The following is a 66023-nucleotide window of genomic DNA, read 5'->3' as shown; positions in this document are numbered from 1 at the left end:
TTGCTACTAACTGATTTAGAGCTTATAGGCAAATAGACGATTCAGATTTAGTTGACAACTCCTATAGGCATGCTTCTAGGTGCTATTGATTTTAAAACTTTTTTTACAATCGAAACAGGAGTGCAGAAGTCCTATGGGCATGGTATCTAAATGTTGTTAGTTATTTTAAACCTATAAACAGGTTTGCCTAATGACAGATGTAGATACAAAATTCAAGAAGTCCTATAGGCATATTATCTATATGATATGCAGCGTTTGGATATGACTTATAGACATGGTCTCTATATGATGCAGAAATGCAGAACCTATAGACATGTGTTCTATATGAAATGCAGAACCTATAGACATGGTTCTATATGAAATACATAACCTATAGACATGGTTTCTATATGAAATTGCGTAACCTATAAACATGGTATCTATATGCATACAGAAACAAAAGTTGAAGGCAGGATATAATGCAGAAGTATAATAATCACCTATGAACATGATATCTACCCCTTTTGCATATGATGATTTTACCCTCCCTTTTTCACTAAAAGCCCCAATAGTTATTACAAGTTATTACAGCCCAGAATAAATAAGAAAAGGTAAAATTAATCAGAGAAACAAAAAAAAATTTACAACCAAGGAGAGCATGTTCAGGTTCCTCCTGAAGCATGAAGGTAAACCAAACGTCCAAAGACCAAAATCAAAGCCTTTCTCATTTGGTGTCAGAGTTTCCAAAGCCTCATGACTCCGGGCAGTGCTTACACCCAAATACAAGATTGAGTCAAAGTGCAGTTGTGGAAGAAGACCAGCCCTCAAGTGTCCAAGTTCAGAGGGAGCTCAAGGTCCCAAAGGCAGCTCACAGGAGGGGGGAAGATTTAGAAACTAGGAATGAGTGTAAGTGCAGAGAAGGGATTCTGGGGAAAAGCCAAAGATAGGTTGGTGGTCATACCTTAGCAATTGGAAGTGCCGGCACACCCAACCAGCCTGTTAAGATCATATTGTTTGGGATAGGATCCCCTCAAGGATCAAGTCCCAAACATGAAAGCAACAATTTGGATGTTGCCATGTTCTGAACTTCAACTCAAATAACATAGAAGGGGACAAGGGGCTGCAGGAGTTCATAGTGAAACATACGCAAAGAAGTTCACATGTTAATTAACATTAACATAAGCAGTAAAAGCAGAAGGGTGTAGGGATTCACAGTAGAAACATATGCAAAGGAATTGACATACTAATTAACATTAAGCATAGCAGTAAAGCAGACAGGGGTGTAGAAGCTGTAAAGTAAACACATTGGGAATTGAGGCTGAAAACCAAACTAGAAACATACCAGTTTCAGGGAACAAAAGAAGAGAAGCAGTAGTCTTGTAAAGCCAAAGTGCAAGCAAGCAGTTAGAACACTATGATTTTTAGAAAAGAACTATGAGATTGAGTAGTTAAAAGTGTTGAATGAGAGTGTGTAATGAACAGTATCTGAAAATTGAATTCGAGGTTGTCTGAAAAGTTTCAAATTCAAGTGTTGTTGTTGAGAAAGGAGTCGTTCACTTTTTATAGTGTAGAAGGCAAGCAGAATAGGATAGGAGAATAATTTAAAAAGTCAATTGTCAATCAATTACACAAGTTTCCCTTTTGTTAGGATTCTGATTTCGAATGGGTAAATAATTAAGGCAAGAGGTTGAGCAAAACACTTTTCACCAAGCAGTACAAGAAGGGTATACATAGAGATTAATTAAGGAACCAACGTGAAAGACCTTAACAAACACGGGTTTGCTAGCAAAATAACGAAACACAGGCCCACATCAATCAAACAGCCCAGTAAAATCAGCAATTTGTAGATTCTATGTGAATGAACCAGGCAGGAAGATGGAGAAATCTGACTATGGAATATCAAGTACTAATAATTTAAACTAAAAGAGGATTCTGAATTCAATCAAAAGTTGGAAACCTTTTTGGAAGAAAGGAATCTCATCCAACACACTATAAATTACACTCACAGCCACACTGGCTCAAGTACGCAAAGAGAACTGTCATATCACAATCAATAGAAAGAGTCTTAGCAAACGAAAAAGTTTAGAGTCTATAAACAAAGAGAGTTCAAGCTTAAGTTTATAGACTCAGAGTGTGTCTAAAAGAGTCGAGGGTTTCAAAAATAGAAACCCTAAATCAAACACAAGATTCAAACCATCGTCAAAACCCATATCCCAGGGTTTCCACTCGAATCAGATACAGAGACATAATGCTTAACATCTGCAGAATTTATGTTTTTAACAAGTCCTCTTCTTTAAAATTAGTATACTTCTCTTCTGAAACTAATAGATATCATGCCTATAGGTTTTCGTTCCACACTTAGGCAAGCCATAGGGTAACTTATAAATTGAGTCAGATTTTATTAACTACAACCAGCAGGCAGGCCTGGTTCGGGCTTCTTATCTGAAATATGTAATAGATCAGTCTGCCACAACTCTTAAGTTTAATTAAGACCTAAACAGTACGTGTAAAGACATGCTAAACTATATGCTTCTCTTTGTTTTTAAGGAGGTTTGTTTGAGCCCTTTCTATCTGTTGTGTTTCTTCCCCATATTTGGTACATATGTGTTTTGATTATCGCCTTAGAATTTTGTCCTTTGAAACCATAAAACCACGTATCCTTTCCCTTTAGGACTAGAAGTCCCAAATACCTCCGGGGCTGATAGGATGGGGGCGGGTAATAGCATGCAATAAGTAAAACGAGATCATTTCGCGTTTAATACCTTAACGGGGTGGGAAAGGGTATATATGGATATGATGACCACGCGATAACACCACGTGTATAAACGGTTACTGGGTGTTGTGTGGGGTGATCCATATTATTTATAAACCTAGGACCCCCCCTCCCTTTACTTGTTTATTTTTAAAGACTGCTTTTCTCAAATTTTAGCTTCTTTAATCTTTTTTTTTAACTTCAATTACTTGCAGTAGTTATGTGGAAACCCCTTCCCTTTACTTGTTTATTTTCATAATTTCAAAGACTACTTTCTTCCCAAACTTCAGCTTCTTTAATTTCTTTTAATTTCAATTGCTCGCAACCATTATGTGAAAACTTCCTCGCATTTTTAATTCTTGCTTGTTGTTTGCACTTAAAGTCACGATTATAGCATGGTCGGGAACCACACTAGTGGATTTTGAGGGGTTCCTAACACCTTCCCTCGGGATAATTTCAAGCGCTTACCCAATCTCTGGTTTTCTAAATCAAAACTGTTCTTAGTGTCCTAATGCACTTAATTATTAGGTGGCGACTCTTCAATTCAAACCCAATTCCCAAAAGGAAACGAGTTGTCCGCCCAAATGTCATAAACCCGATTTCGCGAGAAAAAGGGGGCATCGACACTATCTGTGCCCAATGTAGATGGTTTGGGCGAGTTGACTCTCCAGGAGGCTCACAGTTTGCGGTACTCCATTCATCCAGGTGTCGCGAAGACGTATCAGGACTTGAGGCAGCATTATTGGTGGAGGAGCATGAAGAAGGACATAGTGGAGTATGTAGCTCGGTTCCTAAATTTTCACAAGCTGAAGTATGAGCATCAGCGGCCAGGTGATTGCTTCAAAAGCTAGAGATTCCGGAGTGAAATTAGGAGAGAATTACCATGGATTTTGTTGTTGCGCTCCCACAGACTCAGAGGAAGTTCAACGCAGTTTGGGTGATTGTGGATAGATTGACCAAGTCGGCTCATTTCATTCCAGTGGTGACCATTTATTTTTCTGAGCAGCTGGCTCGAGTTTATATTCCCGAGATTGTCACGCTTCATGGTATGCCGGTATCCATCATCTATGACCAGGGTATGCAGTTTACATCGCGGTTATGGAGAGTCGTACATCATGAGTTAGGTACTCGGGTTTAGTTGAGCACAATATTTCAACCTCAGACGGACGGGCAGTCTGATTCGCACTATTAGATATTGGAGGATATACTTGTGCATGTGTAATGGAGTTTGGGGGTTCTTCGGATCAGTTCTTTCCACTTGCGAAGTTTTCCTACAACAACACCTACTAGTCGTGCATTTAGATGGCCCCGTATGAGGCCTTGTATGGTAGATGGTGTCGGTCTCCAGTGGGTTTGTTTGAGCCGGGTAAGGCTAGGCTATTGGGTACAGACTTGGTTCAGGATGCCTTGGAATAGGTTAAATTGATTAAGGATCGACTTCGTACAACCCAGTCCAGACAAAATAGTTATGCGGATTGGAAGATTTGCGACATTGCATTCATGGTTGGGGAGCAGGTCTTGCTCCAGGTTTCGCCCATGAAGGGTGTTATGAGGTTCGGGAAGAAGAGCAAGTTAAGCCCTAGGTATATCGGGCCTTTTGAGATTCTTGAGAGGATTGGAGAGGTGGCCTACAGACTTGCACTACCACCTAGTCTAGCAGCAGTTTATCTAGTATTCCATGTTTCTATGTTCCGGAAGTATCACGACGATCCGTCTAATGTGTTAGACTTCAGCTCGGCCCAATTGAACAAGGACTTGACTTATGTTGAGGTGCCGGTGGCCATTTTGGACAGGCAAGTTCGAAAGTTGAGGTCGAAGAACATTGCTTCAATGAACGTTTAGTGGCGGGGTCAGCCAGTCGAGGAGGCGACTTGGGAGACCGAGCATAATATGCGTAGTCGTTATCCTCATCTTTTTACCACTTCAGGTATGTCTCTATACTCGTTCGAGGATGAACGTTTATTTTAAGAGGGGGAGATGCGCATCGCCCGAATAGCAACCGAGGCCCCCGAGGTTTCGCACAAACATACTAACAAGTTCGAAAGCATAAAACGGACTCGCTTGAACCCACGAAATGCGTAAAACAACATCAAAACTATGAATCGCACCCGAAACCAAATCAAATCTACTTATGAACTTCAAGTTCTTCCAACTTACTCCGAATGCACCGAAACACACTTAAACTACTCGGAATGATACCAAATTTTGCGTGCTAGTCATGATTAACCCTTCGGAACTATTCCCAAGCTCGGAAATATCACCAAAACCTCTACAAGCAAAACTTAAAGAACTTAAAAAACCTTCAATGCGCCAACTTTTAACATTAAGCGTCGAAACGCTCACGGGTCGTCCGAAACCCGATCCGAACACACGCCTAAGTCCAAAATCATCATACAAACCTATTGAAACCTTCCAATCCCGATTTCGAGGTCGTTTACTAAAAAAGTTGACTTAAGTCAAACTTAACCATTTTAAGCCATTATTAAGGAACTAAGTGTTCCGATTTGAACTCAACCCCTTCCAAACCCGAAACTAACCATCCTCGCAAGTCATAAAGTAGTAAAAGCATATACGGAGAGTATTAATTAGGGTAACATGGATCTAAAAAGCAAGAAGACCGATCGGGTCATTACAATACCTTATCGAACATCTCCTCAATAACATCATCACTGAGCTTTTCACCCCAACTTTTCTTAAAAGCATTATCGCAATAAGAAGCAAGAAGATCTACACTCAAATAGCTTGGTACAGTATTCTCACGCAAGACCTCAAATGCCACGTTACAGCCTGTATAAGTCAAACTTTAGACATCAGAAACTTTGACAAATAATTCAAAGCAAAAGAGATCAACAAGCAACTATTAACAGCTGAACATATCATATACAAGAAGAAGTTATTATTAAAACATTCCATAACCACTTGTCGTGAAGCTCAATCAACTTCCTAACAAAGACCTGAGAAAAAGGATGAGTCCATGTGACACAACCCAAATTCTATTATAGGTCGAGATGGCGCCCAACACTGTTGTTAGGCAAGCCAACCCTAGTCAACTAGTGAGTTCTCATTTATTTTACCAAAACAATCCCCATATTTTTCATAATCTTAAACTTTTAGACAGTCGAAAATTAAGGAGTTCATAATAATAGAAATACATCCCAAAATAATAGTCTACAAGTGCGTGCCAGGAACTAGTGTCACAAGTACTAGGGCAACTAGTAGAATGTACAAAAATACCACTATTCTACTGCCTGAAATGGAATAGACGGTAAGTAACAATAAACAAAAGAAGAGACTCCGACATGCTGTTGAACGTCTCAGAAGGGGGAGCTCACTGTGAGATCTTGATCAAGAATCAGGAACGCGCGCCGAACAGGTAGCTAGATGCACCTGCCTCTGATCCTGTACAGTTAAATACAGAAGCGTAGTATGAGTACATAAACAACAAGTACCCAGCAAGCATCCAGTCTAACCTTGAAGAAGTAGTGACGAGGGGTCGACTTGACACTTAGTAAGGTCAATATCAATAATATTTAAGTGATATGCTAAGCATGGATAACATTGATATAATGACAGTCCCAGATCAAAGAGAAATAAGATATTACTTCTTAAAAATATATCAATTTCAGTCATGTCATGTAATAAGTTATATTTCAAGCATTTAAGCAGAGTATAACACGGAAAAATTCCACATAAATACATCCGCACATTATGCCGATGTCGTACGGCCCGGTCCGACATAATAATAAACTGTGCACTGCTAGAGGGTCAAATGGCATGAACCATAGATGCATCTATTTTCTACCGAGGCGATCGGCCCGATCCATAAATAACAATTTATTATCAAGTAAGCACACATTGCTCATTTATAGTCAAATAAATTCATACAAGTTCTCAAGTAAGTGCGTACATCCGTTTATATTTATTTACAATTTCTAGCATGTGTTAATTGATCTCAGTAGCAAGAAAGAACGTAAGCATTTGCAAGTATGGCATGATACGAGTCCTAAACTACCCGGACAATTAGCATAATAGTAGCTGCGCACGGACTCTCGTCACCACGTACATACGTAGCCGCTACAGATAGTCACATACATTTACTTAATTCACCTAGAGGGTTATTTCCCTCTTACGAGGTTAGAAAGGAGACTCAACTTGCTCCAAACTCACTTCCAAATTCAAGAATGTGCTCAAACCCTCAATACGGAGCCAAACGATCCAAAACTATTCAAACGGGGTAAGAACTAGTCAATACATACTCAAGAGTTCATATTCTAACTGTTGAAGTAATTTCCCAATCCTAAATGCAAGGTTCTTAAACTTCATCCCCGGGCCCACGTGCCTGGATTGCAGAAAGTTTTGAATAAAGTTGTTACCCATAACCTAAGGATCAAGAATATATGATTTTTACTTCATTTCCTAATGAATTTCGTGGTTAAATCATTTTTTTTATCAAAACCCTAGGTTTTACTCTAAACCCACAATTTTCACTAATTGACATGGTGTAATCTACCCCTAAATTATGTATTAAACTCACATTAAGTAGGAATAGCTTACCTCAAGATGCTAGGCCGAAATCCCCTCTTTGGAAGCTCCCAAATCGCCCAAGGAATGAATGAAATGTGTCAAAAATGACACATTCCCGTATTAAATGACGGCACTATCTTCTACGATTTTCGCACCTGCGGTTAGGGAACCGCATCTGCGGTCTCGCTTCTGCGAGGGAACGATCGCATCTGCAGAATTTGGTCAGGCTAACTGGGGCCGCATCTGCATTCTGGGGGCCGCTCCTGCTGAAGAGGAGCCGTATCTGCAGTTCTTGGGATCCTCCCCTTGGGCCGCATTATGCCAGAACTGGAGCTTCAGCTCCTTCTAAATTTTTCTAACTTAACTCGAGCCTCGCCCGATTGATGCTCGGGGCCTCGAGGCCCCTCCCGAATATACCGACATGTTTGAAATCATAAAACGGACTCGCTCGAATCCTCAAAACGCCCGAAACAACGCCAAATCTAAGAATCACCCGCTAAACCAATTGAATCAAACTTATGAACTTCAAGTTCTTCAATTCACATCCAATGTAACGAAACACACTTATACTACTCGGATTGACACCAAATTTTGCATGCAAGTCTTCAATGATAGTACGGAACTATTTTCGTTCTCGGAATTCCGTTCGGACGTTGATATGATAAAAATCTGCTCCAAACCAAATTTAAAGAACTTCAAAATCCTTATGGAATTAACTTTCACTATTAGGCGCCAAAACGCTTCCGGGTTATCCAAAACCCGATCCGGACATACGCTCAAGTCTGAAATCATCATACAAACCTGTTGGAACCTTCAAATCCTGATTCCGAGGTCGTTCACTCAAAACGTTGACCGAATTCAAACTTGGCCTTTTAAGACAACCTTAAGGAAGCAAGTGTTTTGATTTCAACCCAAACTCTTCCAAATCCCAAACCAACCATCCCCACAAGTCATAAATCAGCAAAAGCAAGTACGGGAAGTCTTATTTAGGGAAACGGGGTTCTAGAAAGCAAAACGACCAATTGGGTCTTTACATGCTCCACCTTTTAAACAAATATTCGTCCTCGAACGGGTTTAGATTCATACCTGAAGTGCTAAATAAGCGTGGATATCTGCTCCGCATGTCCTCCTCGGACTCCCAGGTTGCCTCCTTGACTGGTTGGCCCCTCCACGGGACCCTTACCGCAGAAATCCTCTTGGATCTCAACTGGCGATCCTGTCTATCAACAATGGCAACTGGCTCCTCCTCATAACCCAAGCTCTCGTCTAGCTGAATAGTACTGAAGTCTAACAAATGAGACAAGTCGGCGTGTTACCTCCGAAGCATAGACACATGAAAAAACGGATGAACTCCCGATAAGATGGGAGGTAAAGAAAGCTCATAAGCAACCTCCCCAACTCGCCTCAACACCTCAAATGGGCCTATAAATCTGGGGCTCAACTTGCCCTTTTCCCGAATCTCATAATACCCTTCATCGGCTAGACTTTCAAGAGAACCTTCTTGCCGACCATGAATGATACATCACGCGCCTTCTGATCCGCGGAGCTCTTCTGTCTGGACTGAGCTGTGCGAAGTCTTTCCTGAATCAACTTTACCTTTTCCAAGGCATCTTTCACCAAATTTGTACCATAGAACTTAGCTTCGCCATGCTCAAACCACCCGATAGGAGAACGATATCATCGTCCATATAAAGCATCAAATGGAGCCATCTCGATGCTGGACTGATAATTGTTATTGTAAGCAAACTCGGCCAAAGGCATGAACTGATCCCACTGCCCTCCAAAGTCAGTCACCCATGCTCTAAGCGTGTCCTCCATAATCTGAATTGTCCGCTCCGACTGCCTGTTGGTCTGCGGGTGAAATGTTGTGTTGTGCTCTACACGGGTCCCTAACACACTCTGTACGACTTTCCTGAAATGGGAAGTGAACTGAGGGCCTCTATCTGATATGATGGAAACAAGCATACCGTGCAACCAAAATATCTCCCGAATGTAGATCCGAGCCAACCTCTCTGAAGTATAAGTAGTCACAATCAGAATAAAGTGGCCGACTTGGTCAACCTGTCGACAATGACCCAAACTGCATCAAACTTCCGTAATGTCCGCGATAACCCAACTACAAAGTCCATAGTAATGCGCTCCCACTTCCACTTCGGCATAGGCATCTGCTGAAGTAGTCCCCCTGGCCTCTAGTGCTCATACTTAACGTGCTAGTAATTCAAACATCTAGCCACATACTCAACTATGTCTTTCTTTATCCGCCGCCACCAATAATGTTGCCTCATGTCACGATACATCTTCGTAGCACCTGGATGAATGGAATACCGTGAACTGTGTTCCTCCTCTAGGATCCTCTCCCTCAAGCTATCGACATCAGGAACATATAAGCGACCCTGGAGTCGCAGAACACCATCCTCGCCAATGGAAACCTCCTTGGCACTACCCTGTAGCACCGTCTCTCTAAGAACTGCCAAGTGCGGATCATCAAACTGTCGAGCCTTAATCTGACCCAATAATGAAGACTGAGCAACAACGCACGCAAGGACTCAGCTGGGCTCTAAAATGTCCAACCTCACAAGTCTGTTAGCCAAGGAATAAACGTCCAAAGCTAGTGGCCTCTCCTCCGCTGAAATGTATGCCAAGCTACCCATACTCTCTGCCTTCCTGTTTAAGGCATCTGCAACCACATTTTCCTTGCCTGGATGATAAAAAATGGTGATCTCATAATCCTTCAGTAACTCAAGACATCTACGTTGCCTCAAATTTAGATCCCTCTGCTTGAACAAATGCTATAAGCTACGATGATAAGTATAAACCTCACATGACACCCCATATAGATAATGCCTCCATATCTTAAGAGCATGAACAATCGCTGCTAACTCTAGGCCGTGCACAGGGTAATTCTTCTCATGAATCTTCAGCTGATGTGAAGCAAATTCAATAACTCGCCCCTCCTGCATCAATACACATCCTAAGCCAACGCGTAAAGCATCGCAATATACCGTATACATCCCCGAACCGGAAGGCAACACTAGAACCGGTGCTGTAGTCAAGGTTGTCTTGAGCTTCTGAGAGCTCGCCTCACAATCATCGGACCAACGGAAAGGAGCACCCTTCTGGGTAAATCTAGTCAATGGTGATGCAATGGATGAAAAGCCCTATACAAATCGGCGGTAATAACCTGCTAACCCCAGGAAACTCCTGATCTCAGTCACTGAAGTAGGACGTGGCAAACTCTGAACTGCCTCAATCTTCTTGGGATCGACCTGAATACCCTCTCCTGATACAATATGACCCAAAAATGCTACTGACTCTAGCCAAAACTCACACTTGGAGAACTTAGCATATAGCTTCTCCTCTCGCAAGTTCTGAAGCACTACTCTCAAAAGCTGCTCGTGCTCCCCCAGGCTACGTGACTATATCAAAGTGTCATAAATGAAGACAATAACAAAGGAATCAATATGAAGCGTAATGACCATTCGTCTGTAATGCATTGTATGTCCCATTATTGGTGCCATTCTCTGAACACCCTGTTCATCAAGTCTGCCATTGTGGCATTAGTCAAGCTAAAGGACATCATACGAAACTCATAATGGCCATATCTAGTACAGAAAGTAGTCTTCGGGACATCTGAGTCCCGAATCTTCAGCTGATGATACCCTGATCTCATGTAGATCTTAGAGAACACCCTAGCACCCTGCAACTAATCAAAAAAATCATCAATGCGTGGCAACGGGTACTTGTTCTTGATGGTAGCCTTGTTCAACTGGTGGTAATCAATGCACATCCACATAGTCCCATCATTCTTCTTCACAAACAACACTGGTGCACCCCAAGGTGACACACTCAGTCTCACAAACCCTTTTGCTAACAACTCCTCAAGCTGCTCCTTCAGTTCCTTCAACTCTTTTGGAGCCATACGGTACGGTGGGATAGATATAGGATTGGTACCTGGAGCCAAATTAATACAGAAATCAATATCACAATCCGGTGGCATGCTTGGAAGGTCAGAAGGAACACATCGGTGAACTCCCGGACCACTGGAACCGAATCAATCATCGGAGACTCTGCGGTGGTGTCCCGAACATAAGCCAGATAAGCCAAACAACCTTTCTCGACCATCTGTCGAGCCTTCAGAAAAGAGATAACCCGACTAGATATACTAACTGAGGAACCCTTCCACTCCAATCTTGGCAACTCTGGCATTACTAAAGTAACAGTCTTGGCATGGCAATCTAGAACGACGTGGTATGGGGATAACTAATCCATGCCTAGGATGACCTCAAAGTCGGTCATATAAAGCAACGGGAGGTCTGCTCTAGTATCAAAACCATAGAATGTAACCACACAGGACCGGTAGATCCGATCCACAATCACAGAATCGCCCAGAGGAGTGGACACATGAACAGGAGTACCTAGGGACTCATGAGGAATATCCAGAAAATGAGCAAACAGAGATGATACATATGAATAGGTAGACCCTGGATCAAATAGCACTGAAGAATCCCTACCGCAGACAGAAATAATACCTGTGATAACGACATCTGAGGCCAATGCATCTGGTCTGGCCGGAAAATCATAGAATCTGGCTGGAGCGCCGGCTGGCTGGCCTCCACCTAACTGAGGAGTAGCTGGTTGACCTCTCCCTGCCTGGCCTCCACCTCTAGGACGGCCCCTACTAGTCTATCCTACGCCTCTGGGCGGCTGGGCAGTCGGTGCTGCAATCATAGGCTGCTGACCCTGCTGCACTGCCTTGCCCCGAAGTCTGGGGCAGTATCTCCTCATGTGACTAAGGTCTCCCCACTGAAAACTACCCCTCGGTGCGGTGACCTGCTGCCCTGATGTATGACCCTGATAGCCTGTAGACCCACTGGAAGAAGCTTGAATAGCCGGTGGGCGGTATGAACTCTCCGGTATGGCACTGAAGTGGGAACCAGAAGAATCGTGGATAGCTAGAGGACGATAAGAACTCTCCGGTATGGTGCTGAAATAGGGGCGCGCTGGAGCACCTCGAGGAGGTGGTGGTACTGAATATGGGGGCCTGCTGGGCTGACCCCTCCCAAACTGACCTCTGCCCCTAGCCGGGGCACCTCTAAACTCTCTAGAGAATCGAGCCCTCTTGTCCTGCTGCATTTGCTCTCTACCTCTCAGACGGTAGCTCTCAATCCTCTGAGCAATCTCCACTACCAGCTGATAAGAAGTCCCCATCTCCACCTCTCGGGCCATGTTGGCCCTAATACCAGAATGCAACGTTGCGACAACCTCCGCACCTCTCTGCGCCAGTAGGAAGTATCATCAGTGCATGGTGGGACAACTTAGAAAACCTCTCCTCATAGTCGGTCACCGATATCTTACCCTGCTCAAGCAGCTCAAACTGATACCGCAACTCTTCTCTCTTAGAGGGTGGAATATACCTATCCGGGAAAAGCTGTGTGAACTGACTGTGTGAGCACGTGATTTTTGCCCAATATGAATTACTCCCAGAAATTCAAAACAAAATAATTCATTTCAGTATTTGCAATTTTGCGGATTTTTGTGACATTTTCTGTTAATTGTTTGCATTTTTGTTGTGGCATTTTAATAGTGAAAAATACAAAATATACGTGCATTTGCATTTAGGATTTAATTTGATATTTTTTTTAGTAATTAGTCATTTTATAAATAGAAAATCACAAAAAATGGGTTACTTTGCACCTTTAATTTTAACTTTGATTTTAGTTGGTTTTTCTTTCAATTTGTTTGTGACAATTATTATTTAGGATTAAGTAGCATGTTTGATAGGTTAATTTGGTTGTATAAAATTAATTTAGAGGTAATTTTGGTTCTATTTTAATCTTGTTTAATGGAACAATGGGAATAAAAGAGGAAGAGAACCAATTCTGGGCTAAAATCGTCAAGCCCAAGCTGCAACCCGTCCGAATACCCTCCAAAACCGGCCCAAGCCCGTTTTAAAAAACCAGTTCGCCCTTTGCCGTCCAAAACGGTACCGTTTAGCCAAGAAAGATCTGAGCCGTCGAGATTCCTCAATCGAACGGCTGTGAACTAAGATGTCTTAAGTATAAGACTGTCCTAAACACCCCCTACCCCTCACTCATCTCCCTCACAGCCCCTCTCCTCAAACCCTAAATGATCGCCGCCCAGAGATTCCTTCACCACCGGTGGCGGCGCCGCCACCAAAACCCCCCAAAATAACACCATGGAACCACCAAGACACCCTCATGCTGAATCCACAATCCATTTCCCTCAAAACCTCATTAAACTTCTCGAATTTCAAATCCAAAATCCAAGTTTCTAAGAGCCCAAAACTCAAACCTGAGCATGCATGATGATTTCTCCAGCCTTCATAAGTTTTAGAGTCGATTTCGTCACGAAATAGTGTTGTCCGCTTGTTCTTTCAAGAACAAGCGGTTAACATTATTTGGGGATGAAGTCAAAAAATCAGGCCTCGAGTCCAAGCTTGATGCGGTGAGTTGTTTCTTTATTTCAGTTCGTTGTGTTATTTTGGCTTGCGTTCTTCTTCTTTTCTTCTCTTTCTTTGGACAAATCAGTTGAAATTCAAATCGAGTCTTAGCCGGAATTGTTGACTGTCCGTTTGTTCTTCTCTAGTCCGTTCCTCAACCCTGTTTGCTTGTTTAATTCGTTTGTATTGATAGCATGATTACTGTCTCAATTTCATCATCAGTNGAATACAAGATCAAGATATAGATAGGATCTTTTGTAATTCATAGCTCATAGCTCAGTCTAGTTTTTTTATTTTTGACACGGTGTAATAAGGGGGTTCAGTAAGCAGTAGTAGCAGCAGCAGCAGCAACAGTGAAACCACAGCTTCATGGTAGTCCCAGCTACCAGACCTTCCCGAACTACACTGACCTGATTCCTTTTTAGCCAAGGATATGTAGGCAACCTCAGAAGCAGGGTGCGGTCAAATCTTTCAAAAATGCTTCCCACGGAGTATTCAAACGGGCAAAAATCGCTCGTATCCGCTCACTTATCTTTGCACGAAAACTATTCGTGTTTCCGAGCAAAGAGGGGCAGCTGTGAGCACGTGATTTTTGCCCAATATGAATTACTCCCAGAAATTCAAAACAAAATAATTCATTTCAGTATTTGCAATTTTGCGGATTTTTGTGACATTTTCGGTTAATTGTTTGCATTTTTGTTTGTGCATTTTAATTAGTGAAAAATACAAAAATATACGTGCATTTGCATTTAGGATTTAATTTGATATTTTTTTTAGTAATTAGTCATTTTATAAAAAGAAAATCACAAAAAATGGGTTAATTTGCACCTTTAATTTTAACTTTGATTTTAGTTGGTTTTTCTTTCAATTTGTTTGTGACAATTATTATTTAGGATTAAGTAGCATGTTTGATACGTTAATTTGGTTGTATAAAATTAATTTAGAGGTAATTTTGGTTCTATTTTAATCTTGTTTAAAGGAACAATGGGAATAAAAGAGGAAGAGAACCAATTCTGGGCTAAAATCGTCAAGCCCAAGCTGCAACCCGTCAAAATACCCTCCAAAACCGGCCCAAGCCCGTTCCAAAAAACCAGTCCGCCCTTTGCCGTCCAAAACGGTACCGTTTAGCCAAGAAAGATCTGAGTCGTCGAGATTCCTCAATCGAACGGCTGTGAACTAAGATGTCTTAAGTATAAGACTGTCCTAAACACCCCCCTACCCCTCACTCATCTCCCTCACAACCCCTCTCCTCAAACCCTAAACGATCACCGCCAAGAGATTCCTTCACCACCGGTGGCGCCGCCGCCACCAAAACCCCCCAAAATAACACCATGGAACCACCAAGACACCCTCATGCTGAATCCACAATCCATTTCCCTCAAAACCTCATTAAACTTCTCGAATTTCAAATCCAAAATCCAAGTTTCTAAGAGCCCAAAACTCAAACCTGAGCATGCATGATGATTGCTCCAGCCTTCATAAGTTTTAGAGTCGATTTCGTCACGAAATAGTGTTGTCCGCTTGTTCTTTCAAGAACAAGCGGTTAACATTATTTGGGGATGAAGTCAAAAAATCAGGCCTCGAGTCCAAGCTTGATGCGGTGAGTTGTTTCTTTATTTTAGTTTGTTGTGTTATTTTGGCTTGCGTTCTTCTTCTTTTCTTCTCTTTCTTTGGACAAATCAGTTGAAATTCAAATCGAGTCTTAGCCGGAATTGTTGACTGTCCGTTTGTTCTTCTCTAGTCCGTTCCTCAACCCTGTTTTGCTTGTTTAATTCGTTTGTATTGATAGCATGATTACTGTCTCAATTTCATCATCAGTTTAATCACCTAGCTAATAAATTAGGACCATGACCTAGTTAATTTACTGTTATGAAGTTAGATTGATTAGTTCATTCAATTTTGTGCTTGTTTGTTTTTGTTTGTTTGGGCTGCTTTGTAAAGAAAAGGTGTTGGGTTTCTTATCTTGGGAATTAATGTTGGGTCAGGTCTTAATTGGGGGTCCCTGATTGTCTTTAATTGGTTCTGAAAATTAAAAAGCCTAAGTAGGATCCGTTTTAGGGTCTGCAGACCCATACCAATTTGGTTGGGCCAATGCGACCCACATTTGGAAGGGTAAATAACAATAATTGAAAGGGGTAATTGGGGTAATCCACTTAGGGAATCTTTTAATAATAGAATGGGAAGCTTCTAGTAGGGGTTTTAATTGAATTTCAGGAATGTGATGGTTTAACTTGGGTAACAAGTCAGAAAATGAGGGATTAACTGCCAAAAAATGAAAGTTAGGAGGGACTAGAAGTGTAAGGGAAAACTTGTAGGTTTGCCCTATTTGCTTGCCTATAAAGGCACTTTTCTTGCCTGGCAAGGAAACATAAGAGAGATAGAGGGGGAAATATTCTAAAAATCTGAAAGAGAATTAGAGATAGAATTCCAGAAAAATACAAAAAAAGAAAAAGCAAAGGTTCCACTGTTCGATTAAGTTTCAGTAATTTTTACTTCTGAAAAACAAAGTTCCTATTCTAATAGTCAAAAAATGGATTAATGTTGGTTTATTAAAGTTTTTGGTTCAAGCTAGTTGAACGATTAACTTTCATTGGTTTTGCTGAGTTGATTTCCTGGGTTTAAGTGTTGAAACTGGTTGATTCATGTTGCTGAAGCAATTACCCTGTTGCTGTTACTGTTTCTTCACCTCTTTTCCTTTAATCTCCAGGTACAAATTCTGAATCCTTCATGATGTAACTTCAATTTGAAGATTGAATAAAGACAGTGTTAATTTTGGTAGTAGTTCTGTTTGTGCCACAGCTGTACCTCTTCATAATGTTTATCTTCTAGTCATTTGGATTCACAATGTAGTTTGGTTGATTGTTGTTGTTTAACTAAGTCCTTATGATTGTAATTGAATTATGAACTGTTGAGACAAAGAATTTGATCAAACATGGATTAATAGCTAAGTTTTGTGATTAAGCCTTGTTAGTTAAGTGTAGGGTATTTTAGAATTGTCAAATACTACAACAGCATATTTCTTCGAATATATTGAAATTTTAGCCTTAAGTTTTTTTGAATAACTCTTGTTTGTAGAGGATTTTGTATTAAAAAAGCTACTGTTAATGATGGTATAGTCTATTATGTTTAAAGTGTTGTGGTACACTGTTAAATGCAAACAGGGTAAAGACCATGGAAGATCTGAAGCATGGTTTATGTGCCTTTCTCCGTGAATATTTTGAGCCTTCAGTAGATAAAAACTTCAAATAAAAGTTGAATTTGACTTTGATCCTGGGAAGTTTCATTTCAGTTGTCGTTGAATGCCCAAATGACGGCTTGCAAAGTCATACTAGTTTAGTTTAGAGGCTGTATTTCGAAATTGTCTTTGGAAAGTAAGTATGGAACTGTATAAATTGCTTTGTGAAATTATTTGAAAATGGGGATCAGCATGGTTACCTGATGTTTATCAATTTTAAGCTTCCAAATGATGATTTGTTCATTTCCTATTGAAGCATGCTAAATCTGGAAATTAAATAGTGATTTGTGGTTAGGATCATCTGTTTATTTCTTATTGAAGCATGTTAAATCCAGAAATTAAGTAGTAATTCTGTAAGATCCATTGTGGGGAATCGAACTGAGGGTCTGGTCGTTGGTTGAAGTTCTCCTCGTTAAAATTTGGGCCCTGTCTTGGGCCAAGCTTGGACTGGCCTCAATTGGTAATTCAAACAGTCTTGGGGCCGTAGCTATTGGGCTTCGCGTTTGGCCCACACTTTAATCTCATACCTTTAGCCTCTTTCCCTCTGTTAAAACGCAGTCCCTTAGCCTGGACCATTATGGAACCTCTGCCTCATTTATGTTGGGTAATTGGGTTCCCCAGCCTAGAACGAGTGAACAATGCTAGGCAGCAAATCTTACGACCTTGTGAATGCAATTGAATTCCCCTTTTAACTTAGAATTGAGGTGTGCCATGCCAAACAAAAATGACAATTGCGTGGTCCTCGTATTAGTTCCATAGCCTAGATATAAAATGATTAATATTCGTAGAAAAGACTTTAGGGCTGTTTAAAATAATATCGTGATTGTGTATACGTTCGCGTAACATAATTACGATTTTAAAAACAAAACCAGAGTACGCGTTCGCGCAACTTTGGCCAAACTTTCTTAATAATCCTAAAGCATTATTAATTGTGGACACGTTCGCGTGACATGATTTTTGACGCGCCAAACAAATGGATATACATACGCGTAACCCGTTTCAAGATAATTTTCTTAATTAAAAGCGGTGAAAAAGGTAAAAACACATAGGTTCTAAAATCAGTAATTAAACAATTTAATAAGCCATGTAGGATCAAAGCGACCGTGCTCGAACCACGGAACTCGGGAGTGCCTAACACCTTCTCCCGGGTTAACAGAATTCCTTACCCGGATTTTTGATTCGCAGACTGTAATAACAGAGTCATTCTTTTCCTCGATTAGGGATTAAAACCGGTGACTTGGGACGCCATAAATCTCCCAAGTGGCGACTCTGAGTTTTAGTTAAATAAATCCCGTTTCGATTGTCACTTCAAGTTGGAAATAACTCACTTTATTATACCCTTGCGGGGTGTAGTAAGAGAAAAAAGGAGGTGTGACAGACTCCATGTAATGGGAGGAGAACCGGCTGGCCTGCCAAGAACATAAGACTGCCACCATCTACGGGCCCTGCCCTCCAGCTGGAATGTAGTGAAGTCAACCCCATGGGACTCCAACATCCTCATGTTGTGCAGTCTGTCCCTGCACCTATCAATGAAATCCCGGGCATCCTCATGAGGCTCACCTCCGAAGATAGGAGGGTGTAGCCTAGTCCATCTGTCCAATAACTTCTGCGGATCCCCGTCCGCAGCCGGTCTGGGCTCGGGTACCACTGCAGCAACTGGCTGAGCCCCATCCGCGAGTAGTGCATCCGGAGTCTGACACACTACAGCTGCATGACAAGGAGCCTGAGCAGTAGGGGTCTGTGCTCCCCCTCCCGCCTGAGATATGGCTGGGTCTGCTGGAAATAAACTAGCTTGAGTCATGGAATCCATGGACCGCAACATACGGCCCATGACCTCCTGAAAACCCGGTGCTATCATAAAGTCTGCTGGGGTAGGCTCTATTGCGGGCACCTCGCCTTGCTCCTCAATAATAGGATCCCCCGCAGGATCCGCCGGTGGTGCAATTGGGGCAGCTCTGGGACGCCCTTGTCCCCTACCTCGGGCCGATTCCCTCCCCCGGTCTCTACCTCGGCCTCTAGCAACGGGGGGAGCAGCTCCTCCCGAGTTTGGAACATCTGCCGTGTGCGTCCTCACTATCTGTGAGAGAATAGAAGAAGGAATTTAAGTATACCATCAACTCCACGATAGAAGATGAATAAAAAGTATTTTCCTAGCACCTTATAGCCTCTCAAAGATAGGTACATACGTCTCCGTACCGATCCACAAGACTCTGTTAAGTTTGCCCATGACTTGTGAGACCTACGTGAACCTAGTGCTCTGATACCATGTTGTCACGATCCAAATTCCATTATAGGTCGTGATGGCGCCCAACACTGTTGTTAGGCAAGCCAACCCTAGTCAACCAGTGAGTTCTCATTTTTTTTACAAAAACAATCCCGATATTTTTCTTAATCATAACCTTTAAGACAGTCGAAGATTAAGGAGTTCATAATAATAGAAATACATCCCAAAATAATAGTCTACAAGTGTGTGCCAGGAACTAGTGTCACAAGTACTAGGGAAACTAGTAGAACGTACAAAAATACCACTATCCTACTTCCTGAAATAGAGTAGAAAGTAAATAACAATAAACAAAAGAAAAGACTCCGGCATGCTGCTGAACGACTCAGAAGGGGCAGCTCACCGTGAGATCTCGATCAAGAATCAGGAACGCGCGCCGGACGGGTAGCTAGATGCACCTGCCTCAGATCCTGTACAGTTAAGTACAGAAGCATAGTATTAGTACATAAAAAATATGTACCCATCAAGTATCCAGTCTAACCAGGAAGAAGTAGTGATGGAGGGTCGACTTGACACTTACTAAGGTCAATATCAATAATATTTAAGTGCTACGCTAAGCATGGATAACAGGGATATAATGACAGTCCCAGATCAAAGAGAAATAAGATATTGCTTCTTAACAATATATCAATTTCAGTCATGTCATGTAATAAGTTACATTTCAAGCATTTAAGCAGAGTATAACACGGGAAAATTCCACATAAATATATTGCGCACATTATGCCGAGGTCGTACGGCCCGGTCCGACATAATAATAAATTGTGCACAGCTAGTGGATCAAATGGCACGAACCATAGATGCATCTATTTTCTACCGACGTGATTGACCCGATCCACAAATAGCAATTTATTATCAAGTAAGCACACATTGCTCATTTATAGTCAAATAAATTCATACAAGTTCTCAAGTAAGTGCGTACATCCGTTTATATTTATTTACAATTTATAGCATGTATTAAGTGATCTCAGTAGCAAGCAAGAACGTAAGCATTTGCAAGTATGGAATGATACGGGTTAAACTACCCGGACAATTAGCATAATAGTAGCTACACACAGACTCTCATCACCACGTATGTACGTAGCCCCCACAGATAGTCACATACATTTATTTAATTCACCTAGGGGGTTATTTCTCTCTTACGTGGTTAGAAAGGAGACTCACCTTGCTTCAAAGCTCACTTGCAGATTCAATAATGCGCTCAAACCCTCAATACGGAGCCAAACGATCCAAAACTATTCAAACGGGGTAAGAACTAGTCAATACATGCTCAAGAGTTCATATTCTAACTATTAAAGTAATTTCCCAACCCTAAATGCAAGGTTCCTAAAATTTATCCCCAGGCCCGCGTGCCCGGATTCCAAAATTTTTTTAATAAAGTTGTAACCCATAACCCAAGGATCAAGAATATATTATTTTTACTTCATTTCCTAACAAATTTCATGGTTAAATCTTGTTTTTTTTAATCAAAATCCTAGGTTTCACTATAAACCCACAATTTTTACTAATTTACATGGTGTAATCTACCCCTAAACTATGTTTTAAACTCACATTGAGTAGGAATAACTTACCTCAAGATTCTAGGCCAAAATCCCCTCTTTGGAAGCTCCCAAATCGCCAATGAATGAAATGTGTCAAAAATGACACATTCCCGTATTAAATGAAGGCACTTCCTTTTGTGATTTCTGCACCTACGGTTAGGGGACCGCATCTGCGGTCTCGCTTCTGCGAGGGAACGTCTGCATTTGCGGAATTTGGTTGGGCTAACTGGGGTCGCATTTGCGGTCTGGGGGCCGCTCCTGCGGTTTCGCTTCTGCGGAAGATGAGCCGCATCTGCGGTTCCTTGGCTCCTCCCCTTGGGCCACATCTGCGTTTGGTGGGCCACTTCTGCGGTCTCGCACTTGTGGCTGGCCAACCGCAAGTGCGGTTATGACAGAACTGGAGCTTCAGCTCCTTCTTAACTTTTCTGTCTTAACTCGAGCCTTGTCCGATTGACGCTCGGAGCCCCGAGGCCCCGCCCGAACATACCGACAAGTTTAAAATCATAAAACGGACTCGCTCGAACGCTCTGAACGCCCGAAACAACGTCAAATCTAAGAATCACCCCCTAAACAAATTAAATCAAACTTATGAACTTCAAGTTCTTCAATTCACATCCAATGTAACGAAACACACTTATGCTACTCGGATAGACACCAAATTTTGCGTGCAAGTCTTAAATGATAATACGGAACTATTTCCGGTCTCGGAATTCCGTTCAGACATCGATATTACAAAAACCCGCTCCAAACCAAATTTAAAGAACTTCAAAATCCTTAAGGAATCAACTTTCACTATTAGGCGCCAAAACGCTCCCGGGTCATCCAAAATCCGATTTGGACATACGCCCAAGTCCGAAATCATCATACGAACCTGTTGGAACCTTCAAATCCCGATTCCGAGGTTGTTTACTTAAAACGTTGACTGAAGTCAAATTTGGCCTTTTAAGCCAACCTTAAGGAACCAAGTGTTCCTATTTGGTGTAAACCCATAAAAATATGAAACTTGAACATGCCAATTCACCATGTTGCTTGCCAAATCTTCAGCTTGTTTCACCAAGATCTCGCCTGCAGAAGTGACATGCTGCAAAATATGTGCCATTAGCAGATGTTTAGCCAAAATTTCAAAACCAAATAAATAATCCTTTTCTCATTCGCTAATTGGCATAGATTTTTTTTCCTGCCTGTTTAAACATATTTGCAACATGTTCCAATCCCATCGGAATTCTGTGGAATAGCCTATTCATTCGAGATGATTCTTCTACCTAAATGTACAAAAGATAGTGGAGAAGTTAGGCATAATAGAGCAATATCAAATAACATGTAAAATACATTGAAACCACCAGAAAACTAATAGTGAAGAAAAATAAGGAAGCAATACCTTATCATCTCTAAACGAAGCTCGGCATCCAGAATGCTCCTTCTTAAGTAACTGGTTGGTATATATGTGATGACCCAAAAGGTCATCACTTGTTTTGAAAATAAATTCTGTGTTTCGAGGCCTTAAAACCTCCTCTTTATCTCACCTCGATTTGTGTGCGCAGTCCGGGCGTGTATCCGGAAAGCCATTATGTGAAAATCTGTAAAAAAAAATAATAAATTTTGCTTTTAAAATGAATTTAGGTTGACTTCGGTCAATATTTTGGGTAAACGGACCCGGACTCGTGATTTGACAGTCCCGGAGGGTCCGTAGGAAAATATGGGACTTGGGCGTATGCCCGGAATCGAATTCCGAGGTCCCAAGCCCGAGAAATGAATTTTTAAATAAAATTATTTTTTGGAATAAATATGAGTTTTTGGAAATGAAATATGTTTGAAATTTATGGTATCGGGCCCGTATTTTGATTCTGGAGCCCGGTACAAGTTTGAAATAATAATTTGGTTGAATCTGAAAAATTTGGTAAAGATCGGAATTGGTTTGGTATAAAACGGACTTAAATTTGAGATATTGGAAATTTTGGTGTTCTTGAATGATTTCATGAATTTGGGGTTCAATTCATAGTTGTTGATGTATTTGATGATTTGATTGCACGAGCAAGTCCGTATGATGTTTTTAGGTTGGTGTGCATGTTTGGTTTGGAGCCCCGAGGGCTCGGGTGAGTTATGGACAGGCCACGGGGTGAAATTTGCACTTAGGAAATTGCTGGCATGTTGCAGTTCCGCAGGCTTCGCATTTGCGAAGCCTGGCTCGCAAATGTGAGACCGCAAATGCGAATAAAACATCGCAAATGCGAAAGAAGGCCTGGGTAGGCCTGATCCCAAATGCGATCATTTGGTCGCAAATGCGGAGGACCCTCGTCGCAAAAGCGACGTCTGCCTCGCAAATGCGAACCCCTCAAAAATATGGGGTGGTCGCAAATGCGAAGAGAACAGTCTTCTGAAGGGTTCGCAATTGCGAACCCTGGTCGCAACTGCGACATCTGCGACCTGCAAATTCGTAACTTAGCCGAAAATCTTTCACTTTTCAAAACCTAAACACCTTTGGGCGATTTTTCAAAGATAAGTACTCTTCCAAATCGATTGTAATTCATTTCTAACTCGTTTTTATTTATATTGAACATCTTTTCTCATGATTTCAACTCAAAATCAAAGGTTTTCATGGGGGAAATTGGGTGTTTTGGGTAGAACTTAGGTTTTTCAAATGTTGGGGATTTCGACCTCGATTTAAGGTCAGATTTCAAAATAAATTATATATTTGAGTTCGTGGGTGAATGGGTAATCGGGTTTTGGTAAGAACCTCGGGTTTTGATCATGTGGGCCCGGGGTCGATTTTTGACTTTTTGGGAAAAACTCTAGAAAATCTATTTTCATGCATTAGAATTGATTAATTTAGCATTTATTGATATAGTTAAGTAACTTGTGGCTAGATACGAGCGAATTGGTGGTGGAATCAAGAGGTAAAGCGGTAGTTGAGGCTTGAATTGTGTTCGTGGCATCGAGGTAAGTGTTTGGTCTAACCTTAGCATAAGGGATTAGGAGTGCTGTCTTATTTGCTATGTGTTAATTGTGGAGTACGACGTATAGGCATGGTGACGAGTATCTATACGTCGGTGTTAAGCATGCCCGTGAGTCTTGTATTGTAATTGTTGTGACTCCGTCGTGGTTTATTCATTCTTAATATGATGACTATCATTATTGTTCCCTTGTCGGGATATTGTTGTTATATTATTGTTCCCTTGCCTGGATGTTGTTGTTATATTATTATTCCCTTGCCGGGATATTGTTGTTATATTATTGTTTCCTTGCCGGGATGTTGTTGTTATACTACTGTTCCCTCGCCGGAATTCTTTTTTAATTGGTGTGGATATATGAAATGGGAGCGGGTTGCACGCCTGCAACGGTAATATATGAAATGGGAGTGGGTTGCACGCCTGCAACGGTAATATATAAAATGGGAGCGGGTTGCACGCCTGCAACGGTGACATATGAAATGGGAGCGGGTTGCACGCCTGCAACGGTAATATATGAAATGGGAGCGGGTTGCACGCCTGCAACGCTACTATATGAAATGGGAGCGGGTTGCACGCCTGGAACAGTACTATATGAAATGGGAGCGGGTTGCACACCTGCAACGGTACTATATGAAATGGGAGCGGGTTGCACGCCTGCAACGGTACTATATGACTTGTGATCGGGTTGCACGCCTGCAACAGTATCATATGTCTACTTGTTCCTTATTTCCTTATCTTTTGCTGGTAATTGAATTATGGGGTTCTTTGCTTTTATCTATTGGTTTTTGTTGTTGCCTGATATACCCCGCAGCATATCCCCCCTTCCTATCTTTTACTGTATATATTTCCCTTTATATTCCGCTGTACATGATTTAACTGCACAGGTTTATTTGGTAGTCTGGCCCTAGCCTCGTCACTACCTCGCCGAGGTTAGGTTAGGCACTTACCAGCACATGGGGTCGGTTGTGCTGATACTACACTCTGCACTCATTTGTGCAGATCCCGGTGCTGTAGCTTTCGGACCGCAGTGAGGTTGCTGCTTCCAGTTCATCAGGTGACCCGAGGTAGTCCTGCAGGCGTTCGCAGGCCTTGGCGTCTCCTTCTATCTTTTCATTCTGTTTCATTCATGTATTCCAGAGACAGTGTCGTTTTAATCTTTCAGACCTTTATTTGTAGTATTCCTAGACAGTCTGTGAAATTGTGACACCAGTCCTGGGTAGTTTTGTTATGGATTGGTATTGATAGTATTATTAAAACATTGCATTTCAGTCTTCCGCTTATTTAATTCAGTTGTTTATTAAATGATGATTCTTAATTGTTAACGGATTAAAATGTAAACAAGGTAAATAATACAAATGGGTGGCTTGCCTAGCTTCACTAGTAGGCGCCATCACGACTACCGAGGGTGGGAAATTCGGGTCGTGACAAGTTGGTATCAGAGCTCTAGGTTACTTAGGTCTCATAATTTATGGACAAGCTTGTAGAGTTTGAGGGATCGGTACGGAGACGTCTGTATTTATCCCCAGAGGCTATAGAGTTAGGAAAAACTTCACATTTCTTTCCTATCGTGCGATTTTGTTCTCTCACTGCTAAATTGAAACCTCTGCTCTTTTTCTTTCGCAAATGGCGAGGTCACGTATCGCTTCTTAAGCCGAGCAGCCGCACAGACCGGTGATGGTACGTCTTCGGAGGCTTTGTAGAGGTTGAATAGGTTTCACCAAGCTCTTTACTACTACTCTTGGTGGTACATCTTCTGAGGATCCCCAGGATTATTTGAACAGTTGTCATGAGGTTCTCAGGAACATGGGGATAGTGGAGACCAATGGGGTCGACTTTGCTGCTTTTCGTTTATCTGGATCCGCCAAGGCTTGGTGGAGAGATTATTGTTTGGATAGACCAGCTGGGTCACCAGCTTTGATTTGGGATCAGTTTTCTCAGTTATTTTTTTGGAGAAGTTTCTTCCTATCACTCAAAGGGAAAGCTTTCGGAGGCAGTTTAAGCGTCTCCAGCAGTGTTCTATGACAGTTACTTAGTATGAGACCAAGTTTATTGATTTGGCCCTTCATGCTCTTCTTATACTTCCCGCTGAGAGAGAGACAGAGTGACGAGGTTCATTGAGGGACTCATTCAGCCTATGCGACTTCAGATGGCCAAGGAGACGGGGAGCGAGATTTCCTTTCAAGATGCGGCCAATGTGTCCAGGAGGGTTGAGATAGTTCTATCACAGGGGGTGGTCAAGGGTCTGACAAGAAGCCTCATTATTTAGGCAGATTCAGTGGTGCCTCGTCTGGAGGCAGGGATTCTTTTGGTAGAGGCCATCCTCCTAGGCCTTTTTAGTCAGCACTTTAGGCTTCTCACGGTGCTCCAGGTGACCGTGGTTCACACATGCAGTATCCTGATCAGTAGTCCTACAGTGCACCACCAGCTCCTATCAATGCACCTCCGCTTTAGATTTTTCAGGGTCGTTAGCTCCAGCAGCTGAGGTCTTGTTTTACTTTTGGCAACACGAGGCATATTGCTAGATTTTGCCATCGAGCACCGAGCTGTTCACAGCACCAGGGTTCCCGTGCCATGGTTCAGGCACCGAGTGTTCCACCGCCCGCTCAGCCAGCAAAAGGCGGAGGTAGGGGTGCTAGAGGTGGAGGTAGAGGTATTAGAGGTGGAGGTCAGGCCGCTAGAGGTGGAGGCCAGCCAGCAACAGGCCGTCCCAAAGATGTAGTTCGGGGTGGTGGGGCCCAGCCCCGATGTTATGCTTTTCCAGTCAGGCCTAAGGCTGAGGCTTCCAGTGCAGTTATCACAGGTACGGTTCTGGTTTGTAGTAGGGATGCTTCAGTGCTATTTGATCCAGGGTCTACATACTCTTATGTGTCATCTTATTTTGCACCGTATCTGGTCATGCCTAGTAATTCTTTGATTGCTCCTGTTTATGTGTCTACACTGGTGGGTGATTCTATTGTGGTAGATCGTGTTCATCATTCTTGTGTAGTTGTGATTGGGGGTCTTGAGACCCGAGTAGATTTGTTACTGATGGATATGGTTGATTTTGATGTCATATTGGGGATGGAATGGTTATCACCTTACCACTCTATCTTGGACTGTCATGCCAAGACTGTGACCTTTGCCTTACCGGGTTTACCTCGTCTTGAGTGGAGGGGGATTCCTGGTCATTCTACCCATAGGGTTATCTCATATATGAAGGCTCGGCGTATGGTTGATAAGGGATGTTTGGCCTATTTAGCATATGTTCGTGATTCTAGTACGGAGGTTCCTTCTATGGATTCTGTGCCTGTTGTTCGTGAGTTTCCTAAGGTTTTCCCTTCAGACCTGCCGAGTATGCCACCCGATAGGGATATTGACTTCTGCATTGATTTGGCTCCGGGCACTCAGCCCATTTCTATTCCGCCGTATCGTATGGCCCCGCCTGAGTTGAAAGAATTGAAGGAGTAGTTGCAAGACTTGCTTGATAAAGGCTTCATTAGACCTAGTGTCTCGCCTTGGGGTGTGCCGGTGTTTTTCGTTAAGAAGAAGGACGGATCAATGAGGATGTGTATAGATTACCGGCAATTGAACAAGGTCACAATCAAGAATAAGTACCCATTGCCGAGGATTGATGGTTTGTTTGACCAGCTTCAGGGTGCCCAAGTGTTTTCTAAGATCGACTTGAGATCTGGCTACCACCAGTTGAGGATTAGGGCATCCGATGTCCCTAAGACAGCTTTCCGCACTCTATACGGGCATTATGAGTTCTTGGTAATGTCATTCGGATTGACAAATGCCCCGGCAGCTTTCGTGGATTTGATGAACCGAGTGTTCAGGCCTTATTTGGATTCATTCATGATCGTCTTCATTGATGATATTTTTATTTATTCCCGCAGTCGGGAGGAGCATGAGCAGCATCTGAGAGTGGTTCTTCAGACTCTGAGAGATAGTCAATTGTATGCTATGTTTTCGAAGTGTGAGTTCTGGTTGAGTTCAGTTGCATTCTTGGGTCACGTTGTATCAACAGAGGATATTCAGGTGGATCTGAAGAAGAAAGAGGCAGTCAAGAACTGGCCTCGACCCACATCAGCTACAGAGATCCGGAGTTTCTTGGGTTTGGCAGGCTATTACTGTCGGTTTGTGGAGGGGTTTTCATCTATTGCAGCCCCGATGACCAGGTTGACCCAGAAGGGTGCCCAGTTCAAGTGGTCGGACGAGTGTGAGGCGAGCTTTCAGAAGCTCAAGACAGCTTTGACTACGGTGTCGGTGTTGGTTTTTCCCACAGGTTCAGGGCCATATACAGTTTATTGTGATGCATCTCGTATTGGGCTTGGTGCGGTGTTGATACAGGATGGCAAGGTCATTGCTTATGCTTCGCGTCAGTTGAAGATTCATGAGAAGAACTATCCAGTCCATGATTTGGAGTTAGCATCCATTGTTCACGCGCTGAAGATTTGGAGGCACTATTTATATGGCGTGTCATGTGAGGTGTTCACGGATCACGAGAGTTTGCAATACTTGTTCAAGCAGAAGGAGCTAAACTTGAGGCAGAGAAGGTGGTTGGAGCTACTGAAAGACTATGATATCACCATCTTGTATCATCCGGAGAAGGCCAATGTGGTGGTCGATGCTTTGAGTAGAAAGTCAGCCAGTATGGGTAGTCTTGCATATATTCTAGTCGGTGAGAGGCCGCTTGCTTCGGATATTCAGGCTTTGGCCAATCAGTTCGTGAGGTTGGATGTCTCTGAGCCCAGCCGTGTGTTAGCTTGCACAGTCGCTCGTTCTTCATTATTGGAGCGTATTCGAGATCGACAGTATGATGATCCCCATTTGTGTGTTCTTAGGGACACAGTGTGGCACGGAGGTGCCAAGCAGGTTACAGTTGGAGATGATGGAGTTTTGAGGCTGCAGGGTCGAGTTTGTGTGCCTAATGTGGATGGACTTCGACAGTTGATTTTAGAGGAGGCCCATAGTTCCCGGTACTCTATTCATCCGGGCTCCTCCAAGATGTATCAGGATTTGCGGCAGCATTATTGGTTGAGGAGGATGAAGAAGGATATCGTTGCATATATGGCTCGGTGTTTGAATTGTCAGCAGGTAAAGTACGAGCATCAGAGACCTGGTGGTTTGTTCTAGAAGATTGAGATTCTTGAGTGGAAGTGGGAGCGTATCACTATGGACTTTGTTGTAGGACTCCCACGGACTCAGAGGAAGTTTGATGCAGTATGGGATATTATTGATAGGCTGACCAAGTCAGCGCATTTCATTCTTGTGGCAGTCTCCTATTCTTCTGAGAGGTTAGTTGAGATCTATATCCGAGAGATTGTTCATCTTCATGGTGTGCCCATGTCTATCATTTTTTATCGAGGTACGCAGTTTACCTCGCATTTCTAGCGGGCAGTTCAACGTGAGTTGGGCACATGGGTCGAGTTGAGCACAGCATTTCATCCTCAGATGGACGGGCAATCCGAGCGTACTATTCAGATTTTGAAGGATATGTTCCGAGCTTGTGTTATTGACTTTGGAGGCTCGTGGGATCAGTTTTTGCCTTTAGCGGAGTTTGCCTACAACAACAGTTACTAGTCGAGCATTCAGATGGCTCCTTATGAGGCTTTATATGGTAGGCGGTGTCGGTGGCCGGTTGGGTGGTTTGAGTCGAGAGAGGCTCGGTTGTTGGGTACGGATCTAGTACAGGATTCCTTGGACAAGGTCAGGATCATTCAGGATAGGCTTCGTACAGCTCAGTCCAGGAAAAAGAGTTATGCGACCGTAAGGTTCGTGATATGGCATTCATGGTCGGCGAGCGGGTATTGCTTCGGGTGTCGCCTATGAAGGGCGTGATGAGATTTGGAAAGAAGGGCAAGTTTATCCCTAGGTTCATTGGCCTGTTTGAGATTCTTGAGCGAGTGGGAGAGGTGGCTTACAGACTTTCGTTGCCGTCGAGTTTATCAGTCGTGCATCCAGTGTTTCATGTGTCCATGCCTCGGAAGTATCACGGCGATCCATCCCACGTGTTAGACTTCAGCACTGTCCATTTGGACAAGGACTTGTCCTATGAGGAGGAGCCAGTAGCTATTCTAGACCGGCAGGTTCGTCAGTTGAGATCAAAGAGTTTCCCTTCTGTTTGTGTTCAGTGGAGAGGTCAGCCTGTTGACGCATCGACCTGGGAGTCCGAGTCCGATATGCGGAGCCGATATCCCCATCTTTTCTCCGACTCAGGTACTTCCTTCTTATGTCCGTTCAAGGACGAACGGTTGTTTTACAGGTGGAGAATGTGATGACCCAAAAGGTCATCACTTGTTTTAAAAATAAATTTTGTGTTCCGAGGCCTTAAAACCTCCTCTTTGTCTCACCTCGATTCGTGTGCGCAGTCCGGGTGTGTATCCGGAAAGCCATTATGTGAAAATCTATGAAAATAATAAATTTTGCTTTTAAAATGAATTTAGGTTGACGTCGGTCAACATTTTGGGGAAACGGACCCGTACCTGTGATTTGACGGTCCCGGAGGGTCCGTAGGAAAATGTGGGACTTGGGCGTATGCCCGGAATCGAATTTCGAGGTCCCAAGACCGAGAAATGAATTTTTAAAGAAAATTATTTTCTGGAATATATATGAGTTTTTGGAAATGAAAGATGTTTGAAATTTATGGTATCGGGCCCGTATTTTGGTTCCGGAGCCCGTTACAAGTTTGAAATAATAATTTGGTTGAATCTGAAAAATTTGGTAAAGATCGAAATTGGTTTGGTATAAAATGGACTTGAAGTTGAGAAATTGGAAATTTTGGTGTTCTTGAATAATTTCATGAATTTGGGGTTCAATTCATAGTTTTTGATGTTATTTTGATGATATGATTGCACGAGCAAGTCCGTATGATGTTTCTAGGTTGGTGTGCATGTTTGGTTTGGAGCCCCGAGGGCTCGGGTGAGTTTTGGATACGCCACGGGGTGAAATTTGCACTTAGGAAATTGCTGGCATGTTGCAGGTCTGCAGGCTTCGCATTTGCGAAGCCTGGCTCGCAAACGCGAGATCGCAAATGCGAATAAAACATCGCAAATGCGAAAGAAGGCCTGGGAAGGCCTGATCGCAAATGCGATCATTTGGTCGCAAATGCGGAGGACCCTCGTCGCAAAAGCGACGTCTTCCTCGCAAATGCGAACCCCTCAGAAATATGGGGTGGTCACAAATGCAATAAAATCTTCGCAAATGCAAAGAGAACAGTCTTCTGAAGGGTTCGCAATTGCGAACCCAGGCTACAATTGCGACATTTGCGACCTGCAAATTCGTAACTTAGCCGAAAATCTTTCATTTTTCAAACCCTTTCAAAACCTAAACACCTTTGGGCGATTTTTCAAAGACAAGTACTCTTCCAAACCGATTGTAAGTCATTTCTAACTCGTTTTTATTAATCTTTAACATCTTTTCTCATGATTTCAACTCAAAATCAAAGGTTTTCATGGGGGAAATTGGGTGTTGGGTAGAACTTAGGTTTTTCAAACTTTGGGGATTTTGACCTCGATTTGAGGTCCGATTTTAAAACAAATTATATATTTGAGTTCGTGTGTGAATGGATAATCGGGTTTTGGTTCGAACCTCGGCTTTTGACCATGTGGGCCCGGGGTCGATTTTTGACTTTTGGGGAAAAACTCTAGAAAATCTATTTTCATGCATTAGAATTGATTCATTTAGCATTTATTGATATAGTTAAGTAACTTGTGGCTAGATACGAGCGAATTGGTGGTGGAATCAAGAGGTAAAGCGGTAGTTGAGGCTTGAATTGTGTTCTTGACATCAAGGTAAGTGTTTGGTCTAACCTTTGCTTGAGGGATTAGGAGTGGTGTCTTTTTGCTAAGTTTTAATTGTGGAGTACGACGTATAGGCATGGTGACGAGTATCTATACGTCAGTGTAAAGCATACCCGTGAGTCTTGTATTGTAATTGTTGTGACTCCGTCGTGGTTTATTCATGCTTAATATGATGACTATCATTATTGTTCCCTTGCCTGGATGTTGTTGTTATATTATGGTTTCCTTGCCGGGGCGTTCTTGTTATATTATTGTTCCCTTGCTGGGATGTTGTTGTTATATTATTGTTTCCTTGCCGGGATATTGTTGTTATATTATTGTTCCCTTGCCGGGATGTTGTTTTTATACTACTGTTCCTCGCCGGGATTCTTTTATAATTGGTGTGGATATATGAAATGGGAGCGAGTTGCACGCCTGCAACGGTAACATATAAAATGGGAGCGGGTTGTACGCATGCAACGGTAATATATGAAATGGGAGCGGGTTGCACGCCTGCAACAGTAATATATGAATGGGAGCGGGTTGCACGCCTACAACTGTAACATATGAAATGGGAGCGGGTTGCACGCCTGCAACAGTAATATATGAAATGGGAGCGGGTTGCACGCCTGCAACGGTAATATATGAAATGGGAGCGGGTTGCACGCCTGCAACGGTACTATATGAAATGGGAGCGGGTTGCACGCCTGCAATGGTACTATATGAAATGGGAGCGGGTTGCACGCCTGCAACGGTACTATATGACTTGGGATCGGGTTGCACGCTTGTAACGGTATCACATGTCTACTTGTTCCTTATTTCCTTATCTTTTGCTGGTAATTGAATTATGGCGTTCTTTGCTTTTCTCTATTGGTTTCTGTTGTTGCTTGATATACCCCGCAGCATATCCCCCCTCCTATCTTTTACTGTATATATTTGCCTTTATATTCCGCTGTACATAATTTAACTGCACAGGTTTATTTGTTAGTCTGGTCCTAGCCTCGTCACTACCTCGTCGAGGTTAGGCTAGGCACTTACCAGCACATGGGGTCGGTTGTGCTGATACTACACTCTGCACTCTTTTGTGCAGATCCCGGTGCTGTAGCTTTCAGATCGCAGTGAGGTTGCTGCTTCCAGTTCATCAGGCGACCCGAGGTAGTCCTCCAGGCGTCCGTAAGCCTTGGCGTCTCCTTCTATCTTTTCATTCTGTTTCTTTCATGTATTCCAGAGACAGTGCCGTTTTAATCTTTCAGACCTTTATTTGTAGTATTCCTAGACAGTCTGTGAAATTGTGACACCAGTTCTGGATAGTTTTGTTATGGATTGGCATATTGATAGTATTATTAATACATTGCATTTCAGTCTTCTGCTTATTAAATTCAGTTATTTATTAAATGATGGTTCTTAATTGTTAACGGATTAAAATGGAAACAAGGTAAATAATACAAATGGTTGGCTTGCCTAGCTTTCACTAGTATGCGCCATCACGACTCCCGAGGGTGGGAATTTCGAGTCGTGACAATATATAACCAATAATTCGGTTTGCACTTTCTGTAGCATAAATTTAGTCCCAGCATAAAAGACAAATCCAACAAAAGGGAGATTTTTGACATGTAGAAAATCTGAATTTTCAGCATTCTAGGTCAATTATATATCAGGTGGATCTATAAAGCAATGACATCAATAGGAAGTGTAAGTTTATTACACAATTCAAAGGCTGACCTCCAGAAGTTTTTCCTCACTACTAAAGTGGAGACACTCTATCCTGCTCTTTCTTCGGGCACTGCTCCTCAGTCTGTGTTAGCAAAGCATGGCTATCACAATTTACTCTGACAACTTAAAAATATAACCAAACCATTTACGAACTCAAAATATTTGTAAAAATGAAGTGTACCTTCAACATATAATTATCTTGACAAGAAAATTCTAGGATCCAACTTTAAGCTTTTCGAGAAGAATAAGCTGCAGTATCTTTAAGCATTGCATCTTCAAAGTCATTTTTATAATACTTCATTTGCTCCATTTCAATTCCAACAAATATATCAAGCACGTTCTTGAGTAAGGCTCTGTCAATTTGCTCACCGCCGCGTTCTTGATCAATCTAATTCAAGAGGACTCTTAAGCAGACCCTCATAACTAGCAAATAATATCACAGGACTTGGGGTCAAATGAAGGGAAGAAACAAAAACTAAATGAGGGGATATGATACATGCCAACACTATAACTACATCTCTAGCTTTACCCTTCAACTCCCGATAAACCTATTGTCAACAAAAAACAGAAAAATAAGTTGCCCACAAAATGAAGATAGGAAGAAAGCCCATCCACCAGAAGAACAAGAACACTACTATTTTCAATAATTAGATAGGAGATGCAAAAAACATACCAGATTGCGGAAGCATGCTAGACTAACTTTGCTAAGTCCATGTAGCGACCTTCGATCAAGAAAATACTCTTCAACATATAAGAAGAATCGTGAGAGCCATCTGACAAAAGGATTATAATTCCTCCATCTTTTACAAACTCTCTCAACATAGACTCATCCTGCTTCTCTTTTAAAGCATGCAGAACCTAATAAGGAATACAAAATACTAATTTTAAAATTGAATAGCAATAGCAAACTCAAGTTCTATTCATTAATTGTCTAATTAAAGTAAAACACCGATAAAAATCCTGCTAATTGCATGAATGGTAAATCACATATGTAACCATCATCTAATAACTTTCAATACCCAATTATATTGAGAGACAAGGTTAACGATTATTACAGTAGACTTGATATATTCTTTAAATGCTTCCTTTCACTTCTCATACAGATGCTATGAGTAATTATGCGGGGCTCTGTGTACACATCGCAAATATAGTTTTGTAGAGTGTCACGTACTCTTCAGAGCGGAAAGAATCTTGTTGTCCTTCTGCGATCTGCTTCGAAATAATGATTCCCTTCTGCATAAGATCTCAACCTTTCTCCAACTCAATAATTGCCATCTTATAAGCACGTGTTGTATTGCCACCTGGATATGAGCAATTGAACCATACATAATCAAAAGACTACACCATATAAAAACTATTCATAAGGAAAAAACCAATTCCACACCAATGTACATTTTTGCAATTATCTTTATACTTGTTGGCACATACAAAATGACCTAGAATCACATGCACTTTTTTAAAAAAACTTTTTTGCATAAGTTTTCAGCAATCTAGCATTCTCAAACCAAAATATTTTTTTCAGTTTGCATTCAAATAGAACTCCAAAATCATAGTTCGCACGTAGTGAATGTTACAAACCCTTTAAAAGATACAAAGATTTTAAGATCTAAAAGGGTATCATATTCTAGAGCAACCACTGTAAAAATATTGTAGGTGAGAGTCCAGTGTAAGTTGTGATGGAGCCTTTCAGTGTTTCCCATATCTCTAGGGCCATAATTTTGGACAGAAAAAAGAATTTATCTGATTCTAGTGTAGGGTGAGATAAACAAAGAGGTTTCTTGATTTGTGACTAATCAATCACGTTTGTTTATTTAGTTCAGTGATAATTTTCTTGTGTTGTGCCGGACTGACAAAATGTACGTTGATTTTATACTGACATAAAAAATGGCAATTGGGAAACAAGGGATTTTTAGAAAGTTTTCCCAAATCTTTTACATCTTTTCGTCAAAGTTCCAGCAATTAATATATAATAATCATAAGGCAATAACGACAATAGCAAAAATGTTCTCCAACTGGATAACGTTATACCGAAAACATATTCACTTAGTGGTGGCATAACCCCTACCACCATGAACCCCCCCCCCCCCCCCCCACGAAAAGAGAAAAAAGTCATCATAAATGCCCTATATCTAATTCAAAGACCCATTAATACCATATAGCAACACCAAACTCTGCATGCAGAAGATTCGTGCTTTATTTATGATTTTAATGGCAGATTATGTTGTGTCGTATTATAGGAGCTTATGCTGTGATGAAACATGATGTGTTTTAATTTTAGTGAAGTCTATATATTTAATGTAAAAAAGAAAAAGAAAAAGGAAGAGCAAAATAACCAAGGTTAGCATAATCATATCAGCGACGTGTGATCACGCCAGATACATCACATGGTATATTATTCTCAAATATATAGTATAATATTCTCAAATGATAAAGCCTTTAACTTCACATAGTAGTAGTAGAAGAATTATTTATATTAGTAAGAGGTAACTTAGATAAATAAGATGTTAGACATATATTTTCAATATGTCACCTTTGATGTTGTTGTAAAAAAATATTTACTAATATGAAGATTTAAGTAATTTAATTCTAAGTTCTAAAATATTTTAGTGTTAAAGAGTAGACAATATTTCTTTCTTTCTTTTGTCCAAGGTTATTTGTACTTTTTTTTTTTGCAAATTTTAATTTTGTCCAACTTGAAATAAAATCATAAAATCCATCGCTGAAAATTTTTGAAGACCCATATCAAAGCTTTACTAGTCTCCTACTTAAGCCACATGTCCGCCCATTCTCAATTAAATTTTATAGAGTTTCAATTAAGATAAAACAAAAATCAGTTAATGAGTTATTTAGTTATAAAATGTGAATGAAGCTAGTTGAGCAACACGTTCATAGGGCAGTGGTCTATAAATAATTGTTGATCATTAATCGAGACGGCTCAACGGAACTAGTGGTTTAAAACTAAAATATATTAGAAGACCCTGAAATTTCTGTCATAAAATCCATTTACTATAAAAAGAAGTCTACATGGCTTTGATCTAGTTGTAAGATAGCAATGTATAATGTGTGGGTTAGGCGCACATAATATGGTATTGAACTCTCCCATGCACAAAAATATAGCGTTAAGTGAAAATGGTAAATGGGTTGAGCCTATTATCCATCGTGTTTTGAACCTTTTGCACACTTATCTTGGGGATTTCTTAGTTAAAAAAAAATAAGACACAAAAGAACTTGCTTTCTGATGTGTGGATCAATCAAATGTGAAAAAAAGAAATAGCTAATGTAGAGAATCTGAGTTGAAATTAGAAATTAAAATAGTAAAAAATATGAAAAAAAAGACTATACATAAAGAAGAAGAAAATAAAATTGATTAAAAAATAAATATATTATTTAATTTAGTAAGAGAAGTTTTTTATCCTATTAACTCATTCAATCCTACATCTACCAAATTTTAAAAAGATATTAAAATTTGAAATAATTTATCAATAATTGTGTCATAACCCAAAATCAATTAAAGGCTGTGCTGGCACCTAACACCGCTGTCAGGCAAGCTAACAATAAATGATTAACTTAATTACTCATTTTAGTGTTTCTGAAAATCATAATTTCCTTCAATTAAATGGTAAGAGATAGAATTTACAGAGTAAATGATAATATTTTTACAACTACAATACCGAACAACCCAAGCACCCCAAAACTCGGTGTCACAAGTGCATGAGCATCAACTAGAAAATATAGTAAAATACAACATCTGTTTGGAACACAATTAGATAGGAGAGTGTAAATAACTTTGATGGAGACTCTGTGTGTTGCAGACTCGTAACATGGGATGCAGCTCACCTAAGTCCCCACAATAACTGCACCTCTGCGCCCACCAGACTACTAGACATATATGTACCTGCATAAAATGTGCAGCAAGTGTAGTATGCGTACGTAAATCAACGTGTACCCAGTAATTATCTATTCTAACCTCGAAGAAGTAATGACGAGGGGTCGACTCCGACACTTACTATGGGCTCACAATAAAGTACTGATATTATAATTAATGTAAATATTCGACCGATCGTTTTGAGCATTTGCACTTCGCTTGGTAGTTTTCGGGCATGAGTAGTCTCATATGATGTATTATGACTTATGTGAATCGTCGGTTTTGATTTTCAGGTTAATCGGAATTGATTTGGAAGAATGATTCTCACCTAGAAGCTTTAAATTTGAAAGGTTTGACCAAGTTTGACTTTTTGGTATTTGACCTCGGATTGGTTTTTCGATGGTTTTGTTAGCTCCGTTGGGTGATTTTGGACTTAGGAGCGCGTCCAAATTTTGATTTGGAGGTCCGTAGTAGAATTTGGCTTGAAATGGCGAAAGTTGGAATTTTGGAAAGTTTGATCGGGAGTGGACTTTTTGATATTAGGGTCGGATTCCGATTCTGGAAATTGGAGCAGGTCCATAATGTCAAATGTGACTTGTGTGCAAAATTGGAGGTCAATCGGACGTGACTTTATAGGTTTCGGCATCGGCTGTGGAAGTTTGATGTTTGAAATGAGGTGTGATATGTCGTTTCGATATTGTTATGTGTGTTTTGAGGCCTCGAGCAGGTCCGTATTATGATATAGAACTTGTTGGTATATTTGGATGATGTCACGAGTGGCTCAGGTGAGTTTTGGGACGATGTTCGGATCATTTTCATTCCATGTTGCATTGCTGAAGATTTTCTGGTTCTAGTATAACTGCACCTGCGGAGCCGTAAAAGCGGCAGTGTCATCGTAGAAACGAGAAAAAGAGATGGGTGTGAGGATTGCAGGTGCGGTTGCTTGGACGCACCTGTGCAACCACAGATGCGGTTCAAATGCGCAGAAGCACGATCGCAGAAGTGGCTTAAGGACCGCAGGTACGAGGTTTTGCTGAGTCGAGCTGTTTCGCAGAAGCAGTGATTTACCACAAAAGCATTGGTCGCAGATGCGAAAATTTGACCGCAAATGTGGAAGTGCTAGGCAGAATGATAAATACAAGGGTTCGCAATTTTTGCTTCATTTTAACATTTCCAAGCTCGGATTGAGGCGATTTTTGGAGCAAATTTCATCACAAGGATTGGGGTAAGTGTTCTCTACTCGGTCTTGGTTATATTCCATCAATCTATCTTACATTTTAGCTTTTGGTTGATGAATTCTAAAGAGGAAATTGGGGGTTTTAGCCTAAAGTTTTATAATATGAATTTTTAAGTTTTGAACACTGATTTGGAGTCGGATTTGAGTAAAACTAGTATGGTTGGACTCGTAATTTAATGGGTTGTCGGATTTTGTTAGTTTTGTCGAGTTTCGAGGCGTGGGTTCGGGTATGATTTTTGGACGGATTTGGGATTTGATGTAGAATTCGATCTTTATCATTTGTAATTGCTTCCTTGGGCTTTATCTGATGTATTTGAGTTGCTTTTCGCTAGTTTTGTGTCGTTCGGATGTCGCTACGCGCATGATGGCATTTTTGGAGCATCGCCTGGCTTGCTCAGTGTTGGAATATGCTTGTTCAAGATAAGTAACTCTTCTAAACTTAGTGCTGAGGGTATGAAACCCCAAATTATGTGTTGTGTGATTGGTATTGAGGTGATGCACATGCTAGGTGACGGGTGTGCGGGCGTGCACCCTGTGAATTGTGACTCCGTTGTTTCCATGGCACTGTTTAGTGGCCCTATTTTGTTGATATCTGTGTTGCCATCATGTGATTAAGTAACTGAGCTGTCAATCATGCTAGATATTGTGTTTAGGCTTTATGCCGATATTGTTAGGACCCATAGTGGTCGTTTCTTGCTATCATCTCACTGATTTCATTGTTATTTCGACTCAATCATATGCATACATTCATATCATATCTCGGTCTCAATTGTTGTTTATTGATACATCAAATCATCGTTTTCGGGCTAGTTTCATGATATTTTGAGCCTGTGAGTGAGACTGGAGAGATTGATGACTGAGTTAGGTTGAGGGCCAAATTGTGAGGTGATTGATACTATAGCACGTGGGTTGTCCATGCGGATTCTGATATTGAGACTATAGCACATGAGTTGTCCGTGCGGATTCTGATATTGATACTATAGTACGTGAGTTGTCCGTGCAGATTATAGCGCTTGGGCTGAAGGAGCCCTTCCGGAGTCTGCACACCCCCAGTGAGCGCAGTCGACTATGTATGTATGTATATATATATATATATATATATATATATATATATATATATATTAGGTTGCACGCCGCAACGGGTACTGTACAGTGCTGAGTTAGTGAGTGTACAGAGTATTGAGCACGGTAAGAGATAATGCGATACAGTGAGGTTGAGTACTCTGAGAGTGTGAGTACATCAGTTCATCACTAAGAGGCATTGCATTTGTCATACATACTTGAGAGACATGCATAGAGATGCATTTTCCTTTTTGCTGCCCGGTTTTGGTGACATTCATGGCTTTCACCTGTATCTTGACATGTACGCATAGAGATGTACTTTCCTCGTGCTATATGAAAATGAAACATTTACCTAATGAAAATTTTTTGGGAAAAAGTTACAGCTTTCAAACTTACTCATGTTTTTGACGATTTCGGTTAATGATTTGGGTTTTCACTAATATACTTGAAAAGCGAAACTAAATTCGGAAAAACTATGAAAGGGCTGAGCATTTTATCTCTGAGCTACTTCTTTATTTACTTGCTTCACACTGTTATGGACTGCTATTGGTTATTGGTGATAGACCCGACCTATGATCCAGCTCGTCACTGCTTTCAACCTAAGGTTAGGTTTGTTACTTATTGAGTACATGGGGTCGGTTGTACTCATACTACACTTCCTGCACATTGCGTGCAGATTTCGGATGCTGATGTTGCTGTGTATTACGGGAGCTGGATTCGAAGGTGTACCTGCGTCTTTGTTGTAGCTGCCTCTTATTCATGGTAGCCTTAGATTCTAAAACTCTGTTTATGTACTTTTCAAACAGAAGGTGTATTTAGTTCATATCAGCTTTGTAAACTCTATTCTTAGAATCTCATGATTTGTACTACCAGTCCTTGGGAAATGTATAAGATCCAGATAATTCCTTTGTTTAATTGTTTTATTAAGTTAATTGGAAATGGATAATTGTTAATTAGCTTGCCTAGCGGGTTGTTTTAGGTGCCATCACGACTAGTGGATTTTGGGTCATGACAGATTAGTATCAGAGCTCTAGGTTCATAGGTTCTACAAGTCATGAGCAAGTGTCTAGTAGAGTCTTGCGGATCGTTATGATGACATCCATACCTATCTTCGAGAGGCTACAGGGCATATAGGATATACTTTCCATCTTTCTTTCCTTATCGTGTGGCATTGATTCAGCTTGAAGCGTAACCCTTTAAATTCCCTCCACGCATTCGTATGCTCACATGAGCGCTTGGTATCAGTTGTGCATCGACGACTTATGATTCCATGGATGAGGTGCAAGATGTGTTTCAGTATGCTGATGAAGGGCCGGTATTGAGGACTTGAGGTCGGGTTTTGATTATAGCTTGAGCACAGAGATGTTGATAGTGTGAGCACATGCTTCTGGATTTATATGTCCGGTAGTGTCCCTATCAGTTGAATTTGTGGCTGGATGGCTACGTGATGAGTATGATATGACTGCAGGAAGTGTTCAGATGGTTTGGATGTAACAAAAAGAGTTTGATTCAGATGAAAATTGGTGCTGGATTTCTGACTTAATTTTACGTATAATCTCGAGTTATGGGTGTGTTGAAGGACCTTTCATGTTGTTTAATTGTGGAGTGAAGTAGATTTTTCATGTCTTGTTGATGCGTATTAAGCGGTTGCGTAATAATATGACACTAGAAGGGTATAAAAAGATGTCAGTTTGAGGCTAAGCAGGTGGGTTATCTCCTGCGGGATGTCTTGAGGTTGTGTGATCCCTATGTTGCTTTGTTGAGAGTTCTCTTTTACCAGTGAATTATATGTAGTGCAATTTGAGTTTGAATTGCCTGTGGAAGTTGGCTTGACTATTACGAGGATGAATGCGAGATTTGCAAATGATTTGAGGTAGTATATGGTTTGTGTTACATGAGCTTAGGAAGGATCTAGTTGAATTTCAGTAACATTTTGGGCAGCAATAGAGTATGGGTACTATAAGTTATCAAATGCTTTATTCCCTAGCTTTGAGCCGAGTGGGGGAATCTGCTATTGTTAAGTTGATTGCGCAGTTATGTGTTGTATTAGTTTTAGTTTGAGGTATACTTGTGAATCAGTTAGGAATTGTATTATGCCTTATGGATATATGGGAAACAATGGATGATAGACTTGTTATTTGTAAAAGATGTAGCGTGCATGGAGTAGGGATTCACTCGGTTGCTTAGAAGAGTGGATTACTTCCTTGGGGGTTATTGTGCTAATGGGGCACAGGTCGTTCGGTTTGTTTGATCAGTTTAATTGAGATCTGAGTAAAGTGGAAGACTCTCAAGAATGGTTCTAATGGATGCAAGATTTAAACGTGGCAATTGAGAATTTTGCGAATTCGTACATGGCTAGAATCGGAGGGTTACATTGGATAGTGTCGAGACTCGCAGTATTTCTATATCATTGTGGAATCTACATTTCAGTATCAGGAAGGTAAAATGGATAGCTTTAAATTCGCAGAAGGTCTCTTCAGAGCGAGTATCTCGGTTGTGGTACTTGTGGGGTGCTTAAGAGAGCATTCAACCGCTTATGAGCCTTAGGGCTGTGTGGTTTTATGCTTGGGTCTCGAGTGGTGAGTCTTGGTTGAGGATTGTGGTATTATGGCGAGGATAAGTATCAATTTGAAGGTAATTCAGAAGGAACTCAGAGAAATAGGACAGCTTGGTAGTAGGTTGGATCGACATGGTAATGGAATGATTGATTCTTTTGGTGCTTATGAGGTGGTGGGTCTCTACAGGTGTTTCGTGTCAATGTTCTTGGGTTTTTGGTGACCTGCATAGATTGGTTGAGTTAGAGGGATTTAGTCTTGACGGTTTGGTTTTGTGCAAATGGGATTCGGGGAGTTCTTGATGGTTTCTATCATGGTTAGAGATGTATATTTCCTACTAGCGTGAGGAGCATGTGATGTGTAGTGATTTTCTCCTGGATGGGATCAAATGGAAAGTTCTTGGCTAATTAGGTATGCAGTTGTTGGTGACTTGGAGTGAATTACGAAGTTCTCGTATTTTTGTATGATGACATGGTATATGCGGTATGTTGTGTAGGACTGAGATTTGCATGTGTAAGGTCATGGTTCAGTTTTGAAGGGAAGGTCATGAGTCCTTAGGCAGCATAGACAGTTTCAGATGACTAGGTAAATGATATTACTATTTGGTATGTCTTGACGAGAGTATACAATTTAGAAGGAGCAATGTGTTTTGATTTATGGATACTTCATTGATATTGTGGCACTCTCCTAGTTGATCGACTACTGATATTCAAATTTTTCTATGTGGCACAGAAGAATTTTAGAAATATTCCTCACGGGATGATCGTGCATGTGAGATGTGTTAGATATTAGGGCGGTGGAGTTGGGATCGGATATGGTGATTCGTGTGCTCTATAGATTTGGAGACTGGGAGTTCTCATGAGTAGATTATTTCATGGTTATAGACTATAAAGTGGTGGCCGAAGCTAGCCAGATGACAGTGTGTGTTATGATCCAGTCATTGTGATTATCTATTTGTGGATGACTAGAATTGATTTATGGGTCCATTGGTTGGCCCCATACTGCTATTGTTTAGGGATGTGCCATTCAATTATTGCTGAGCTTATTCGTGTTCTGAAATGACCTGTGAATTACTCTTCTATGCTACGAGAAGTTGTGATTCATTGGTTATATGCACATATGGTGCGGTTCTATTTGAGGTTTATGTCAGGATTTGAGTGGATGAGTATTTGGGTATTGCATGATTGATTGCGCACTGGCTATGTTCTTTCCGGATTGTGGTATTGTGTTATTTGCCCTCCGTGGTTATGGTAATGCACTTTGGGAACTTGATGTAGAGTCGCACGTGGTTATTAATTTTGAGCAAGGTGGCTTGAGGTATATGCCATGGAACAGTGTTTAAATTTAAATTTGTGTGATGGTCCTACGGTGTGTGATGGATTCTAGCATTTATTGGGGCATTACTTGTTAAGCTTGCAGGGTAGTTCTCTTGTCTGAGTCATTTTCCATGATTGAGTACATTGGAATGTTGCTTATGAGTGAACGGATTGCACAAGTTGCGGCTTTATATTGTATTGATGTATCATGTCACTAGACTTGTCGTGTGGATGAGATGAGGTTATGTGGCCTAGAATGGATACTATCTGATTTGATTGTGGTATAATTGGAAGGATAATATCGAAAGTCGGCTTAGAAATTTGCTATAGTCCTTGTCGAAGGAGAGGGAGCTCCACGACTTGTTGATCTGATGAATGGTTATGAGTTTTTGCGTGTTTCTTTCATCATTAGCAGTATATGAAGGTGTTAGAACGAGGCTTTATTTGATAAGAGGTTTATTACCGGAATTGAGTTGTTTTGAGCGGCTGCTGTGATTAGAAATTATCGCTATGAGTATTTGAGTTTTGAGGTATATCATGTGATTACATTTTGGGTTACGGATATGGCTTGATACAGCTTGTTCAGACTTATACAGTGTGTAGATGCGAGATTCTGATCTTATAGAAAATTCCGAATATTGGAAATTGGGTTCTAAGACTTATGGGCTAGGTTGGATTAAGAAATGTCAGTCATGTTGTGTTATCAAACCTATATGGGACAAGGTGACGTGGGATCACCCCCGGGTATGTGTATAGTAAGGTTACCTGGTGATTTGATGGCTTTTGGGACAACTCTGGGCACGTTCGAGTACGAGCGTATGTTTAAGTGGGAGAGGATGTAATGACAAGATCGGTCATTTTGAACATTTGCACATCGCTTGGTAGTTTTCGGGCATGAGTAGCCCCATATGATGTACTATGACTTATGTGAATTGTCGGTTTTGATTTTCAGGTTAATCAGAATTGATTTGGAAGAATGATTCTCAGCTACAAGCTTTAAATTTTGAAAGGTTTGACCAAGTTTGACTTTTCGGTTTTGACCTCGGATTGGATTTATTATGGTTATGTTAGCTCCTTTGGGTGATTTTGGACTTAGGAGCGCGTGTCCAAATTTTAATTTGGAGGTCTGTAGTAGAATTTGGCTTGAAATGGCAAAAGTTGGAAGTTTGGAAAGTTTGACCGGAAGTGGACTTTTTGATATCGGGGTCGAATTCTGATTCTGGAAATTGGAGCAGGCCCGTAATGTCAAATATGACTTGTGTGCAAAATTTTAGGTCAATCGGACATGATTTGATAGGTTTCGGCATCGGTTGTGGAAGTTTGAAGTTTCAAGTTCATTGATATTTGAATTGAGGTGTGATTAGTTGTTTCGATATTGTTATGTGTGTTTTGAGGCCTCGAGTAGGTCCGTATTATGATATGGAACTTGTTGCTATATTTGGACGGGGTACCGAGTGGCTCAGGTGAGTTTCAGACGAGGTTCGGATCATTTTCATTCCATATTATCTTGCTAAAGAGTTTCTGGTTCTGGTATAACTGCACCTGCGGAGCATTGGGTGCAGGTGCGGAGCCGCAAAAGCGGCAATGTCATCGTAGAAGTGAGAAAAGGAGTTGGGCGTGAGGATTGCGAGTGCGGTTGCTTGGACGCACCTGCGCAACCGCAGAAGCGCGATCGCAGAAGCTGCTTAAGGACCGTAGGTGCGAGGTTTTGCTGAGTCGGGTTGTTTCCCAGAAGCGGGGATTTACCGCAAAAGCGGTGGTCGCAGATGCGATAATTTGACCGCAAATGCGGAAGTACTGGGCAGAATGATAAATACAAGGGTTCACAATTTTGGCTTCATTTTAACATTTCCAAGCTCGGATTGAGGCGCTTTTTGGGGCTAATTTCATCACAAGGTTTGGGGTAAGTGTTCTCTACTCGTCTTGATTATATTCCATGAATCTATCTTTCATTTTAGCTTTTGGTTGATGAATTCCAAAGAGGAAATTGGGGGTTTTGGCCTAAAGTTTCATAATATGAATTTTTGAGTTTTGAACACCGATTTGGAGTCGGATTTGAGTGAAACTCGTATGGTTGGACTAGTAATTTAATGGGTTGTTAGATTTTGGGAGTTTTGTCGAGTTTCAAGGCGTAGCCCGGGCGTGATATTTTGCCGGATTTGGGATTTGATGTAGAATTGGATCTTTATCACTTGTAATTGCTTCCTTGGGATTTATCTTATGTATTTGAGTTGCTTTTGGCTAGTTTTGAGCCGTTCGAAGGCCGCTACGCGCGTGTGACATTTTTGGAGCATTGCCTGGCTTGTTCAGTTATGGAATTGGCTTGTTCAGGATAAGTAACTCTTCTAAACTTAGTGTTGAGAGTATGAAACCCTTAATTACGTGTTGTGTGATTGGTATTGAGGTGACGCACATTCTAGGTGACGAGCGTATGGTCGTGCACAATGTGAATTGTGACTCTGTTGTTTCCATGACACTATTTAGTGGCCCTATTTTGTTGATATCTATTTTTCCATCTTAAGTAACGCAGCTGTCAGTCATGCTAGATATCGTGTTTAGGATTTATGCTGATATTGTTAGGACCCATAGTGGTCGTTTCTTGCTGTCATCTTACTGATTTCATTAATATTTCGTACTTAGTCATATGCATGCATTCATATCATATCCCAGTCTCGGTTGTTATTTATTGATATATCATATCATCGTTGTCGGGTTGGTTTCATGACATTGTGAGCCTGTGAGTGATACTGGAGAGATTGATGACTGAGTGAGGTCGAGGGCCAAATTGTGAGGTGATTGATACTATAGCACGTGAGTTGCCCGTGCAGCACGTGAGTTGCCCCTGCAGCACGGGAGTTGTCCGTGCGAATTCTGATATTGAGGCTATAGCACGTGAGTTGCCCGTGCAGCACGTGAGTTGTCCGTGCGGATTCTGATATTGATACTATAGCACGTGAGTTGTCCATGCAGCACGTGAGTTGTCCATGCAGCACGTGAGTTGTTCGTGCAGATTATAGCGCTTGGGCTGAAGGAGCCTCTCCGGAGTCTGCACACTCTCAGTGAACGCAGTCGACTATGTATATGTATATGTGGATCGGGTTGCATGCTGCAACGGATACTGTACAGTGCTGAATGAGAGTGTATTGAGTATTGAGAACGGTAAGAGATAATGCGAGACACTAAGGTTGAGTACTCTAAGAGCGTGATGCCCCAACCCTGGGGAGGCGTGGCTGGCACCCGGTGCCATACTTGCCCGAGCGAACCACTCTGTAAATCATTTGTTTTTCTTCTGTAACTATCATGGGTCAACATTGCTACAACTCATAATGTATAACTATAAGTGGACAAACGTTGTATCACTGTACCGTTTTTCTTAAAACATGAATACATATGGGCCGTCAAGGCCTTTGACATACTGTACAAAATGAACCTCTGTCTACAAAGCCTCTAAGATTATTTGACATCAATGGGACATGGTATCGGCCTACCATAAGTCTGTAGCAAAACTCTGACATGATGACTCATAGACTCGGCTGCACTCCGAATGAGGTGGAGTCTTACCGATCCTTCGTTGAATGCCAATCTCGTCTAATATGAGGGCTCGTCAAACTGATTATCTATACCTGCAGGCATGAATGCAGCGTCCCCAACAAAAGAACGTCCATACGAATAATGTACTGAGTATGTAAGGCAGAAAAGACAACAAAATAAATTGATCTACATCTACTCTCAAGATGCTCCCCAGTTAGGGTACCACATGAACACAACCAAGAAGTAAAACAACAATCTTTCCAGCAAAACAACTAGTAAACACGTGAAGGTGCCACATATTACCAATGTAATGCACAAAATTATGTTCTTGTTTTTTTTCCTATTGATGTTCTTCCTTGATCTTGGTATTTTAGATATTTCAGTTTCAAAAGAAAAACTTTTCCAAGTCCTGGCTACAATTTCATTTCCAAAAGATAGCATATCAAAAAAAAAAAAAAAAAAAAAAAAAAAAAGAACTTAATCTCTAAACGCTACAAGCGAATACGAATTATTCTAGGAGACTAGAGACCAAAACAAGTACTACAATTTTTAAGTAAAAGTAATGTATGATTTCCAGCACCATAGGAGTGACCCTGTTGTCATAATTTATTAGTTTTGAATTTCATTGACTTACATATATATAATGCTTCTTTTTGAGACTATTATCCATATCGTATGATGCATGACTGCCCAATTGATCAATGGTAACTGCCCGATCGGCCATCGCATGGTGGTAAATGTATAACTGCCCAACCGGTGGTAAATACTGAAACATAACTGCCCAACCGGCCGTAGCCCGGTGGTAAATGCATGTCTGCCCAACCGGCCGTAGCACGGTGGTAAATATATAACTGCCCAATCGGCCGTAGCTCAGTGGTAAATGCATGACTGCCCGACCGCCCGTAGCTCGGTGGTAAATGCATATGCATGAAGATGCATGTATTACTATATTATGAACATTAACATCTCTATCATATACCTCAATAGGGACTTAGGGACATACTTAGACATGTTTGAATATCACTTTACAGGAATTAATAATATAGACATTCTTAACTGCTAAGAGTAGAACCACTTATGAAATAACATTATATTTACGTATCGTTACTTAGATCATACCAAAAAAGGAAGGATTAGCCTTAACATACCTGGCTACAATTTCATTTCCAAAAGATAGCATATCAAAAAAAAGAACTTACTCTTTAAACACTACCAGCAAATATGAATTATTCTAGGAGACTAGAGACCAAGAAAAGTACTCCAATTTTTAAGTAAACGTAAGGTATGATTTCCAGCACCATAGGAGTGACCCTGTTGCCATAATTCATTAGTTTTGACTTTCATTGACTTACATATATATAATGCTTTCTCTTTGAGACTATTATCCATATCGTATGATGCATGACAGCCCAACTAATCAGTGGTAACTGCGCGACCGGCCGTCGCACGGTGGTAAATGTATGACTGCCCAAGCGATGGTATATACTGAAGTATAACTGCCCAACCGGTGGTAACTACCCGACCGGCTGTAGCCCGGTGGTAAGTGCATGTCTGCCCAACTGGTTGTAGCACGGTGATAAATATGTAACTGCCCAACCGGCCGTAGCTCGGTGGTAAATGCATGACTGTCCCACTGGCCGTAGCTCGATGGTAAATGCATATGCATGAAGATGCATGTATTACTATATTATGAACATTAACATATCTATCATATACCTTAATAGGGACTTAGGGACATACATAGACATGCTTGAATATCACATTAGAGGAACGAATGATATAGACATCCTTAACTGCTAAGAGTAGAACCACTTATGGAGTAACATTACATTTACGTATCGTTACTTGGATCATGCGAAAAAAAGGAAGGATTAGCCTTAACATACCTGGAGTAGGGAAAAATCCGTATGATACTTTTGAGAAGGATTGCACAGTACTTTCTTAAAATTATAAAATCTCGCATTGCTTAAGATGCTATGAAATCTCGGTTTGAATTATTGAATATCGGCACCTTACTACGTTGCTTCAGATTGTGTTGCTATTCTTTAATGTTGAAAGATATGTAACTCTCTTGGATTTAGAAATCCTTATGTTGGAAGATAAGTATCCTTTGGTTGCCACCTAATCTAATATGACTTAAAGAGTCATTTGTTTGGTTAGTGGCTTGCTGCCACGTGGGGGTGGGGATTTTAATCTTATCATTTAATCAATTAATTAATTAGGTAATATTTCGCTACCCGGTAATTAACCAATTACCCGCATAAATAATAATTATCTCAAATTACTTAAAATTCTACTTATTTTTAATACACTTTATACATCATACTATCATGGTCATGTGATTCCATATAAAATCAATACATACACTATTATTTCATTAAAACATCCATGTAAAAATACATATATTTTTTCAACTTCTAATTTTCCTAATCTCATATAAAGAGTACAAATTTTCGTACACTTAATTCTTAAAATTGTAAAAAAAATATAACCTTCTTTTCTTGTGAAAAAAAATAATTCATCTCTTTACAATAAAGAAAATCTCATAAACTTTTCTCATATTATGTGTACAATTTAAAGCATATTCGAAAGTAGTAATATTAATAACTATATAAAATCATATTTTTCAAACTATTTTTTTTTCAAAAATATTCCATTCAAAATACCATATCAAATATATATGTAACGGTATCAAGGTTGTTAAACTTACGGGGCGTAACATGTGAGTGCATGAGTTCATCACTGAGAGGCATTGCATTTGTCATACATACTTGAGAGACATGCATTTTCCTTTTTGCTGCCCGGTTTTGGTGACATTCATGGTTTTTACCTGTATCTTGACATGTAGGCATAGAGATGTACTTTCCTCATGCTATCTGAAAATGAAACATTTACCTAATGAAAAGATTTTGGGAAAAAGTTACAGTTTTCAAGATTACTCATATTTTTGACGATTTCGGTTAAGGATTTGGGTTTTCACTGATATACTTGAAAGCGGAACTGTTTTCGGAAAAAACTATAAAAGGGCTGAGCATTTTATCGCTGAGCTACTTCTTTATTTACTTGATTTACACTGTTATGGACTGCTATTGGTTATTGGTGATGGACCCGAACTATGTTCCAGCTCATCACTGCTTTCAACCTAAGGTTAGGTTTGTTACTTATTGAGTACATGGGGTCGGTTGTACTCATACTACACTTCCTGCACATTGCGTGCAGATTTTGGATGTCGATGTTGGTCTGCATTGCGGGAGCAGGATTCGAAGGTGTACCTGCGTCCTTGTTGTAGCTGCCTCTTGTTCATGGTAGCTTTAGATTCTAAAACTCTATTTATGTACTTTTCAAACAGAAAGTGTATTTAGTTCATATCAGCTTCGTAAACTCTATTCTTAGAAGCTCATGATTTGTACTACCAGTCCTTGAGAAATGTATAAGATCCAGATAATTCCTTCTTTTAATTGTTTTATTAAGTTAATCGGAAATGGATAATTATTAATGGCTTACCTAGCGGGTTAGGTTAGGCGCCATCGCGACTAGTGGATTTTGGGTCGTGATAATTAAGCAGGGTGTAACGGCCCGACCGATCGTTTTGAGCTCTAGCGCGTCATTCGGTAATTTGAGACCTTGAGTAGCTTCACTTCGTGTATTATGACTTGTACTTGTGGTCGGAATTGAATTCCAGGAAGTTCAGAGTTGATTCGGATGGAAAATTCTAATTTCGGAAGCTTAAGGTTGGAAAAATTGACTAAGGTTTGACTTTTGAGTAAACGACCTCGGAATAAGTATTTGAAGGTTCCAACAAGTTCTTATGATGATTTTGGACTTGGGCGTATGTCCGCATCGAGCTTTGAATGACCCGGAAGCATTTTGGCGCTTATTGTGGAAAGTTGGCATTTTGGATGAATTTCATAAGTTTGGGATGTAGTGGATTTTGATGTTATCGATGTCCATTTGGGATTTTGAGCCTGGGAATAGCTCCATATGGTGATTCTGATCTTAGGAGCGCGTCCGGATGTGGATTTGAAGGTCCGTAGGTCATTTCGGGGTCATTTTGCGAAAGTTGGAAATTTAAGGTTTTTGGAAAGTTCGACCGGGTGCGGACTTTTTGATATCGGGGTCGGATTTTAATTTCGGAAGTGCGAATAAGTACATAATGTCATTTATGACTTGTGTGCAAAATTTGACGTCATTCCGGATTGATTTGATACGCTTCGGCGCAAAATATAGTGTTTGGAAATTTTATAACTCATAATTCGATTCGAGGTGTGATTCGTAGTTTCGGCGTTATTTGGTGTGATTTGAGATCTCGACTAAGTTGGTATCATGTTTTGGGACTGGTTGGTATTATTTGACGGGGTCCCGAGGGGCTTGGGTGTATTTAGGACCATTGGTTAAGAGACTAGTAAAGTTAAGAAATTTGGAGTTTGACCATGGTCAATATCGGGTCAAGACGACCTCTTTTCAATGTTTTGAGTACGCGATCAGGTCCGTGGCATGTTTTGTGATTGAAATTCATATATGTTTTGTGTCCGGGAGGTTCCGGATGAGTTTTGGGGTGGTTGCGGATCATTTCGGAGAAGTTTGGATTTGCTGGTTTCTGGTGAGGCACTGCTCATTCGCAATTGCGAACACTGTTCATTTGCAATTGCGAACACTTTTCATCGCAATTGCAAACACTGTTCATCGGACTTTACTGTTCCTTCACAAATGTGAAGTTTTTGTCTGCAAATGCGAATGCAAACCTGGGTAGATTATTTTCAATCGGGATTTTGCTCATTTCTCTCTTGGTTTAGACGATTTTGGAGAGGCTTCAAGGGGAGATTTTCATCATCTATGTCAAGGTAAGTGATTCCCACCTATTGCGAGTTAAATACTTGGATTATATGTAGGTTTTAACATGGAAATTTATTGAAAATTTGTGGAAATTTGGGGTTTTGGTAGAAAACCTAGAAATTGGTATATTTGGATTTTGACCACGAATTTGAGCATGGAATTCAGAATAAATTATATATTTGAGTTTGTGGCGTTATGGATAAAGTTTATCTTCGAAAATTTCCGAAATCCGGGCACGTGGGCTTGGGGTGACTTTATCGACTTATCGGGCGGAGTTAGGAATTGTTATAAATTGGATTGTAACGAGTATTAGAATATATATTTGTGGAAGTTAACATTGATTGACTAGTTTTGGAGCAATGGGTATCGGTTTGAGTTGTTGGAAGGCTTTGAATCCAGTTAAGGAACTTCGGAGAGAGGTAAGTCTCTTTTCTAACCTTGTAAGATGGAATTAACCCCATAGGAGAATTTAATTAATATGTGCTTCTATTTGTGGGGGCTACGTACGCACGAGGTGACGAGAGTCCATACGTAGCTACTAATTATGCTTATGTCCGGGTAGTCTAGGACCCATATCATGTTATACTTGCGATGTTTGCATCCTACTTGTTAATTTAACTGATTAAATCATGTTGAATCTTGATAAAGGAATTGTGAAAGGTTAAACTTTATTTACTTGACCGCTAAGGAGAATTGGTATTTCCTTGAATATTTGCTCCTTAATACATCTTGAATCGGTTATTTCAATGAATTTTCCCTTTCTTGTGGAGCGGGCCGAACGCATCGGTAGTAGATAGATGCATCTATGGTTCGTGTCCTTCGACCTTCGGCAGAGCATAGTTTAAATATTTTATGTTGGATCGGGTCGTACGACCTCGGCATGACTTGCGCATGATAAATTTTTGGAACTAAGAATAAGTGATATTGCTTCATTTGCGTGAGATATAAATTATTAATGACGAAAATAAATTTGGAAACTTCCTATTAGTGAAAGAATTGTTTACTTACTTCTTGTTATTGAAGTTTTCAGCTGTTTTTATACAATCCATGCTTAAGTATAATATCGGTATTTTAATGTTAGCCCATAGTAAGTGTCTGACCCCTCGTCACTATTTTTTCGAGGTTAGACTTGATACTTACTGGGTACGCGTTGATTTATGTACTCATACTACACTTGCTGCACATTTTTGTGCAGGTACATATATGTCTAGTAGACTTGTGGGCGCAGAGGATCAGCTATAGCGGGGACTTAGGTGAGATGTATCCCACGTTGCGAATTTGCCGCGCACAAAGTGTCCATCAGAGTTATTTACCCTCTCCTATCTAATTGTATTTCAGACAGATGTTGTATTTTAACTATAATTTCTAGTTGATGCCCATGCACTTGTGACACCGGGTTTTGGGGGTGATTATGGGTTGTTTAGTATTGTAGTTGTTAAAATATCAACAATACTATGTAAATTCTATCTCTTACTATTTAATTGAAGGGAACTATGATTTCAAAAAAAATACTAAAGTAAGTAATCAAGTTAATCAATTATTGTTGGCTTGCCTGGCGGTGTTAGGCGCCATCACGACCTTTAATGGATTTTGGGTCGTGACAACATGGTATTAGAGCACTAGGTTGACTTAGGTCTCATGATTCATGAGCAAGTCTAATAGAGTCCTGCGGATCAGTTTGGAGACGCCTGTACTTATCTTCGAGAGGCTATAGGGCTGTTAGGAGCATTTCCCTTCTTGATTCCTCATCGTGCAATTCGATTCCTTTGAAGCTTATGCCTTTATTTCTTCCTATTCAATCTTATTCGACGTGGAGCACTGGTTATCAATTGGGAATCAAGGAATCGTAATGGTACTACAGATGGGTGCAGGATTTGTCTCCCTACGTAATTGATTGGGCTATTGTCGTCGCCTTGCGGAAGGGTGTTCCGCCGTTTCAGCTCAGTATCAGTATTGCCTATGGTTTTGAGATTTGGCACTGATTGTTATGATGATTCGTGTGTTGCTAGCGCATAGTGTTGGTGTAGTGGCAGGGTGCTTATTTATGGATCGCAGCAGTAAATGACTTGATAGGAGGATTTCTCAGTTCACGAGTTAGAGGTTCAACATTTAGTTTCGGGGGAGGGAAGGCAATCGGACTATGAATGCTCAGATTTGGGTTGATGGAGTAACGAGACTTGGTATTTTCGAGCATGGTGGAATTTTCATATGTGATGTGGTGTCGCCGTCCTTGTTGAATGCATTAAGTTCGCCGGTGTTATGGTCTTCTTCAATTCGTCTTTGGGGAAGAGTATTGTGACATGGTGCCGGGGAAGCGGCCGTCAGAAGTCGAAGTGTGCTGTGGTTCAGAATCGAATCGGTGTTACTAATGTTGATGGCTCAAGGAAGATGATCTTTAGAGAGGTTTTAGAGCTGGTAGCGATCTTTTGGTTCAAGTCTTATAGAGATGGATTTTCATTTGAGGCAACAACTGGGCACTTATGTGGAAGGACATGCTGGAGGTGTCTTGCGGCGGATAAATTTCTAGAAGGCCAAGTTTGAGAAGCAGAAGTTGTGTAGTTTCTTAAAGGAGAGGGTTTGACCAAGGTGGAAGAGTGGCAGAGTAACATATGGTTCTGTGGTAGGATAGCTACACGCCTTGAGGAAAGTTTAGAGTGATTTGGGATTCATGGTGGACAGTGACAAGGTCTACGGACTCAATTTGGAATATTGGCTATTATACGGAGGAAGGTTGGATACGACGGAAAGGAGTTGCTTGATATGAAGAAGGATACAACATGACTTCAGATTGGAATGTATTTTCACACCTTTGGTAGATGTCAATGAGGAGTAACGGACTTGTACAGGTGGTGAATGAGCACGGGCTCAAGATGGTTTATTGATTTCGTAGTAATTGTACTCAGTGCAGCGTCGTTGGAAGGTGTCGCCATGGAATTTCCATAGGTGAGTTATCTCCTGTGAGCAGGTTAGCAGTTGTGTGGTATTGGCGAAGCTTCTACAAAGAATTCTACTGTCTATCCAGTAAGAGGTCGAATACATGAATGTGGCTGGTGATTCGGAATGTTCACGAAATGGTTAACATGAAGATTTTGAGGGCGGGTCGATTGTGCGAGATCATGTCAATGAGGAAGAAGGAATATTGGTGGGTTCCAGGGTTATGTAATTGTAGCTTCCATCTAAGTGGGAGAGCCCCACCGTCTATGACTAGATTGCAGGGTTGTCTACTTGTGAGGTTTCTGGTCATGGGCATATTGGTGGGTTATTACGACTAAGGAAAGAAAATATCAATGGTAATTCGAGCAAAGGAATGTGTGCTATAATTGGCCTTATCGATTCATGTTCTGGTTTTGGGAAGACCCATTATGCTCCGTGTGGATGTGATGTACAAGGAAAGGAATTCAACCGGTTTCTCCTTTAAGAGAGTGTTCATGTGCTAGCAGGGCCTTGGAGTCGATTGTATTCGGGAACAAGTCAGAGTGGGGGACTCTCAACAACGCCCTAGTGGGTTCAAAAATTTAAGTGTGGTTCCTAGGGATTTCGAGTCCGTAGTATGGTTAAGTATCCAGCTTTTGCAGCAAATTATGAAAGGGGCTTGAAGTGTCCTATGTTATCTTCAGTCTGTGGTGTAGCATTGGAGGAATGGGAGAAAATAACTTCGGATACATAGAGGAATTATCAGAGTGGGTGTACCGGTTGAAGATGCGAATATGCGCACAAGGAGGGTATGAGATGGTTCGTGGGTTTTGAGACAACATGGTCTCGTGAAATAAGGTCACTCAGTGTGAGTGTGGATTTGGGTTCATTATGTTTTGAATGGAGCTATTATTATTCCTAAGGCAAGTCCAGAGTAAATTAGAAGAAGTCGGATCGGTTAGCAATGGTTGAATTGGCATAATGGTGGCAATGATCAGTTACTTCAGCGTGTTAAGTTATACATGTGATTTGTAGCAGTACATGGGAGGCTTGACGGCCACCATAATTGATTATATTTGGAGTCATTCGAGTATTATGGTCTGTTATGTGTAGATGGATCCCGGAAGGGTTATGGTGGTTTAGACCACTACTTGAGGATTGTATTTTCTATGGTTATAGGAATTCGGTCGCGTGTTGCAATGGTTCTCCTGAAATGAGTTAATTGAAAGGTTGCTATAAGATTGAGTGTTTATCCTACTAATGGATCAGGAGCTATGATAGAGTTCTTGTACTCTCACGTATTGGTATTTTAGGTGCAGTGAGCGGCATGGGAATTGGAAGTTGAGGAATCAAGGTTGCAGTTTGGTGTCGACAAGAATGTCAAGAGCTCGGATGAGCAGGGAAGAATTCAGATGTTTAGAGTAAGCTGGTACTGTCTTTAGCATCAACTGAGATTGGTGTCCTGCATAAGAGGCTTGGTGTACTGATTTGCATATTCCTGATTCGCTTTATATCTTTAGTATGGCCGGTTGTATGGATGTGCCGACTTGTTACCTGGTGCGAAAGGTCGTGGGAACGTATCCCACAGGAAGATTCTGCAAGTGTGACATGTAGTCACTTGATTGATTAAAGATTGAAACCAAGTATGGAGATTATGGTGCTATCGCTAATGTGGGAATTTATGCCTGAATGGGCTCGGTTCATTTGGTTGTGGACTGTGGAAGTTTGTTCCGGATTTTACGGTTGTTCTTGGATGTCATGGGAAAAAGGTTATTTTGGATCCTGGAAAGGGTATTAGCTCAATACGGTACGATCAATATCAGCTTGAGGTTCGTGGATATATATATATATGTATGTATGTATGTATGTGTGTGTGTGTGTGTGTGTTGTGTGTGAATGTGGGCTCTATGTCAGGCTGGGTGTGTTCATTCCAGCATAGCATTGTTTTCGGAGGAGTCTTCGGGCTTTAGATGTTATTTCTGTCGTCAGCGGTTCCAGGAAATACTTTATTGTGCCATGTGGGTTGTGAGATGGCTTGATTAGTCGCACATGTGTTGTGGTCCCGTGTAGCTTGTGGTGTTATATGAGCAGGATGGCTCTCGAGACGCAGGTCATTTATTGCACCTTAGACGTGCTTGAGTTTTGTAGCGTATGGTGCTATCTGCCTCCCCAAGGATGGTATTGTGCACTTGGCGTGCTTGTGGTCGACATTCGGGTACTTCGTAGGTATGAGCATCCTAGCATGGTAGGTATTTCCTTATCGATTATTATGTGTGGATCGGGGGGCATGTCGCTATGGGTATCATGTGTAGATCGGGTTGCACGTCGCAACAGTGTGAAGTTGAGTACAGTTTCCCATATCTACTCTTATGTATTTTGTTTCTCATCCCTGAGAAGGGCTCATGGTGTTTGATGACCATTTTATTCGTTATGCGAGTTGGATAGTTCTTTTCCAGAATTTGTTCTTCCTTAGTTGTCATATTCGAGTTGTAGCTTGTTGGCGCATTGATGGTGTCAAGTGAGATTTTAGTCAGTGTTTGAGGTGGCTTATTGCCGGAGCAGCTTGTAATGGGTGAGACGAGACTATTGGATTTGGAATCAGTGCGATCAGAGGTATGCAAAGAATATTAAAGACAAGGTGTCACAATTCAGTTCAAAATGGATTAATGGTTCTTTTCAGGAGGGAAGACTGCATAAATTGTTGGTTCGACAGATGGTTATGAGCTTCTACACATCTCTTTCGTCGTCACAGTACTGCGAGAGTTGAAACAAGGCTTATATGTGTTATGAGGTGTATTACGAGCATAGGATTCGTGAAAATGCAGCTATTGTAGTCGGAGGATGTTATTATGGGCAACAGACATATGTTGTGCATTGTGTGGCACCATCGTGGTGCTTGATCATGTGTTGGTTCAGCATGTGGAGATTGATACGACGTTCGTATGTTAGAATCGGGTCTCGTGGAGAATTCCGGATGTTGGAATTTGGTTCTAAGGCTTATTGATTACATATAAAGGAGAATCTTCAGTCTAGCTCGAGCCAATGTGCTCAACTGGGTTGTGGTGGCACGGGTAGGTGCACGAGGTGGTAAACAGTGATTTGGGACAACTCTAGAGCAGTCCTTAGCACGTTCGAGGACGAACGTATGTTTAACTAGGGGAGAATGTAACGGCCCGACAGGTCATTTTGAGCTCTAGTGCGTCATTCGGCAGTTTGAGACCTTGAGTAGCTTCACTTCGTGTATTATGACTTGTACGTGTGGTCGGAATTGAATTCCGGGAAGTTCAGAGTTGATTCGGATGGAAAATTCTACTTTCGGAAGCTTAAAGTTGGAAAAATTGACTAAGGTTTGACTTTTGAGTAAAAGAACTTGGAATCGAGATTTGAAGGATCCAATAGGTTCGTATGATGATTTTGGACTTGGGCGTATGTTTTGGATGACCCGGGAGCGTTTTGGCACTTATTGTGGAAAGTTGGCATTTTGGATCAATTTCGTAAGTTTGGGTTAAAGTGGAGTTTGATGTTATCGATGTCCGTTTGGGATTCTGAGCCTGTGAATAGCTTCGTATGGTGATTCTGATCTTAGGAGCGCATCCGGATGTGGATTTGGAGGTCCGTAGGTCATTTCGAGGTCATTTGGCGAAAATTGGAAATTGAAGGTTTTTAGGAAGTTTGATCGGGAGTGGAATTTTTGATATTGGGGTCGGCTTCCGATTCCAGAAGTGGGAATAGGTCAGTAATGTCATTTATGACTTGTGTGCAAAATTTGAAGTCATTCCAGATTGATTTGATATGCTTAGGCGCAAATTATATAATTTGGAAATTTCATAACTCATAATTCGATTCGAGGTGCAATTCATAGTTTCGGCGTTATTTGATGTGATTTGAGTTCTCGACTAAGATGGTATCATGTTTTGGGACTTGTTGGTATGATTTGACGGGGTCCCAATGGGGCTTGGCTGTATTTTGGATCGTTGGTTGAGAGACTAGTAAAGTTAAGAAATTTGGAGTTTGACCATGGTCAATATCGGGTCCGTAGCTTATTTTATGATTGAAATTCATATATGGTTTGTGTCCGGGAGGTTCCGGATGAGTTTCGGGGTGGTTTCAGATCATTTCGGAGAAGTTTGGATTTGTTGGTTTCTGGCGAGGCACTGTTCATTCGCAATTGCGAACACTGTTCTTTCGCAATTGCGAACACTGTTCGTTGCAATTGCGAACACTGTTCATTCGCAAATGCGAAGTTTTTGTCCGCAAATGCGAACTAGGGCAGATTGTTTTAAATCGGGATTTTGCTCCTTTCAATCATTTCTCTCTTGGTTTGGACGATTTTGGAGAGGCTTCAAGGGAAGATTTTCATCATCTATGTCAAGATAAGTGATTCCCAACTATTGCAAGTTAAATACTTGGATTATATATAGATTTTAACATGGAAATTCATGGAAAATTTGTGGAAATTTGGGGTTTTGTAGAAAACCTAGAAATTAGTATTTTTGGATTTTGGCCACGAATTTGGGCATGGAATTCAGAATAAATTATATATTTGAGTTCGTGGTGTTATGGGTAAAGTTTATCTTCAAAAAATTTCGAAATCCGGGCATGTGGGCCCGGAGGTAATTTAATCGACTTATCGGGCGGAGTTGGAAATTGTTATAAATTGGATTGTAACGAGTATTAGAATATATATATTTATGGAATTTCACATTGATTGGCTAGTTTTAGAGCAATGGGCATTGGTTTGAGTTGTTGGAAGGTCTTTGAAGCTGGTTAAGGAACTTCGAAGCGGGGTAAGTCTCTTTTCTAACCTTTTAAGAGGGAATTAACCACATTTGGTGAATTAAATTAATATGTGCTTCTATTTGTAGGGGCTACGTACGCACGAGGTGACGAGAGTCCGTACGTTTCTACTAATTATGCTTATATCCGGGTAGTCTAGGACCCAAATCATATAATACTTGCGATGTTTGCATCCTACTTGTTAATTTAACTGCTTAAATCATGTTGAATCTTGATAAAGGAATTGTAAAAGGTTAAACTTCATTTACTTGACCGTTAATGAAAATTAGTATTTCCTTGAATATTTGCCCCTTAATAAATCTTGAATTGGTAATGTATTTTCCCTTTCTTATGGAGCGGGCCGAACGTTTCGGTAGCAGATAGATGCATTTATGGTTCGTGTCGTTCGATCCTCGACAGTGCATAGTGTAAATATTTTATGTTGGATCGGGCCGTACGACCTCGGCATGACTTGCGCATGATAAATCTTTGGAACTAAGAATAACTGGTATTGCTTCATTGGCGTGAGATATAATTTGTTAAAGGACGAAAATAAATTTGGAAACTTCCTATTAGTGAAAGAATTGTTTACTTACTTCTTGTTGTTGAGTTTTCAGCTGTTTTTATACAATCCATGCTTAAGTATAATATCGGTATTTATTGTTAGCCCATAGTAATTGTAGGATTCGACCCCTCGTCACTACTTATTTGAGGCTAGACTAGATACTTACTGGGTACGCGTTGATTTACGTACTCATACTACACTTGCTGGATATTTTTGTGCAGGTACATATATGTCTAGTAGACTTGTGGGCGCAGAGGCGCGCTATTGCGGGGACGAAGGTGAGCTAAATCCCACGTTGAGAATTCGCAACACACAGAGTCTCTATCAGAGTTATTTACGCTCTCCTGTCTAATTGTATTTCAGACAGATGTTGTATTTTTACTATAATTCCTAGTTGATGCTCATGCACTTTTGACACCGGGTTTTGGGGGTGATTATGGGTTGTTCAGTATTGTAGTTGTGAAAATATTATCAATACTCTTTAAATTCTATCTCTTACTATTTAATTGAAGGGAATTATGATTTCAGAAAAATAATAAAATGAGTAATCAAGTTAATCAAATATTGTTGGCTTGCCTGACAGTGGTGTTAGGCGCCATCATGACCTTTAATGAATTTTGGGTAGTGATACAGGGATTGTATAAAACAGGTGAAAACTCGATTACAATAAGCAAGTAAACAATTCTTTTACTAATAGGAAATTTTCAAATTTATTTTTGTCATTTAACAATTTATATCTTAAGCCAATGAAGCAATATCAATTATTATTAGTTCCAAATATTTATCATGCGGAATTTATGCCGAGGTCGTACGGCCTCATCCAACATAAAATATTTAAACTGTGAAGCGCCGAGGGTCAAACGAAATGAACCATAGATGCATCTATCTGCTACCGAGGCGTTCGGCCCGCTCCACCAAAAAAAAATACATTAAAACAACCAATTCAAGATTTATTAAGGGGCTAATATTCAAAGAAATGCCAATTCTCATCAACGGTCAAGTGACCCGTCCAAAACTCAAGTAAATGAAGTTTAACCTTTTACAATTCCTTTATCAAAATCCAATATGTTTTAAACAATTAAATTAACAAATAGGGTGCAAACATCGCAAGTATAACATGATTTGGGTCCTAGACTACCCAGACATAAGTACAATTAGTAGCTTCGTATGGACTCTCGTCATCTAGTGTGTACGTAGCCCCCACAAATAGAAGCACATATTAATTCAATTCACCTATGGGGTTAATTCCCTCTTACAAGGTTAGAAAAGAGACTTTCCTTGCTCCGAAGTTCAATAACCGGCTACGATGCCACTCTAACACCTTAAACCAAAGCTTGACAGTCCAAACTACGCAACCAATGTGCAAACCAATCAAAACGTGTTCAAATACCCATAATTTATTAAACAATTCCCAACTCCGCTCGAAAAGTCGATAAAATCAACCCTCGAGCCCACGTGCCCGGATTCCGAAAATTTTTGAAGACAAACATTACCCATAACTGCACGAACTCAAATATATAATTTATTCCCAATTTCATGCCCAAATTCGTGGTCAAAATCCAAATAATCCAAATTTCTAGGTTTTCCACCAAAACCCCAAATTTCCACAAAATTTTCCATGAATTTCCATGTTAAAATCTATGTATAATACAGGTACTTAACTTGCAATAGGTGGGAATAACTTACCTTTGCTTAGATGATGAAAATCTCCCCTTGAAGCCTCTCCAAAATCTCCCAAACCAAGAGAGAAATGAGTGAAATGGGCTAAGTCCCGCTTTTAAAACATTCAACCTGGCACAGTCGCCGCCTTCTTCGCGTTCGCGATAGCCAACTGGCCTAGCCTGGAGTTCCTCCTACGTGTTCGTGTATGCCCTTCCGCATTCGCGTATGGTAAGGGCCCCCTGACCCCCAGATCTCCTTCTTGTTCACGAAGCACAAAGGGGCAGCCATCATTTTCATTCTTCGCGAATACGGGACTCGCTTCGCGTTCGCGAAAAACAAAACCAGAACCAGCAAATATCAGCAGCAAATCATGGGGCAATGACCCGAAACCATCCCGAAACACACCCGGGCCCCCCGGGACCTTGTACAATTACACCAACCAGTTCCAAAACATAACACGGACCTGCTCGAGGCCTCAAATCACATCAAACAACATCAAAATCATGAATCGCACCCCAATTCGAGCTTAATGAACTTTAGAACTTCAAACATCCACATTCGATGCGAAACTTTTCAAATCACGTCCGATTGACCTCAAATTTCGCACACAAGTCACATTCAACATTACGGACCTACTCCAACTTCCGAAGCCGGAATCCGACCGCGATATCAAAAAGTCCACTCCCGGTCAAACTTCTCAAAAACCTTCAAATTTCCAACTTTTGCCAGATGACTCCGAAATGACCTACGGACCTTCAAATCCATATCCGGACGCGCTCCTAAGACCATAATCATCATACAGAGCTATTCCAAGGCTTGGAATTCCAAACGGACATCGATAACATTAAAATACACTTCAACCCAAATTTATGAAATTCTTCTAAAATGCCAACTTTCCACAATAGGCGCCGAAACGCTCCCGGATCATCCAAACTCTATCCGGACATACTCCCAAGTCCAAAATCATCATACAAACCTGTTGGAACCTTCAAATCCTGATTCCGAGGTCATTTACTCAAAAGTCAAACCTTAATCAAATTCTCCAACTTAAAGCTTCCAAAATTAGAATTTTCTTTCCAAATCAACTCCGAACTTCCCGAAATTCAATTCCGACCACACGTACAAGTCATAACACCTGAATTGAAGCTACTCATGGCCTCAAACCACCGAAAGACGCGCTAGAGCTCAAAACGACCGGTCGGATAGTTACATTCTCTCCCTCTTAAACATACGTTCGTCCTCGACGTGCTAAGAACTGCCCTGGAGTTGTCCGAAATCACTGTTTAACGTCTTGAGCACCTACCCGTGCCACCACAACCTAGTTGAGCACATTAGCCCGAGCCAGTCTGAAGATTCTCCCTTTTATTTAGTTAAAAAGACTTAGAGACAAATTCCAATATCCGAAATTTTCTACCAGGCCTGTTTCCAACATTCGAACACTGCAATCACTACACGATGCACCAATACATGATTGCATACCTTTGCTGAATCCACACCATGCACCACATAATTCACATGACCATAATAACATCCTATGACAATAATAGCCGAAAGCCCACGAATCTGATGCCCAACACACACCTCATGACACATATAAGTCATGTTCCAAATCTTTTTCAATGATGCCACGACAGAAGAGATGTGTAGAAATTCATAACCAACTGTCGAGTTAACAAATCATTGAGTCTCTCCTCTCGACAAGAACCATTACCTCATTATGAACCAAATAACGATATTTGCTCTTTAATATGCTTCATATAAATCTGATCGCAATGATCCCAGGTCCAATAATCCCGTCTCACCCAGTACAAGCTGCTCGGCAATAAGCCACCTCAAACATTGACCAAGATCTCATATGATGCCGCAATGCGTCAACAAGCTACAAGCTCGAATGTAATACATAAGGAAGAATGAACACTGGAAAGAACTATCTGGCCCGCGTAACGACAAATACGGCCATCAAATACTATGAGCCTTTCTCAGAGGCAAGAAACAGGACACACAATAAGAAATTGTGCTCAACATTTCAATGTTGCGGCGTGCAACCCCATCCATACACGATACCGCTGCAGCGTGCAACTCGATCAAAACAACATACCCGTGGCGGAGTGCCACCCGATCCAACCATATAACTGTGGCGGCGTGCCACCGAATCCACACATGATAACAAATAGGGAAGTACCCATTGTGAGCACGTGATTTTTGCCCTAAGCAAATTATTCCAAAAGTTTCAAATAAAATGATTTCTTTTTTTAATTTTTTACAATATTTTTTTTGTGAATTTTGTTGAAATTCCGTGTTAATTGGTTGCATGATAATTCATATGAAAATACAAAAAATATGCATTTGCATTTAGGGATTTAATTTTACATTTTTATTATTAATTAGTATTAATTTGTTTTAGAACAAAATAGGAGGAAAATAGCAAAAATAACATTTTTTGGCATTTTTTAGTTTAAATTCGTATTAGGTTGCATTTAAATCAGGAATTACTATAACTGGAAATTAGGAAATAGAATGGTTAGCATTTAATAAAATCAGAAAAAATAAATAAAAGAAAATAAAAAATGAAAATAAATTGAATAAAGAGGAAATTAAAAAAAAAAGAGAAAAGAAGAAAGAGAAGGTGGTCTTATGCCCGAATTGGGCTAATTATTCTGGCCCAAAAGAAAATTCCCCAGCCCAAAGAGCCAACCTGGCCCAAATCTCCTAGAACCCGGTCTGCCCCTGCATTAACAAAACAACATAGTGTCCCCCCCTTTCAATCCTGTCCGTCTATTGATTTAATCCAACGGCTCGGATGAGATCAATTATATTACATAAAAGTGTAATAATATTTCCACAAACCCTAAAAACATTTTGATATCATCCTCGTACAGCCGCCATATCCCACCCGTTTCCCCTGTAGTGCCGGTAACCTCCGTGTCACCACCGCCCTCCGCCCCATTGCCGCCGGCCGGAAATCGCCGCCGCCGGCGGCCAACTTCCAATCACCCCCAAATTTTCACCATAGCCTCGTCTCAGTCTCCCCACTCCGAATCCACCATTGTTTTCCTTCAATTCCCGTCCAAGCTCCTCGAATCTTCAAAACATTAGCCGCCGCCTCCGCCGGCCACGGCGGCGCCGCCTCAAAACCCAACCAAAATCACACCTTATGGCCTCCCCACCCTCCTCATTCTAAATCTACAACCAATAACCTTCAAATCTTACCCAAAACCCTCAGATTTTAGATCAAAACCGGACCAGAACCCTAGTTTCTCAAGGATTAGGGGTTACTGATTTCTGGGCTACAATAGCCCTTAATCATGTGTTTTCTCATGAAAACACATGATTAAGGATGGTTGCAGTCCAAATATTTCCCAGAAGCTGGTTATAGTTCGAGTTCAAGTCGAGTTTTCTTTAGGTATTTGTTTTCTCTCATACATCTTTGCGGTAGTTCTTTTGTGATTTTATTTTTTGTTTTGTTTTGTTACTTTCATTCAGTATTCTATTATGTTATTTTTATTTTTGTTTTGTGCCTGATTTGAATTAATGGATATAGGGTTCTGATTTTTGTTTTAGATTGTAATCACGTGGTTTAATTTTGTGTTTGTCATTTGCTTTTGTTTGTGTGATTTTATTGTTTTACATGATTTAGTTGTTCCCGTTTATTATTTTAATTATTTGTTTTTAACTGTTCGTTTATTGTTTCAACTAGTTAATAATAAAATTAGTTTTAGGACCTACATTAATTAGATTTGGTTTAGTTCAGATATTTCTCTTAGTTTGAGTTCAGTTCTTTTATAGGAACTCTGATTAGTAAATAGGGATTTGGGCTCTTTTTGAAGTCAGTAAATCATTTGAATTAGGTCACTTGGCCCAGATTCTTAGTTGGTAGATTTTGGTCAGTAATTTCAGGGGATGCTAAGGGTAGTTTAGGCATGGGAAAAGGGTAGTTTAATCAGATTTGGTAATTGTTGAAGTAAAGTAAGGGTAGAATAGGAATTGTAATGGGTATAGAACCTTCTAGGATGGACTATAGTGCAGATTTCAGTAAACTTAGGGTAGTTACTTGTGTAACAAGTCAAGAAATAAGGGGTAGAAAATAGAATTAAGATAGGGACTAATGGGTAAAGTGAAAATCTGAAATTGGACCCTAAGTTTGCCCATAAATAGGCATTCATTTGCCTTGTACAAGAAGTTTGGAAACACCTAAAACCCCTCCCCCAAAAATAGTCTCTGCAATCTCAACGGATCTGAAATTTGAAACCCAAACTTCAAATCTCCAAAAAATAAAAAGAAAACAAACAGAAAAAGGGAAAAATCCAAACAATACGATTACATTGCATTTTATAGAGTAATTGTGATTGATCTTCATCTATTCTAATTGCTGGGGCTTTTCTGCAATACACTAGTTCCACTATGGGTAGATTTTGGGTCTAATCGAGTCAATTTGGGCCATCAGTTGGGTGATGTGTTTCTGTGAAGTATTCCTGGGTTTTTTGTGAAGTGATTTTGGCTCAAAACTGCTCTTATTGT

The 66023-nt window shown here is 40.8% G+C and overlaps 1 pseudogene; it reads right to left on the bottom strand.

Moving 5' to 3' along the window:
- LOC109219299 lies at positions 5361 to 39587 on the bottom strand (annotated as a pseudogene).

The sequence above is a fragment of the Nicotiana attenuata genome, chromosome 2 (assembly GCF_001879085.1).
Source record: "Nicotiana attenuata strain UT chromosome 2, NIATTr2, whole genome shotgun sequence".
Classification (NCBI taxonomy): Eukaryota; Viridiplantae; Streptophyta; class Magnoliopsida; order Solanales; family Solanaceae; genus Nicotiana; species Nicotiana attenuata.
Note: the sequence above shows the minus strand (reverse complement) of the source record. Positions and strands in the feature narration are given on the sequence as shown.